The sequence below is a fragment of the Theropithecus gelada genome, chromosome 3, assembly GCF_003255815.1.
Source record: "Theropithecus gelada isolate Dixy chromosome 3, Tgel_1.0, whole genome shotgun sequence".
Classification (NCBI taxonomy): Eukaryota; Metazoa; Chordata; class Mammalia; order Primates; family Cercopithecidae; genus Theropithecus; species Theropithecus gelada.
This window is the reverse complement of record NC_037670.1, coordinates 167,815,290-167,881,466: the sequence shown is the minus strand read 5'-3', so window position 1 is coordinate 167,881,466 and position 66,177 is coordinate 167,815,290. Positions and strand designations below refer to the sequence as shown.

At 43.5% G+C, this 66,177-nt stretch overlaps 3 protein-coding genes and 1 pseudogene across 15 annotated transcripts in view; 1 reads left to right on the top strand and 3 right to left on the bottom strand.

The window, feature by feature from the left end:
- LOC112621119 overlaps nt 1-486 on the top strand; it is a 532-nt pseudogene extending 46 nt beyond the window's left edge. The window contains exon 1 of the transcript XR_003118666.1: nt 1-486. This exon is cut by the window's left edge and continues 46 nt beyond it. The product of XR_003118666.1 is annotated as a histidine triad nucleotide-binding protein 1 pseudogene (transcript).
- A 6,125-nt stretch (nt 487-6,611) lies between these two features.
- CASP2 (caspase 2) lies at nt 6,612-24,268 on the bottom strand. The gene is made up of 11 exons (XM_025378976.1): nt 24,014-24,268; nt 20,843-20,993; nt 20,061-20,228; nt 19,831-19,912; nt 18,230-18,324; nt 17,781-17,957; nt 12,450-12,578; nt 12,206-12,296; nt 8,566-8,715; nt 7,707-7,816; nt 6,612-7,549 (listed from the first exon to the last, which is right to left on the bottom strand). The coding sequence occupies exons 1-11, from the start codon at nt 24,085-24,087 to the stop codon at nt 7,418-7,420; spliced, it is 1,359 nt and encodes a 452-aa protein (XP_025234761.1). The 5' UTR covers nt 24,088-24,268; the 3' UTR covers nt 6,612-7,417.
- A 236-nt stretch (nt 24,269-24,504) lies between these two features.
- Nucleotides 24,505-34,197, bottom strand: TMEM139 (transmembrane protein 139). 7 transcript variants are annotated; one of them, XM_025378981.1, is made up of 5 exons: nt 27,522-27,620; nt 27,074-27,171; nt 26,883-26,969; nt 26,320-26,581; nt 24,505-26,091 (listed from the first exon to the last, which is right to left on the bottom strand). In XM_025378981.1, the coding sequence occupies exons 4-5, from the start codon at nt 26,562-26,564 to the stop codon at nt 25,689-25,691; spliced, it is 648 nt and encodes a 215-aa protein (XP_025234766.1). In that variant the 5' UTR covers nt 26,565-26,581; nt 26,883-26,969; nt 27,074-27,171; nt 27,522-27,620; the 3' UTR covers nt 24,505-25,688. The 7 variants fall into 7 exon arrangements, with proteins under 7 accessions (XP_025234766.1, XP_025234763.1, XP_025234764.1 ...); XM_025378978.1 differs by lacking the exon at nt 26,883-26,969; XM_025378979.1 differs by lacking the exon at nt 26,883-26,969 and having other exon boundaries at nt 27,074-27,174; nt 27,546-27,620.
- Nucleotides 34,198-40,965: 6,768 nt separating this feature from the next.
- On the bottom strand, nt 40,966-47,194 carry GSTK1 (glutathione S-transferase kappa 1). 6 transcript variants are annotated; one of them, XM_025379051.1, is made up of 8 exons: nt 47,016-47,194; nt 46,435-46,516; nt 45,913-46,041; nt 45,497-45,597; nt 45,278-45,313; nt 42,898-43,014; nt 42,443-42,540; nt 40,966-41,832 (listed from the first exon to the last, which is right to left on the bottom strand). In XM_025379051.1, the coding sequence occupies exons 1-8, from the start codon at nt 47,085-47,087 to the stop codon at nt 41,751-41,753; spliced, it is 717 nt and encodes a 238-aa protein (XP_025234836.1). In that variant the 5' UTR covers nt 47,088-47,194; the 3' UTR covers nt 40,966-41,750. The 6 variants fall into 6 exon arrangements, with proteins under 6 accessions (XP_025234836.1, XP_025234837.1, XP_025234839.1 ...); XM_025379052.1 differs by having other exon boundaries at nt 40,966-41,829; XM_025379054.1 differs by having other exon boundaries at nt 40,966-41,829; nt 42,447-42,540.
- Nucleotides 47,195-66,177: the final 18,983 nt, after the last annotated feature.

Sequence of the window (66,177 nt, the reverse complement as noted above, 5' to 3'; positions counted from 1 at the left end):
ACACGATCTTCGGGAAGATATCTGCAAGGAAATCCCAGCCAAAATCATTTTTGAGGATGACCGGTGCCTTGCTTTCCACGACATTCCCCCTCAAGCACCAACACATTTTCTGGTGATACCCAAGAATCATAGATCCCAGATTTCTGCAGCAGAAGATGATGACGAAAGTCTTCTTGGACACTTACTGATTGTTGGAAAGAAATTTGCTGCTGATTTGGGCCTGAATAAGGGTTATAGAATGGTGGTGAATGAAGGTTCAGATGGTGGACAGTCTGTCTATCAAGTTCATCTCCATGTTCTTGGAGGTCAGCAGATGCACCGGCCTCCTGGTTAACCACGTTTTGGGGATAATTTTCCCTTCTCTAGGCAATGATTAAGTTAGGCAAGTTCCAGTATGTTAAACAGCACACTTATTTTTGCCTGTGTATGGAGAGATTCAAGAAATAATTTTAAAACCGCAGACATAACAAAACACATCGTTGCATGAAGAAAAAAAAAAAATAGAGTGCCAAGGTAACATTGTATTCCTTGGAGGGCTTCAGAAACAAGATTCTCCCCTGTTTGTGGAGTATAGCTCTCCTGAAGGTAATCAGTTGCTGTCGGAACTTGATAAATATAAGCAGCAAATATGAGATGCAATTATGATTTTCTTACTATTTCTGAGAAAGGCAGGTCCCTAAAACAGAGCAGCCTAGTCATGGACTCTGAGATTTGAAGGCAGAGACCAGTGGAGTGAGGAAAGTACTCACATCCAGCCAAGCTGAGTGGAAGTGTGTGGTCTAGAAGGAAAGCACCAACTGCAATTCTTAAAACCAGATTCTGAAATTAGGAGGGTCAAAGACATCTACAGGCTGCCAGTGCTGGAGGACAAGGGTTTGAGAGTAAATATCCTGTGTTTGAAATTAGGAATAGTTTAAATCCCATGGGTTTAAATTCCTGCAAGAGAACAAGAAAAGAAAATGTAAACCATGCCCACTCCTCACTCCATCACTCCGCTGGGCCTAGAAGCTTAGGTTCTTATTTGGAGGCACAAAGATGGGCTTCCGGGAATTCCTATGAAGCTCCTGAATGTGGAAGCAAATTCATAAGCATGCATAAATGATAGATATTCTGTCAGGGTTTATTTTATTTACTTATTTTTTGAGATGGAGTCTCACTGTCACCCAGGCTGGAGTGCAGTGGCACAATCTCTGCTCAGTGCAACCTCCTCCTCCTGGGTTCAAGCAATTCTCTCACCTCAGCCTCCCGAGTAGCTGGGATTACAGGCACTCATCGTCATGCCCGGCTAATTTTTGTAGTTTTGTAGAGACGGGTTTCACCATGTTGGCCAGGCTGGTCCTGAACGCCTGACCTCAGGTGATCTGCCCACCTTGGCCTCCCAAAGTTGTTGGGATTACAGGCGTGAGCCACTGCACCCGGCCTCTTTTGGGGTTTTAAATAGATCATCCTAGGGTCCATTATACAAAAAGTTTAAAAGTCCATAGGCTTATGGAATTGCTATTTGAAAGAAAATTGTACAAAGTTGCCATACAGGATACATGGAGGAGAAGTTTTGTGTTGGGTATAGGTGAATGCATTTTCTTTCCAGGCTCCACCCTTGTTTTCAGAATCTCACGTCTTCCAGTCTGGCCTCCCCAACATACTGGGCAGTAAAACCCTTACGCTCTTTAAAGGTGTTTTCAGTCATCATTTTCCCTCTGCGTATCAGGCAGCCATGGAACCCATGGCCACCTACTTTCTGAAATTTCAGCTAAGCTACAGCTTCCTCTGAAGACACTTTCTCTGTAGTGCACTCCACTGGTGGTCATGTCTCCTCTCCTCTTTATTGTGCCTTGCCTCCTTATTCTTTTTTTTTGTTTGTTTGTTTTTTTTGTTTTGTTTTTGTTTTTTTTTGAGACGGAGTCTCGCTCTGTCACCCAGGCTGGAGTGCAGTGGCACGATCTCTGCTCACTGCAAGCTCCACTTCCCGGGTCATGCCATTCTCCTGCCTCAGCCTCCCGAGTAGCTGGGACTACAGGCGCCCCCCCACCACACCCGGCTAATTTTTTGTATTTTTAGTAGAGACAGGATTTCACCATGTTAGCCAGGGTGGTCTCAATCTCCTGACCTCGTGATCCACCCGCCTTAGCCTCCCAAAGTGCTGGGATTACAGGCGTGAGCCACCGCGCCCAGCCAGCCTCCTTATTCTTTGAGCATCCTTAGTCCTTTCCCATCCTCTGCACTCAGGCTTTCCCTGTAGTATTCGACAGGTCTCTTTCTCCCCCTTCTGGCTTTTCAAACATGATACATTTTTTTCCCCCAAACTCCTACCTAATTATGACTTAAGATGGAATAAGGTTTTGGGTCTCAGTTTCATTCCCCCAGCCTAATGGGAGGAATCTTACAGCCCAAAAAAAAGTGAGGAGGAAAAATCCTTCATGCCAGAATAAGTCACAGAAGCAAGGCTGTTAGCATATGCTCAAACTGACAGCTTCGGTTTCACATTCTGACCTGTTTCCTCAGAAAGGCAGTAACTAGAGGGTTAAGAAGATAAAATAACGCATGCAAAAAACATGCTATAGGCCGGGCGCGGTGGATCACGCCTGTAATCCCAGCACTTTGGGAGGCCGAGGCAGGTGGATAACGAGGTCAAGAGATCCAGACCATCCTGGCCAACATGGTGAAATCCCGTCTCTACTAAAAATACAAAAATTAGCTGGGCGTGGTGGCATGTGCTTGCAATCCCAGCTACTCAGGAGGCTGAGGTAGGAGAATCACTTGAACCCAGGAGGCGGAGATTGCAGTGAGCTGAGATCACGCCACTGCACTCCAGCCTCGCGACCGAGACTCCGCCTCAAACAAAACAAAACAAAAATGTGCTATAGTGTTTGACTAATAGTAAGAACCGTTCACTCATATTAAACTGAAGCTCATTCTGTGAGTTAACATTTATCAAGCATTTTTATGCATTAACATCATGTGATTTACATGCATCGTCACATTTAATCCTCATGGGGACATTGGAAGGTAGACGCAATATTCCTAATTTTTAAATAAGGGAAATAGGGGCTGTGTTAGCTACCTTGATCAAGGTCTCCAATATCTTCAAAGGCAGACCCAGCACTCAAAATCAGATCTACTGAATTCTAGAGTCCATACCATTAAAGCTACATTTGTGGACAGGCGCAGTGGTTCACGCCTGTAATCCCAGCACTTTGGGAGGCTGAGGCGGGTGAATCACCTGAGCTCAGGAGTTCGAGACCAGCACGGGCAACATGGTGAAGCCTCGTCTCTACTAAAAATACAAAAATTAGCTGGGTGTGGTGGAGAGTGCCTGTAATCCCAGCTACTTGGGAGGTTGAGGCAGGAGAATGGTTTGAACCCAGTAGGCAGAGGTTGCAGTGAGCTGAGATTGCGCCATTGCACTACAGCCTGGGTGACAAGAGCAAAACTGTTTCAAAAACAAAAGGGAAAATGACTCCTTCCCAGAAGCATGGGGAAGATGAAATGGAAAGCTCCTCTCAGAACAGTTGTAGCTATTATTGTCTTCCTCCTTCTCAGATTAGACACCTTTCCTCCTGCCCATTTTTTTTTTTTTTTTTTAAGATGGGGTTTCACTATGTTGCTCAGGCTGGTTTTCAACTCCTGGGCTCAAGCAATCCTCTCTCCTTAGCCTCTTGAGTAGCTGGGACTCTAGGTGTGTATTACTGTGCCTGGCCCATTCTTTATTTTTTAGAGACGGGGTTTTGCCATGTTGCCCAGGCTGGTCTCGGACTCTTGAGCCCAGGTGATCCACCTGCCTCAGCTTCCCAAAGTGCTGGGATTACAGGCACGAGCCACTGTGCCCGGCCAGCCCGGCACCATTCATAATATCACAGCTTTGATTGGGTGTGGTGGCTCATGTCTGTGATCCCAGTACTCTGGGAGGCCGAGGCAGGAGGATCACTTGAACCCAGGTGTTTGAGACCAGCATGGACAACATAGTGAGACCTCATCTCTATTTTATAGAACAAAATTTTAAAAATTAAAAAAAAAATCAGCTTTGGTCTGATATTACAGTTTTTCTTTCTTCCTGTTTTCCTTTCCCCATTAGAGGAAACAGGATGGAGAAGGGCAGCAGAGGGCAGCCCCCAGCTCTGGGAGGGGGATAATTTTAGAAGAGAATCCTCTGGCAGAGGTAAGCAGAAGGGAGCAGAGCTGTGAAATTCAACCTCACACCCTTATTCAAGGGCAAGGGGGTTGGGGGGCGGGGAGGACACGGAATCCAGTTCAGAGATACTGCTCTGTAATTCTCAAACATTATCACACCTCTGAAAAGCCTTCCTATCCTGAAAATGGGTATTTATCTTACTCCCACTATTTCCATAATTTCTTCGCCTGTCCTAGATTTTGTATCCCTCCCTTGAGGCTATCCCACGGTTGTTTTTCTTGCAGTACAATCAACCAGTTTCAGTCCATTTTTCACGCCCTTTTGTCTCCAGCGTTCTGTACCAAATTCTGCTCTATTTGCCGAGGTGCTTCAGCTCACCTCAGTCCCCTTCTGCTCTTCCTAGACAGCCATTCCCTTCTATCACTCAACAATGTTTCCAGCTCCCACGGCTGTTTCCTACCAAACAAAAAAGTTTTCTTTCTGGCTGGGTGTGGTGGCTCATACCTATAATCCTACCACTTTGGGAGGCCAAAGCGAGCTGATTGCTTGAGGACAGGAGTTAAAGACCAGCCTGGCCGACATGGTGAAACCCCGTATTTAAAAAAATAAAAAAAAAAGTTTTGTTTCCTACTAAAACTTCTGTAGAAAATACCTACAGAACATTCCATCTCTTGCAAACTTCCATGGCCCATCTGCACCTGCACTTACCTCTCAGGCATATCCTTTAGATACAACGCACCCCCAAAATATCCCAACTTACACAAATTCATTGCTTTGATCTCTTCTACGCTGCACTAGAATTCTCCTACAATCTATGCCCACTCTAGAAGACCTTAAATGCAACCAGGTAAGAAATGGAATTTTACTACCTTCACTCTCCCATCCTTCTATTCCAGCCCAATCTGTTATGGCAGCCTACATCTCATAGTCTAAGTAACCAAGAACCAGCACTGGTTGCTAATGACTTCCATTTCATCTATGAGAAATCCCAGGACTAGGCCAACTGAGATGGACCCACACTTGCATATATTTACAGGACCATGGCAGCAAAATAAGAAGGGGTTTTCAGGTCTGGGTATGCCTTGTGAGGTGGTGAGGAAGGCTGCACTGTAAGGGGCTAAGGAAACAAAATCTGTGGACTTCAGAGGACTGAGTATCTACAGAAACAGATATTGAGCACACAACAGTAATAAATATGAGCATTTATTTGGCACCTGATGGCAATACAAAATCCTGGCAGTGGGAGTGGAAAGGTTATCTCACTCAAATACTTCCATCCTATGTCGACCCAAAGGCAGGACTTGGCAGCAAGGCTTCCAACCACCCAGCTCACAAAACAAATATTTATTGAGCACCTTGACTACTACAGGCCTGGCATTTTGCTAGGGACCATGGGAGATGTGAAGGAAGTTATCTCACACATGAAATGTCTTCAAGGAGCTAAAAATGCCAGCAGATAAGAGCAAAACACATGGAAAAACAAAGTACACATAATAATCTGTGTATATTGTCAAAAGGAACATTTTATCAAAAGGCAGGATTGCAGCTAAGGTTGGCTTGCCTTCTTCCCTCTTTTATTCAACAAACATTTACTGAAGACCCACTATGTGCCAAGCACTTGGTACGTGATGATGAATAAAACAAACAAGGTTTCTGCCCTCATTTACAGCCTGGTAGGGGAGACAGAAATGAACAACTAGAAGTAGCATACATATAAACTGCAATAAGTGCAATGAGGGGAAAAGACAAGATGTGGTGACAGACACAGGGTAGACTGCTCAGGGACTGAAGGGCCCGGGAACGGTCAAGACTTGAGGAATAAGGACACCACCTGAGTCAAGAGTGGTGGGGGTGGACAGATGAGAAGGCCAAGGAAGAGGGCAGGAAAGAGCACAAAATTAGAAGCCGAGGAGACCACTCGGGCTGGAGCTTAGCAAGAAATCACCATTTAATGAGGTTCAAGGGGAAGGCAAGAACCAGTTCTCATAAACAAAGGTGAGAAGTTTAAATTTTAAGTGAGGTGTAACAGAAAGCAGAAGGGTTCTAAGCAGGGGGGTGACATAATCAGATTTATATTTAAACAACCAAAACCTGGCCAGGCGTGGTGGCTCACACCTGTAGTCCCAGCTATTTGAGAGGCTGAGGCGGGAGGATGGCTTGAGGCCAGGAGTTCGAGACCAGTCTGAGAAACATAGTGAGAACTTGCCTTAAAAACCAAAAAACACCAAATAACCAAAAAAATAAAAAAAATAAAAACCAAAACTACTGTTATGTGGAGAATAGACTGGAAGAAGAAAGAAGATTTTTTTTTTTTTTTAAAGGTCTTAAAGAACAGGGAAGTTTCAGATAAGCAGGGATAAAGGTTTCTAGATTGAAAAATGACACGTATAGCACTGAAATAAAGGCCACATAATATCAAAGTAGAGTTTAATACTGAAGCAGAGAGCAGGGAGAGAGAGAGAGAGAGAGAGAGAGTCATAGAGTCTAGGGAAACACACCTGGCCTTCTCTGATGCTCCCCACGAGGCTCATTTCAGTAACAAAGCTCAGAGAAACAACCAACGAAAGATCTTTGAGACTTCCGTGGGCAAAGATCAATAAGGTACAGATGCAAAGCAATGTCGGCTGACAGGCTGTGGAGCCTTGAGCCCAAACGAGGCAAGAGTGTCCTTCCACTGGGGGGCCCCGCAGTACTGAAGGGAACGCACAGGCCGCTTCTGCACACTGCAGCAAGGTGTGTCTCTAGTCACATTGCAGCAAAGTTTGTCTCCAGTCATGTTTGCCTCTTCAGAGCCAAAAGACAATGTCTACATTAAATCTGTACACCTTCCAAACTCTCACTCTAGGACAAAAAGGGTGGGGGATATGAATGAAATAAAAGATAGGAGATGATCTCTCAGACATCTTAACTAATGTAATAAAAGCAATTACTAAAGTGCCATCTACAAAAGCTGCAACTGAACACAAATATGGGGAAGTTATATGCCCTCTCCCCATAATGACACTGTGTTTACAACTTCACTTGTCAGGCTCTTCAACTGCAGCTGAAACATTCCTGGCAATAGGTCCGATCAACGCTGGCTCTACAGGCAGAGGGCTTCACAGAAGAGGAGCTGGCCTGGAGTCCCACACTCAAAGGCAGAGATGATGGGCACAGGAAACAAGTCTGGGAGATTCCCACATCCCTGAGGGGGCAGAACAGAAACTGTGCATCCTGAAGATCAAAGGCTCTATCACACCTCCTGTGGTCCAGTGGCTTCCACTTGGCGTGGATGATGGGGAGGTGGCATCATGTGGGAGGGTGTCCTGGAAACAGGTAGAGGTGGCGGCACAGAGTGCTGCAGTATTCAGACATCTCCTTGCACCGGTGGAACTCTGTGCCAGGGGCATAGCCTTCCCGATCCTTGATAAGTGCATTCACCTGGAGGGGCAGAACCAACAGGCCCAAGTCTGAGAATCTCGGGCTTCATGAGAGCAGCACGACGGGAAGGGGAGACGGACTATGAAAGAGCATTCAAGGGAGAAGGAAAGTAGAGCACTGTGGAGACGGACAGGGGTCACGGAGCCCGCCGGCTCACCTTAACCAGCATGTCGGCCACGTGCATATCACAAGCCCGCTCAGAGAACACTTGAGCGAGGGCCTCGATGTACCAGGAACCTCGTTTGGTGTTCCGCATGGCGGCAGTCCCTGCAACCAAAAGGGCATTAATCACAGTGTGAATGCCATCACACAGCTGGACTTCCCAAACTAGACTCGGCCATGGCACCTGCACCCTCCACAGAGAACCCAACGTGAAGAATCCAAGTCTAGGAGGGTACACTCTTTTGAATTATTGGCATACTTTGGAGATACTGTAGGTCTGTTTCCAGACCAGCTCAAGAAAGTGAATATGGCAATAAAACAAGTCATACAAGTTTTCAGGTCTCCCAGTGTGTATGGAAGTTACGGTCACTATCCTACAGTCTATTAAGTGTGCAACACTATTATGTCTAAAAAATGCATATGCTGTAATTAAAACATACTTTATTGCTGAAAAATGCTAACAGAGGCATGCCAATAGAAAAATGGTGCTGATTTTAGACGCTTGAAGGAGGACTGCCACAAACCTTCAATTTGTAAAAAGCAGCTGAGCATCCCAAATCCAAAAATCTGAAATGCTTCAAAATCTGAAACTTTCCAAGTGCCAACATGATGCTCAAAGAAGGTGCTCACTGGAGCATTTTAAATTTAGAATATTTGGATATGGGACACTCAACTAGTAAGTATAATGCAAATATTCCAAAATCCAAAAAAACAAAAAAATCCAAAATCTGGGGCCAAAAAAATTCTGGTCCCAACATTTCAGATAAGGCATACTCAACCTGTATCTGCAAAGCATAATAAAGTAAAGTGCAATAAAATGAGGTATGACTCAACTCTTTTGGAACTCAAAGTACCTTTGAGGCAGGCATAGCCGCATATCATGTCTGAGCGCGTGGGCAGTCTCATCTTTGGCAGCTTTTCTTTACCGGCATCACTCTCCTCGCACCCAGGGGATCCTGCGTGGTTCTTTCCATCTTGTTGGTCAACCCCACGATCAGTCTCATCTGTAACAAAGGCAGACAGAGCAGACAAAGATGTTACTTCTTCTGTCTCTCTTGGGCCTGTCACAGGCAAGCCCACATTCCCTACAACCTTGAAGGGGAAGTGCCATTTCCAGCTGTTGCCTCCAACCTATGGCTGATAAACTAAAAATAAACAAACAAATACATAAATAAATAATAAAAATTACTCTCCCAGCATGCATCTGTTACTCAGGGGATGCCTCATACACACCAGGCACCACGCTCAAGCACATGCATATCTGTGTGGTTGGAGCAGTTCCCGTTCTGTGTGAGACAGGGAAAATGCCAAATCAAATACTCCTTGTAAATGGAACTGAAAATCATCTAAGTCCACAACACCCTTGTTCGATTAACAGTATGCCTGGGAGTCACAGTGCTTTTTATTACAATACATAAGAAAATACTGATATATTTAATTACATAAACAAGAAAAAACAAGGTAATAAATAACAAATACGGTTACCATAAGTATGCTACATAAAAATCACACTCTCAAACTATCTACCAAAAAAATAATAAAACTAAGTATGATCAGTTGTTTCCAAGGTGGTTTTGATATCTTTGAAGCACTATTTGTTAATTTCATAAGATAAATTACAGCAAGCATCCAAGATTTAAGAAAAATAATTTTTAATTTATTTCTTAAAATAACTTTTTAAATCTTTTTTTTTTCTTTTTAATAGAGATGGGGTCTTGCGACGTTGACCAGACTTGTCTTGAACTCCTGGCCTCAAGTGATCCTTCTGCCTTGGCCTCCCAAAGTGTTGGGATTACAGGCATGAGCCACCACACCTGGCCTTATGAAAATTTTAAGAGGGAAAAACTTAAAATGGGGAGAATTTGACTATGTTCTCCCAGAAAATTTAAAAAGATCATCCATATTCAACTTCAGCAGTACTTTCTCAACATACCCTGAGCAGATCCTTGCTCTTAATACAGGCCTTATGTATCCCAAGACAGACTCTTATTTTTGATGATGTTGTTTTATTTTGGGTGTGGGCAGGGGTGCTGTCAGTAGGAAAGACAGATAGGGAGGACTCTCAGGTCAACACATAAAAAGTAAGAGTATGCTCTATTACAGTACTTCCTGATCCACGCAACATGAAGGAGCTTAAGAAAGATGGGAAGCTTTAAGAATTGGGGGGGAAAAGGACCAAAGCACAGACTTAATAAAAATCGTCAAGCAACTGCCATGTGTTGGGCACTGTCTTACTTTAAGGCCTAGGGATAAAGTGAAGAGAAAATTCCTGCCATCATAGAGCTTACACTCTAGTTGAGAAGCTGACTGGGGCAGGGGGGTGGAGCTTTTTATAGACATTAATTATATTAACCAAATACAGCAGGAAGACAGGTGAACTCAAATTTTCAAAGGAACAATTGGCTACTGGTCATTCCTTGAAGGATTTAATTTCAGAAAAGTTAGAGAGACAGAGTCAAAAATTCAGATTACTCCAGGAAAGAGCAATTACTCCTTATCCAGATCCAATAGGGTATTAAATCCCTGGATATAGGAGGAGAAAATGACCATTTAACTGTCATTTTGTTAGTAAAGACGCCTAAAGGAAACAGGCTAAGCTAAAGAGAAAGGAGAATTCCTCTCTCACCTTTATATCACAGATCCATCAATCAATAAATGCCATTGGTTCTTTTGTCACTATATTCTCATATTTGTTTTTTACGTAATACCTACAGTTTTTCAGGCAGATTAATTTTCATCCATTCATTCGACATTTATAAGTGCTACCATGCGTCAGGCAGGGCCCTGGGCCTGGGGATAGAGCAGGGAATGAAAAGTGAAGTCTGTGCCCCATAACCTCTTTCCTTAGTGCAGCCCCCTCCATGGCAACCTTCCTGGAAAAAAAATTCATCACATTATTTCTTACTTAAGCTCCCAACTGTTCCTTACTTTTACCGGCTGATGTCCAAAATCTCAGTTATGACTAAAGGTTTGAAATGAGGTGAACCTACTTTGTTATGACCAGCCACATCTCACATACTCACACAGATGCTGTTTTAAAATCAGATCCGAGCATTGGTTTGGGAGGAGGGGAGGCACAACATGCCCTTTGAATCTCAGTGTGCTCATCATGTTGTATTGTTTCCTTCCCACGACAGACTCTAGATACTACTCTACAACTATGTAAATCAAATTACTCCAGGTACAAATGAAGCCGTATCCTATCCACAAAATCTCTTTAAACTACCCTCACTTCAAATGATCTACTCTTACTGCATACTCCTTTCTAAGTATGGTTTGTACCTTGCTAATTTCACCCTTGCTTACATGAGGCCTGTGAACTAGTCTTAAGCTACTTCATGTATATTTACTTTATTTTCCTGAGTAACTGGTCTGCTCCTTAGAGAGGCCACATTTCCTTCTGCTTTTGGGGCAGTAACTGCTGTAGTCTGAGTCATGCTGCAGGATCTCAACAGACTATATTCTGCGGTAATATCAGATCAGGATGACAATAGTATTAGCTATTTACATTTGGCCACATGAGAGATTAAAACAGTAATTATTTGAATGTTTGGACAAAGCGACCTTTGAAGCAAACTATAAGCCCTTTATGGCACTGATCGTGTTTTAAGAGTTATAGCTGGCATATTTTGTGGATGTGCTGTGAGCCAGGTACCGAGCTATGTAAGCCCTTAAATGCATAATCTCATTTAACCATCACAAGCACCTTATGAAGTAGGTACAAGGACTATCTTCATTTTATATTGAGCAAACTGAGATGGAGGGATGCCATTTAACTTAACTTCACGTAACTAGTAAATGGTGAAGTCAGAATTTGACTCCAAAGTTAGGGCTCGTAATTACTATTATTTTCCTCCAGGATGAGAAGCATGCCTATGTGTCTTTTAATCCTCGTCCTGCAGTCCTGGCTCTTAAAGGAGTAAAACAAACTGCATGAGAAAAGAGGGGCAGCAGCCGCTCATGGAAAAGGAAGAGTCAAAGGCCAACACGGATTCTGTTCTGCTATGCTGCATGACCCATGAATGGTAAGAAGAAAGGAGGCAAGAGCGAAGTGTAGGTAAAAGTGAAGTATATGGAACAAGTGAAAAGGAGAAAGAGTGAAAGAAAGGAGATAAAATAAGAAGGACGGGGAAAAGACAGATCAGAAATCCGTAACTGGAATGAGTAACCAAAAAAAGGGCACCGGCGTTAATAAAGCAGAGAAGAGTAAGAGTTCTCAGAAAGAAAAGCAAAGACACTGATAAAAGAGTCCTGAGAACAGGATATGGTGGTGCACGGAGAGCTGACCAGCCTGAGAGCCATGGGCTGCCCAAGTCCCAGCACACCCCATGCATTGGGAGACACTTACAGAGCAAGAGAGGCGGTGGCAGCAGTGAACAGAAGGAGGTGCCCAAGGGATCCAATAGCACCTGAGAGGAGCAAACAGGAAAGTGAGAGCTGGTGGGAGGCTGCCCAGGAGCCACCACCCAGGTGCTGGTCTGCCAGGGCACTCACCTCCACGGCAGGCCTGGATGAAGAACATTTTCGGTTTGTTCTGTAGGCTTGGGCAGTTGGCATTGTCAAAGAGTCGAAAAACCTCTTGTAGCTGCCAGAAAGAAACAAGGAAGAAGGGAGGTTAAGCATTGGGTGGGGCCTCCTGAAGTCCTATACATGCAACAGTCGCCATCACGGGACAGACAGCAGGCAGGAGGTGAAGCAGCCTGGTTTCAACAGCTGGCTTCCACCATGGTATCCGCACCTGGAGCAGTTTCCCATCCACACCATAGATGGCGCCCTCCACACCATGCGAGAGGAGAGCTACGATGCAGGAGTCCGTAACTCGGTGTGCAGGTAACCGCGCAAAATTCTGGAGTTTCTCTTGCATTTCCTAAAAGAAAGGAGTGTTTAGTGTTGTGCACTAGAGTCAGCACCAATATAAGCATCACACTTTGGTTCCTTTTTGAAACCCTAAGCTATTAGAAGATAAAATGCTTTCTGTATATTCCTGTGGTCAATGATAAAAGAAGAGACCTTTGGAGAGACTGAAGAAAGCTATGGACTCACCAGAAAAACGCATGTGAGTTCAGACACAATATTCTGAATACAGATTCAGACGTACTGAGACAGGCAAAGAGCTCCTGGATTAAAACAAGTTACTAAAGAAGCTAATCATGAGTTGGTCAACTCTGATTAATGCCCTGTTCATAACCAGATCCTTCATTAGAGCAAGTGCCCTTGTATATAAACGGCATAAGCGTGACTCAAAGTGTAGCTATGAATATGTAAATATGCATATTCAGCTACAATAAACTGTTCTGTGACAGCATCATGATAGTAGAGAATAGCAATACTTGTAATGTTGTCTTCTAAGATTCTAAGTATTCGAGAGACAGTGATGATGTCTGTATAAAACGCTTTGTTTCAGCAAGAGTGCGCTATAGAGGAGGATTCTATACAGGGCGGTAATTACATACACAGGCCCTAGGGTCAGATTGATCTAGGTTTGAACCTTGGCTTCATGAGTCGGAACAACTTACTCAGACCCTTGAGACTCCAATTTTCACTTTATAAAAAAAAATTATGAGGACATTTTCTCTTAAGTTTGTGAAGATTAAAATGAGATATTATGACAAAGGACTTGGCCTGGGCAACCAAGCAAGACTCCATTAAAAAAAAAATTAGCCAGGCATGGTGGTGCATGCTTGTAGTCCCAGCTACCCTAAAGGCTATGGTGGAGGGATCACGTGAGCCTAGGAAGTCGAGGCTGCGGTGAGCCTAGGAAGTCGAGGCTGCGGTGAGCCGTGATTGCACCACTGCACTGTAGCTTGGGTGAAAGAGAGACACCCTGTCTCAAAAAAAAAACCACCAAAAAAACCCAAAAACCAATCGCTGTGTCTGGGACACATTGCAAAAAATCTGCTGTTATTACAATGTACACGTCTAATAAAGAGTATTTTTCAAAAAGAAATCTATTACTGGTCAATATTGTAGTTCAACTTAAGAACTCTCTGTTCCTGTTTATTTATTTATTTTTTTTAAAGACAGGATATCGCTGTGTTGCCCGGGCTTGAGCATACTGGCTATTCACAGGTGCAAGATCACTACTGATCAGCACAGGAGTTTCCACCTGCTCCATTTCTGACCTGGGCTGCTACACCCCTCCTTGGGCAAGCCGGTGGTCCCCCACTCCCAGGAGGTCACCATATTGATGATGAACTTAGTTTGGACACCTGATCAGCATAGCACACTACAGCCTAGAACTCCTGGGCTCAAGGAATCTTCCTGCCTAAGCCTCTAGAGTAGCTGGGACCATAGGAATGTGCCACCATGCCTGGAGAATCTTGTTTATCTTGCACTAAGTTGTGATACATGAAGACCACTACCTTAAGCATCTGGTCCATCCGTCAGAAAGTTATATTGTGTACCTAAAGAGCATAACAATTGGGCACACATTTTTAAACCTATGCCTAAACCTATGCCTCCCTCTGTAATTCACGATGTCTGGGTCTTCTATCTGAGATGGGCAGAGAGAAAAGAAGTTCATTTGATTATAAACTTGAATAAAATTGTAATGGAAATAAACTATCTGGGTGGAAGAATTAAAACACATATATTTAATCACACACACTGCCAAAATAAAAACACACTTCTATAACACACTGCAGTAGCTCTCAAAGTGTGGCCCCTAAAGCAGCAAGAGCAGCATCACCCAGGAACTTGTAAAAAACGTGAAATTGGGCTGGGTGCGGTGGCTCACGCCTGTAATCCCAACACTTTGAGGAGGCCGAGGCGGGCGGATCACAAGGTCAGGAGTTCGAGACCAGCCTGGCCAATATGGTGAAACCCTGTCTCTACTAAAAATACAAAAATTAGCCGGGGGTGGTGGCGGACGCCTGTAGTCCCAGCTACTCAGGAGGCTGAGGCAGGAGAATCGCTTGAACCCGGGAGGCGGAGGTTGTAGTGAGCCGCCGAGATCGGGCCATTGAACTCCAGCCTGGGAGACAGAGCGAGACTCTGTCTCAAAAAAAAAAAAAAAAAAAAAAAAGTGAAATCTTAGGCCCCAGCAAAATGTGTTTTAACAAGTCCTCTGGGAGGCTCTGATATGTTAAAGTTTGAGAGCTACTAATTTATCTGTTTGGAATACTTCTGTTTGTAGATAATCGAGATGCAATTATATAAAATATTTAAAAGTCTCCAATATAACTAGAAATAGATTGGTGTTGAAAAGTACGTGTATTTTCTAAGTAGAAGCCAACAATAATAATAGAAATCTTAAGGTAATGACAGATAATCAAAAAAATTCTTCCAGGAAAATATAATTTCAAGAGAATACATAACTGTGAATGTTCCTCTGGAGCTGACGCTAATAGAATTTTAACATTGAATAGTTAAAGAAGTTAATTTTGCTCAAAGAAGAAAACAAAAATTATACACCTGGGCACTGAATCACGACCATTTTGCATTTAGTGAGATTAGGTCAGTAAATAGAAAACAACGTCCAAAAACAGAATACACGCACTTTGTAACCAAACTTAGTAAGACTCAACCATTCAATAAATGGGGATTAGACATTTGGAGGAATTTTTCCACAAGTAGAATAGCTTAAAATAGGATCTGCAGATTTGTTTTTGATAAAATTACAGTACTTCTATAAATAGCAGGGTTCTTAACTCCTAAGTGTATTTTTAGCTAGGGGTTGGGGGACATGTGAAGAGAGTAACTTGTGAACCCTCTGAAATTATATGCTAAATTCTACGGGCAGCTGCATTTTCCAGGGATGACCTATAGCTTGTCCCTACATTTTCAAAGCGGTCTGTGACCCAAATGCAAGCTAAAAAAAAAAAAAAACAATACACGTGGTAAAAGAAAATTTCCACTTTGAAGAGTACCTCGTTTCCTAACATAGGGTCAATCATAATTCTAGAACTAGTAACTTCATGAAGTAGATGCAATCAAAAGTTGGTAACAGAGAAAAGTGAAAAAATTAGGGCAGGGAGAATGCCCATGCTCATTGCAGCACTGTCAGGGAAGAGGAGTCTCTAAGACTAATTCTACTATTTCCTGTTTTTAAATGGAATTCCTCTCTCAAGTAAAAAAGATTTGATAAGGAAAAGAAAAGAGGATCTTATTTTTTTTGGTTCTGTTTCTTTGCTTGCCAAACAGCTATATGATAAATGAGTTGAGTCTCTAGCGAGATCCCACCAGGAAGAGAGTATTCTGTGCAGATGCCCAGTGCACCAAATTATGACACCCATTGCAACTACCTGGTTTATAACACACACATTTCTTGTCCACATACTGTTCTCCCTGCCTAGGGTGGCTTCACCACTCCTCTCTGCTTTAGTAACTTCTATCCTTCAAGGCCAGCTTAAGTCCTGCCTCCTCCATTTATCCTTCTGATCATATCTACCTAGGCATTTCTTCTTAGCTATGACAGAAGATACTTTCTCTAATCTTGTTTAGTCCTTAGGAATATAAGAGGACACATTTCCTTTTCTGCTGATGTCAAAACTCCCTCATCTGATCTTTAAACAAATCTGTGGCAGCTCACATAGTCCCCATCATAAGGTGCTCGAAGTTCAACTCTACTCAATTCCAGTTATAGAGCAATTTGACCAAAGAATTAGAATCCAATACGTCACTGAATATGCATCAGGCTTAGCATAAATGGAAATGGTATTTAGAAAGTGGGCTCATCAACTCACCAAATCTACTGACGGTCTCTGAAAAAACAGCAGTATATAGCTGACTTAGTGGCTCAGTATTGCACCTTTAACTATTAGACATCTAGGATCCTTTATCAGCTGCATACAAGTTGAAAAACCAAGACATAATAGATTTCTAGTAAAATAAACGGCTAGACCAAAACCTCTAAGAAAACACACACAGCGCACATTTTGTTAAGTGACCTTCTGTAGGAATTACGGATGGTATCTGCCCTTTGTCTCTTTATGCCCAGCAGACTTCTCAGGAATGCACATAAACTACCTGAATACTTGAGGACTGAAGCAGCTGTTCCTGCCGTGGCTTTAAAGCAAGGGTGGATTTAACTACATTGCATGTGCCACAATGGGGAAACTGGTAAAAACAGCATGTAAAGGACAACACCCAGGTACCTGTGGATGAAACCAGCCTTGCCAAAAACATAGTAAATACATAATTATTCTCACAGGAGGGCAGCTGAGAAAGAGAAATGAAGACTACAGACAATGCTGAATGGAAAACAAAGATCCTCTATCCCAACAGATCAAAGTGAATCTCCTAGAAATTTTAATTTCACCACTGACAACCTCAAAGCAAGTTTAAGAAAGTTCTATTACTCTGGAATAAAAATAAAGAGTGAATATGAATCTACAAATAGGCCATTATTGATTGCAAAATAGAAACCCTAAAGGTCACAAAGTCAGTTGTGCAGTACAGTAACTGAGGTTAATGAGGAACAGCCCATAATGAAAATGCTCACAATTTCTAGCAATCTGGTCCAAAAACAATCCACCCTATGATATGACTTGTGGTTACATAACTATTAAGAATACTTCCCAGCCAGGCGCAGTGGCTCACACCTATAATCCCAGCACTTTGGGAGGCAGATGGGGGTGGATCACCTGAGGTCAGAAGTTGCAGACCAGCCTGGCCAACATGGCAAAACCCTGTCTCTACTAAAAATACAACAATTAGCCGGGCATGGTGGTGTGCGCCTGCAGTTCCAGCTACACAGGAAGCTGAGGCAGGAGAATCGCTTGAACCTGGGAGGTAGAGGTTGCAGTGAGCCGAGATCATGCCATTGCACTCCAGCCTGGGTGACAGAGCTAGACTCTGTCTTAAAAAAAAAAAAAGTGAGAACCCAACTGTGGACTATTATTACTTTATGAAACCACAACCTGAGATGTCAACACTAAAATGGCCGGCTGGCCCTAATTCTTTCTACTAGATTGCAAGATAAGAGGCAGAACAGAGTGAATAAAAATGTAAGTAGAGTAGACCAACTTTTAAGATATATCCCAGCAGGCACAAGAGCAAAAGATGTCTCTGGTCCCAAAGTGTTGTTCAGTCCTCTAATTTACACATCAATTTTTCCTGCCTCGGGTACCTGTGCAGTCTGGTCACGCAGAACATGGACGTCATAGCCCAAAAGCTTGAAGAGGGTGACTAGAGTACTGTGGTCCACATCCCCTCCAGAGCGAAATTCCAGTTCTTTCTCTCCAGTGAAGTGCACATTGCTCAATACCAGTGCTAGGCCACGAGGCCGAGACTGCAACCTATAAGCCTGGGGAGGAGAGGCCAGTTAGAGGATGAGCATCTCGATGACACAAGATTCCCTGGCTAGATTAGACATTTCAAGAAAACAAAAACATCGTAGTTTTCTTCTTAACCCCCAGCAGGTAAAAATAGACAAATGCTCACATAAGGCATTTAGCCAGTAACAACTTTCTGACTAATAAGGCAGAAAGGAAATGTACATGCAAACTAAGTTCAGGTTCCCAGGAAGGGTGTCTAATTTCCCAACTCTCTTCCTCTTGTCATTATGCAAAAACTCACCAGCTGGAAGTGTGTCTGATAAAATTCAGGAGTGCAAGGCTTCACCTGAAGGCAGACAGGACCATCTTTATTGTCTAGGGAGTGTTCCACAGTATCTGTGGTATAGACAGAAAACCAAAAAACTAGTATTTAACTTAACCATCAATCTTAATATGTCATTGTAACTTCAGACATCTCTTGGAACCAGGTTTTGATAAATACTGGTCTCACTCACTCCCCAAACCTGCAGGCTTCATGAGGGCAGAGACTCTTAGTTTTAGCTCACTAAAGGATTCTCTGCACATAGCTTGCATGTAGCAGATGCTCAACTGGCTGAATGACTAAATGGGCTAGCTGGTAAAAGTCTTGCTCCAATCACTAGGCTGCTCCATCAGCAGGCTGGTGGCCCCAAATGTAGTCTCTTCTCTTTCAGCTTTATAAAGGCCAATTGAGCATGAACTTCCTGCCTATATACATGCTACTCAAAGGGCCAGTTATCATAAAAACTGTTATCTGGCGGGGAAAGGATATGGGACCACCTATTTATAATACCCTGCCTAGGCGGTGACTCACGCCTGTAATCCCAACACTTTGGGAGGCCGAGGCAGGCAGATCACGAGGTCAGGAAATGGTGAAACCCCGTCTCTACTAAAAATACAAAAAATTAGCTGGGCATGGTGGCATGCACCTGTAATCCCAGCTACTCAGGAGGCTGAGGCAGGAGAATCGCTTGAACCCAGGAGGCAGAGTTTGCAGTGAGCCGAGATCGCGTCATTGCACTCCAGCCTGGGCGACAGAGCAAGACTCCATCACAAGAGGGGGGAAAAAAACAAAAAACAAAAAAACAAAAACAACCTCCTGCCTAAACTGTCCTACTAGCCCTTAACAAATTCACTGACAACTGTTCCCAGTATAAAGTATGTCTCAGCTGGGCGTGGTGGCTTATGCCTATAATCCCAGCACTTTGGGAGGCCAAGGCAGGAGGATCACTTGAGGCCAGGACTTTGACACCAGTCTGGGTAACAAAGTGAGACTCCTTCTCTACAAAAAATTTAAAAAGGAACTAGGTGTGGCGGCATGCACCTGTAATCCCAGGTACTTGGGAGGTTGAGGCAGGAGGAGCCCTTCAACCCAGGAGTTCGAGGCTGCAGTGAGCTATGATGGTGCCACTGCATTCCAGCCTGGGTGACAGAACAAGACCCTATTTCTTTAAAAAAAAAAAAAAAAGGCTCATGTTAGGGTAAAGCCAGATACCAGACAAGAAAGAAGTCAAACTGGGATCTGGGACACCCCCCTCCTTTTTTTTTTTTGAGACTGACTCTCACTCTGTCACCAACGCTGGAGTGTGGTGGCACTGTGTTGGCTCACTGCAACCTCCGTCTCCTGGGTTCAAGCAATTCTCCTGCCTCAGCCTCCCGAGTAGCCGGGATTACAGGCACCCACCACCATGCCCAGCTAGTTTTTATATTTTTAGTAGAGACGGGGTTTCACCATGTTGGCCAGGCTGGTCTTGAACTCCTGACCTCAGGTGATCCACCTGCCTCGGTCTCCCAAAGTGCTGGGATTACAGGCGTGAGCCACCACGCCTGGCCTGGGACCCCTTTTAGTCCATCAATTCTCACCTGTCGACAGGCGGACCTTCTTGTGAAGTGGACAGGACTCACACACCGGGAAAGGGAGACTCAAGTCGTAGTCACAGCTCAACTGTAAGAAATCAAAACTCATGATGACAGACCTTAGGGAGGTGGTCCGCTCCAAATACAACAAAATCTAGTCTCCCTCACTCTGACTTACAAATTGCTTTCCAGTCAAACTTTCCTTCCCAACACCCCATATGACTAAAGCTTCATACCGGTGGGAGTACATGCTGAAGCCCGGAAAGGGTGGTGAGCAACATATCCTCCAGGTGGCCTTGCTTGGTCTCCCTCAGTGCTTCACAGAAGGCATCAAAAGCTTGGGGACCTCTCTTAGGCAGCAAGTTGAGGAGTTCCACGTTCTGGCTGAAACTGCCCACTTTGGCCTAAGACACAAGAATAAAACATGAAATCATATTTACTACTCTACCTATAATTCTATTTCTCCACATGAGCTTCCTAGTAGTGTCCTCATTCCTCTCAATAATTCTTTTTACAGGAAAAGATATGTTTAGGTGAAGTCCTTCCTGTTATTCTTGAATTTATATCATTTCTGTCAAATGCTCTATGGTAGAAGAGCACTTCCATTTCTTTAGAAACGTACAACATCCAGCTGGGTGTGGTGGCTCACACCTGTAATCCCAGCACTTTGGGAAGCCGAAGCAGGTGGATCATGAGGTCAGGAGATTGACACCATCCTGGCTAACACAGTGAAACCCCATCTCTACTAAAAATACAAAAAATTAGCCAGGTGTGGTGGCACCCGCCTGTAGTCCCAGCTACTTGGGATGCTGAGGCAGGAGAATCACGTGAACCTGGGAGGCAGAGGCTGCAGTGAGCCAAGATCGTGCCATTGCACTCCAGCCTGGGTTACAGAGACTCTGTCTCAAAAAAAAAAAAAAAAAAAAAAGGATAAAGATACGATATCCTTTTAATATTTTGTCATGCTCTGTTCCTACCCCTATGATCAATTTATCTTCTCTCTTTTGCCTCCAGATACCTGGATGAGCTCTCTCATTTCCAAGGTGATGATGTCCTTCTCCAGAAGATGTTCTAACAGTTCACTCAACAACAGCTGTTTGGCTAGCACCACTCGGTTCTTTTTTAGAGTTTCCTGATGGTGAGGATGCATGCCACACACTCCCAATATCCTACAGATAAAAGGTAGAGGGAAAGGCTGTCAGGTACACAATTTGGCACAGAAGAGTGGAGTGGAAGAGGCATGAATAGAAAGAACGAAAAAGAATAAGACTTCTAATAACGAAGATTATGCATATTTATTGAATCTGGTTAAATCGAAGACGTATTAAGCAGTAACGCATTGATCATAAGAAAATAATGTCTAATTCCTTATGGTTTATGTTCAGCTGAGATCATCTGAGATGAATGGTCTGACTAGGGGAGGGAAATGTCTATCTTAAGCAAAATAATACCCCCAAGCATACATATTTATGAGAAGAAATACTTCTCTGATAGACCAATTTTAATTAAGAGAACTATTTCAGAAATCATCTCACATTATTTAAGCTGGTGAAAGTGATGGAAGTTTATAATGATCTTGGATGAGGGCTAAAACAACGCTATGACAAAAACTCAAGCCAATGGCTTTAACAGAAAATAAATGAGGCTGACACTAACTCTCTTTCACTAATGATATAAACATATAATTACATGTTTTTTTAAAACTTTAAGTTCCAGTGACAAAATGGCACTAGAAATTATCAGAATCCCGTTAAGATGTGGATAAGCAGGAAGTATGACAGAAAGTCACAGTGGGCAGGTACTTATCTATTTACTTTAAAACAGACAGAGTCTCACTATGCCACCCAGGCTGGAGTGCGGCGGCTCTTCACAGGTATGACTGCATTACAGAGCAGCATAGGAGTTTTGACTTGCCCAGCTTTTGACCTGGGCTGGTTCACCCTTCCTTAGGCAACCTGGTGGACCCTGGCTCCCAGGACATCACCACACTGATGCTGAACTTAGTGTGGACACGTGACTGGCACAGCACTCTACAGCCCAGAACTCCTGGACTCAAGTGATCCTCCTGCTTCAGCCTCCCAAGTAGTTGGGACTACAGGCTGTCACCTCCAGCTAATTTTGCCACGGGCTTGCAAAGAGATCAGCTTCTGCTTATAAACTAAAATAATCCTATTGCCAATATATGTCATCTACATGCCTACTTTACATAAATCCAGAGTTCTCTAGCCTGCCAAGTCACATTTTCCAAATATGTGACAACAGGAAGGGCGGCACCTGATAGCAGTGAAGATATAGTAACTTCAGTTTATAACTTCAAAACCTACTCTAAAATGCATCCTGATTTCTAAGGTGTTAAAACAGGAAGGGAGGCCGGGCACGGTGGCTCATGCCTGTAATCCCAGTACTTTGGGAGGCTGAGGTGGATAGATCACCAGAGGTCAGGAGTTTGAGACCAGCCTGGCCAACATGGTGAAACTCTGTCTCTACTAAAGATACAAAAAATTAGCTGAGTGTAGTGGTGCATGCCTGTAGTCCTAGCTACTGGGGAGGCTGAGGCAGGAGAATCGCTTGAACCTGGGAGATGGAGGTTGCAGTGAGCTGAGATTATTCCACTGCACTCCAGCCTGGATGACAGAGCAAAGACTCCATCTAAAAAAAAAAAAAGGGGGGAGGGGAAAAATGTGTATCTTACAATCAGTGAAATACCACACATCTATGGAATGGATGCACTTGGCTTGGAGATGTTATTGGGTGAGAGATTTACAGTCAGAAGAGGGAAGAGCAGGATCCTGGAGGAACTGAGAGACCTAAGATAGCAGGTGGGATCCTAAAGCAGACAAAGTGGGTTGGAAGCAGTCAATGAATCTGAGGTTTGGAAAAGTGAGTCTGAAACTCCATTTTTCCTTATTTTTACTGTCATATTTCCATTACCCCAGACTTTCAGTAAAAACCGGCTATAAGAAAAAAAGCTATACAAATAAAAAAATCCATTTAAGAATGAATCACTTTCGAATACATCAAAGCAGTAATAACGATCACATATAACACTGCAGCTGGGATACCAACCAATGGTGCAGCAGATTTCTTCCATTAGTTTACCAGTAGTATTCGCTCCTTAAATTGTCCTCTTCCTCTTTTTCCATGACAGCACCTGGGAGTCTTCTCTCTGCCTACCCAATTCCTGTTTTCTTTAGAGGGCCTTTGGCCTCCCCTTAATGTTGATGTTCCATTAGGGACGCCCCTTCAAAGACCCTTTCCCTAGACAATCTCACCCATACTTGGAACTTACTGACTTACAGTTCTTAACTCTCTCGAGTTCCAGACTTGATTTTTCAATCAACTCTTTAGTTTTAATCTGAAGCATCAACCACTCTGCACACCCGCTCCTTCCTCTACTCCATAGTATGAGAGTCTTAAACGTGAACATTACAAAAGTTTCCAATCATTTAGAATTTCAGGACACAACTGGAAGGGGAGGAGGGGTGAAGGGCACCACGGGAGTTCCTACGTCTTAATTCTGTGTCCTTCTGCAGGTTCCCTTTGCGAAGACCTTAATCTTCAGTCTCGAGTGGGAGGCATTACAATGTTCTGGGTGATGCCTGCCATGAAATGGAAAGACCGGGGCAGAGGCGTGGACACTTGGAGCCACAGGAACCCCCCTGTTCTGCCAAAAGTACTTAATTTCCAAATCCTGTACTGACTTCTTCGAAAATCTGGTGATTGTATGCAAAGCCATGCAGATCATGATACAGTCGGTACAAATCAAATGCACATCAGGCAGAGCACCGAGGTCTGCAGAAGGTCTCGGCGGTTTTTAAGGGGCCAGAGTACAGTCTTTTTATAGTCTCCCTCATAAGGGAGCCAGAGGAAAGGATGAAGAATCTTCAAGAGAAGCCAAGAGTGGGCAGGACTGCAAGGAGCTCCCCTTATTTAGAACCCTCGTGGGTTGAACAAAGGGAGGCTAGGGCAGTCTTCTCCCACGAGGGACAAGGCCAAGAGGTCCGCCCGCGGGCCCCTGCGCAGTCAGGCTCGGAACTGCTCGGCGGGGCCTCCCACCCTTGGCAGGAAGCGCGGACAAGGCTGCTTTCCGGGGCTCCGAGGGGAGGGGGCTGCAGGGCCGCACGCCTGGGGCCCATGTTCCCCTTCCCTGGACCCTCCCTTAGTAGCCCTAAGACTGTTCCTTACTTACCTGCGTCCCCTGTCAGCGGCCATCAGCTCCTTGTGCTTGAAGGTAGACCAAGACCCTCCGCTCGGCGCCGCCATTTCCCGCTTTTCCCGGGCTCTGCACGGTGCACCGCCCACAGCCCAAACAAACCGGGGGCCGTCGCCTCGCCCACATCCCTCCCCCACACGCGGACACACATTGCGCCTGCGCCTGCGCCCTGCCGCGCCCCCACGCCAGGCCCCCGCGTCCTCCCGCCCGGTGCGTGCGCAGGCGCAGAGCTCTAGCGGCGGCCGCGCGGGCCAATGGGGTGAAGAGGGGAGCTCGGCGGAAAGACAAAAGGAGGAGAAGGAGCGGGGCGGGGCAAAGGGCGGGGCAAAGGGCGGGGAAAGAGCGAGGGCGGGCGGGTGTGCTCCGTTCGGCCTGGGAATCCGATTGGTTATCGATTCCCGCGGAAATCACCCCGGTACCTCTCCCGCCCCCTGGCCGGCCTATGGCGATAACTTCACGGAGACTTGTGTGGCTGGAGTTTTGCTTTATTGAAGTTGAACGGTTGGGGCCAGGCTGCGGAGGAGACTGAGAGCGCGACAAGGTGCTGGACAGATACCCGCGCGGGGAAGGAAGGCTGGCTTAGGAGGGGGCGTCAGCTATGGTTTAGCAGCTTCCTGCGACCGAAACCTACATCACAGCCGCAGCACACAATTCCAGGAAACCTGCTGCTCAATATTGGGATCTCAGGAATCCGGACCGGCGGCTGGGGTGAAAGTCTAGCGGTCAGAGCGCAGGAGTGAGGAAGAAGCTATTAGAGACGCTTCGCAAGTGGCCCCGGGGCTTCATATGGATGATTCAAGAGGGAATCTCCTGGCCAGAAAGCTCACATGTTTCACTCTTTCTGGCCTTCATACCCACCCTCCACCTAGGGCCACTGACTCCACTGTTTTCAAATACACTGGGGACCCTGCACTGGGGACTGCTCTCTAGCACCTGGGCAGGAGAGGCACAGACACTGCTACCCATGCGGAGCAAGGATCACCAGAGCGTTGACTGAGTTTGCTCGTCCAGGAGGCTGGGGACATGCGTGCCCATGCTCAGCCCACCCCCTCTGTAGACACAATTGGTCCCCCATTCTGTTTATAGGAAGTCTTCCACCCTGCACCAGCAGCTGTCCCTAGACAGGGATTGGGAGACATGCACGTGGCTTGGCTTCCTATTACCTTGTGTTGAAAACACAATAGGCTTTGGGATGAGGAGTTAATGTTATTTACTAGCAGTGTACCCTCGTGCACGTTATCAAACTCCTCTGACTCTTGGAATCCTCATTTTTCAATAATAACTCACAAAGCTGGCAAGCCTAAGGGATCTAACAGCTCGAAAAGCACCTGGAACAGAAGCAATAGCCGTCACTCAGAGGTTACGTCTTCCTTCTCCACCTTCTCTGGATCACCTCCCTACCTCATCCTCAATTTAACGCTGGAAATATTGGATATGGGGTAGGTCACCAAATGTTGCCAGAAGACTCAAATTATGCCACCCACATCTCAGCTGGGAAGGGCTTACCGTGGCCTGACTTTCCTCAGGGTCCAAGTCCCCATTTATGATATTCAGCCAGAAACACTGTTTCTGACACATAGTAGGCATTGGAAAATGTTGGTCAAATGAACGAGGTCTGGTGTGGAGAGAAGAGAAATCTTGGGAGAGTCATTTAAGGGGGTGCCCAGTTGTCTTCACAAAAAACACTATCGTCATCAGGTTGACCAAAGCAGACGTCATAGGCAGGGGGTGGAGTCAGAGGCTCTAATCTGGGGAGTGCCCCCAAGCTCTGCAGATCAGGAGCAGTGGACACAGCCCGTGGTCCCCGAAGCCGAAGGCTGATTGGAGCTCTTTCAGGGCTTCCTTCCTGGGCCATAGTCTCTGAGGCCATTCGCCTCTGTTCCAGTCCGGCTCTCCTGGACCCCTCTGGATGGCCAGGTTGTTCATCCTCAGGTGCTGGGAGTATCACAGCAGTGCTGTAGGGGGGTGGTTGCTCCAACTCTTGGGGGCGGCTCTGGGATTCCAGTCCCACCACGGCCTCTTCATAGGCTGGCACTTCAAAGGCTTCATTGTCCCTGAGGGAAGAGAAATAAGGCCATTGGTGGCTTCCATGAAAGAAGCCCTTTTTCCCTTTTTTTTGTCTGCTACGGGCAAAAGATCCTGTGTTGGCCTCTGACCCCTCCTCCCGCTGATGCCAGTGACAGAGGAAACCAGAGACTCTATGCCTCAGAGACTACAGGGAGAGAGGGAGGGAGGATGGGCCCAAGGTGTATTCCTCTCCTGATGCCCACCCCTTAACTCACCGTGCATTGCCTGAGGGCCCTGGGCTCTCAGTCTGCATTGATTGGAGCTGGGACCGAAGCCCACATTCCAGAAACCGGACCAGGAGATAGGCAAACAAGAAGAAGCCACCCAATGTGAGAAAGAAATAAGCAACAGGGGTGATGTCCGTCTTTATGCCCAGCAAAGCCAGCCCCAGTAGGAAGGAGGCGCAGCACAGGAGGAGAAGCAGCTTCTCCAGTCTCCCCAATAAGTACATTGGCACCATGGCCCCTCCCCAGGCTCCTGCAAAAAGACACATAGCTATTGTGTCTACACTAGCAATTGGTGTCATGGCTGTGTCAGATACCAAAGTAACCATATGATATTTCCTTGTTTGGTTTCTAGGTTCTTCAATCTCAAATCAAATAATCTGTGGAGTCCCCTCCAGCTCTGAAATTCTCTCTAGGTCTTGGCGTGTGTGGAATAGCCAGGAAACCAGCCCAGGAGCCTTGACTCCCAGCCATTCTGTAAGTTGACTGTGTCATGGCTCTGTCTTCTTTCCTTTATCCTTCCCTGTAGTCTCCCTTCCAGCTCTGTCCCTCACCACCATCCAGGATCCGGTCCTGGGCACGCCTTGCCTGGGGCTTCAGTGCACACTGGCATCTCTGGAATTCAGGTGATGGGGCAGGCCCTGCCCTTCCTCTGTCATTGCTCCTGGATCTCCACCCCCAACCTCCCCAGCCAGAGGCCCTCAATCCAGCCCTGTTAGAGAAGAGGGGAGGGACCCCCACTTACCCTGTCTGACTCTGTCTTTTCCTTTCCTCCGGTGTCAGCCCATGCTCCAGGTAGAGGGAGAAAGTGCACACAGGCGCACCACAGCCACTGGGACACGACTGCTTGAGAAACAATTGTACAGGCAAAGGCCCAGCACGGTGGCCAGAGGCCCTGATGACTCCTGTCCTCTTCTAGATAGACCCCACATCTGCCAGGGCCTTCCTCTACCCTCTGCTGATCCTAACTCGTTAAACTCAGTTTGCAAGTTTCCTGCCAGGAATTAGCCCAGTGGCTGGGAGGCGGTGGGCAGGGGAACCCTTTTTCCTTGTAACAGCAACAACCCGAGGCAGCCCATACCCCCAAAACAGCCTGTCAGAAGTTGCCAGCGCTCTGTGTAGCAAGGAATTGCAGATTCCCTCCTCACACCTTGGTCCCAATCCCATGACCCTCCCGACCCTCACACTCACACCTGTCTCAGGAGTTCGTCGCTCACCTGTCTCCACAGACTGCAGAAAGTAGATGGGGTGGGGGTGGGGGGAAGGGCCAGAGCGAGTAGGTGGAGCCCACTGGCCCCACCCTCTTTTTCTTTTCCAATCCCTCTGTTCTGGCCCAGTCAGTCTCCGCCCCTTTTCTCCCTAAGGCTGACTTCCAACTGCTGCACCTTGATTTGTTCTGGTTTTTACTCTGTCCACCCACCCCTACTGTGCCCTAATGAGAGTGCACCCCTTACTCCCAATGATCTTTGTACTTAGGACCAGAGTTAGCATTAACCTTTCCCTCTCAGCGCATATTGTATGTTAATTACAGCCCTGGGCAGTTTGCCTTCTATTTGGTAATTTACCTTGTGCCTCTCTCCCAAGTGACTGGAAGCAGAGACCTCAGCTTATTTAATCTCTGTAGATCAGCACACAGTGCATTGCACACAGGAAGCAATGCTGTGGGCATGGAATGGTGTGTCCTGCTTCCATTGCCCAAGTGCTATTTTTGTGGACTCCCCATTTTCTGCAGACCTGTGAGAAGTGTTTGTGTGTATACTTCTTGACCCAGTTAACTCCTGAGTCTTCAAGATCCTCCTCCGAGGTGATGCTGCTTTGGAGCCTGCTCCAGTGTATCCACACTGTTCCTTCCTCAATCTGTTCCACCATTTACCTGGTTATGTAGCATTTTTCTGTTTACTGATTTTCCTTCCACTGTGAGTTTCTCAAGGTGCGTGATTAGTTTTAATCATCTCTGAATCCTGGAACTAACATGGTCCTGACACGTGGTAGGGCACTAACTAGAAGGCTCCCCTCTCACCAGGCCTCACCACATCTGTGAAGATCCAGGAGCCATTCTTTTCAGTTGTGGGTCAGGCAGTTAAGTCTGAGTAGGGGAGGTGCTTGGAGGTAGAGGGTGGGTAGAATCATACTTTGTTCTTGAGCCAGAGGGTGAACAAGACTGGGCCCCGTTCCTTCAGAGGGTGACCAGCAGACAGACCGAGGGGAGCTGCAGACCATGGGCACAAATCCAATCTAGGCTTCCCAGGGACAGCTGGGGTGGGGGAGCATAGCAGAGAGGGTGTGTGTGTGTATATATGTGTGTGTGTGAGAGAGAGAGACAGTATGAGAATAAGGATAACTGTGTCTGTAGTGGTTGGTATATATATGTGGGCACTGGTGGGATATTGAAGATTCTCTGTCCCATAGCCCCAGATCGATAGCAGAGAGAGGAAGGAGACATAACAGGAAGGCTGTGGGAGTCTAAATAAGGTGTGCCTCTATGTAAAGTAGGCACGGAAGTGAGAGGGGGCTGATTGTTGTTCTGTTTCAGCCAATTTCCTCACTGTTCTGCTTATAAGGGGAAAGTACGGCTGGAATCAGGACTTCAGTCTACAGTTAACATATGAATAGAAGGAAATTGGCCAAGGGTCATTGGTGTGTGTGATAGGAAAGGGGGGTTTGTTAAGGAGTGAGTTGTGGGGATGGGAAGGTGTAGACTAAGTCGCACGGGGCCAAAGGGTATGGGCCTGAGGTGTAAGGGGAGAGTCTGGGAGAGGCTGGACCTTTGTAGCTTAAGTCTCTTGGTTGCCTGAAGGAGAGTGCAATAGATAAGAACTGGATCCCAACTGGAGAGGCTAGACTGCTGACTGGCTGTGCCGTTCATACAGTCTCAATTCCAGTAATGTAAAGTCAAGTTTTTAAAAATTGAATTTGTTAAAAAATAAACATGACAATATTTAAAAGCTAAAGAAAAATAATCATCTACTGTTGCGGGAAGTCAGGGACCCCGAATGGAGGGATCGGCTGAAGCCACGGCAGAAGAACATAAATTGTGAAGATTTCATGGACATTTATTAGTTCCTCAAATTAATACTTTTATAATTCTTACACCTGTCTTTACTGCAATCTCTGAACATAAATTGTGAAGATTTCATGGACACTTACCACTTCCTCAATCAATACCCTTGTGATTTCCTATGCCTGTCTTTAATCTCTTAATCCCGTCATCTTCTTTGTAAGCTGAGGAGGATGAATGTTGCCTCAGGACCCTGTGATGATTGTGTCAACTGCACAAATTGTTTGTAGAGCATGTGTGTTTGAACAATATGATATCTGGGCATCTTGAAAAAAGAACAGGATAACAGCGATGTTCAGGGAACAAAGGAGGTAACTTTGAACTGGCTGCCAGTGAGCCGGACAGAACAGAGCCATATTTCTCCTCTTTCAAAAGCAAATAGGAGAAATATCGCTGAATTCTTTTTCTCAGCAAGGAACATCCCTGAGAAAGAGAATGGGCCCCTGAGGGCAGGCCTATGAACGGCCCCCTTGGAAGCGTGCTGTCTTTTATGGTCGAAGCCGAAGGGATGAGATAAGCCCTGGTCTCCTGTAGCACTCCCAGGCTTATTAGGACAAGGAAATTCCCGCCTAATAAATTTTGGTCAGACAGGTTGTCTGCTCTCAAACCCTGTTTTCTGATAAGATGTTATCAATGACAATGTGTGCCCGAAACTTCATTAGCAATTTTAATTTCACCCCATCTGATGGTCCTGTGATCTCGCCCTGCCTCCATTTGCTTTGTGATATTTTATTACCTTGTGAAGCATGTGATCTCTGACCCACACCCTATTCATGCACTCCCTCCCCTTTTGAAAATTGCTAATAAAAACTTGCTGGTTTTATGACTCGGAGAACATCACGAATCCTGCCGACATGTGATATCTACCCCAGACACCCAGCTTTAAATTTCTCTCTTGTGCTCTTTCCCTTTATTTCTCTCTCTCTTTTTTTTTTTTTTTTTGAGACGGAGTCTTGCTCTGTCACCCAGGCTGGAGTGCAGTGGCGCAATCTTGGCTCACTGCAAGCTCCGCCTCCCGGGTTCACCCCATTCTCCCGGCTCAGCCTCCCAAGTAGCTGGGACTACAGGCACCCGCCACCACGCCCGGCTAATTTTTTTTTTTTGTATTTTTAGTAGAGACAGGGTTTCACCCTGGTCTCGATCTCCTGACCTTGTGATCCGCCTGCCTCGGCCTCCCAAAGTGCTGGGATTACAGGCGTGAGCCACCACGCCCGGCCCTCCCTTTATTTCTCAAACCAGCTGAGACACTTAGGAAATAGAAAAGAACCCACATAACCATCGGGAGTGGGTTCTCCCAATAGTCTACCATCTCATTATCCTAACACGGCCATTTAAAATGTTTATATAGTTCTTCCAGACTGTCCACATGCAAACCAGAATATACTAACCACTTTGTATCTTTAAAAAGTTTTATACTTTATATTGTATATATTTCACCTTGATAAAGACTTTATTGTAGTAATTTCAAACAGCCATGTAATATTTTATTCAATTAATATGCCATAATTTGATTAATATGCCCTCATGATACATTGCTCAATAACACTGAGCCTATTTCACTCTATATTTTTGGCCATTAAAAATAATGCAGGTTTCTGGGCATGGTGGTTCATGCCCGTAATCCCAGTACTTTGGGAGACTGAGGCAGATGATCACGAGGTCAGGAGTTCAAGACCAGCCTGGCCAACATGGTGAAACCCCGTCTCTACTAAAAATACAAAAATTAGCTGGGCATGGAGGTGCATGCCTGTAATCCCAGCTACTCGGGAGGCTGAGGCAGGAGAATTGCTTGAGCCGGGACCCGGGAGGTGGAGGTTGTGATGAGCCGAGGTCAAGCCATTGCACTCCAGCCTGGGCAACAAGAGTGAAACTATGTCTCAAAATAATAATAATAATAATAATGCAGACTGGGCGCCATGGCTCATGCCTGTAATCCCAACACTTTGGGAGGCCAAGGTGGGTGGATTGCTTGAGCACTGGAGTTTGAGACCAGCCTGGGCAACATGACAAAACCATGCCCCTCCAAAAAAAAAAATACAAAAATTAGCTGGGTGTGGTGGCACACACCTATAGTTCCAGCTACTCAGGAGACTTAAGTGGGAGGACTGCTTGAGCCCTGGAGGTTGAGGCTGCAGTGAGCTGTGATCATGCCAAAAAAATACAAAAATCAGCTGGGGGTGATGGTGCACACCTATAGTTCCAGTTACACAGGAGGCTGAGGTGGGTGGCTTGCTTGAGTTATGGAGGTCGAGGCTTCAGTGAGCTGTGATCATGCCACTGCATTCCAGCCTGTCTGCATTCCAGACCCTGTCTCAAAAATTAGTATAATAATAATAATATAATGCAAGAAAGTAGATTAGAAGTTGCTAGGGGTGGGGAGGCAGAGGGAGAAATGGAGAGTAACTGCAAATGAGTTTCATATTGGGGTGGTGAAAATTTCTAAAATTACATAATGGTGATGCTTGCACAAGTCTGAATGATTCTTAAAAAAAAACCCACTGCATTGTACACTTTAAAAGGATGAATTGGCCGGGCGTGGTGGCTCACACCTGTAATCCCAGCACTTTGGGAGGCCGAGGCGGGCAGATCACAAGGTCAGGAGTTTGAGACTAGCCTGGTGAAACCCCATCTCTACTAAAAATACAAAAATTAGCTGAGTGTGGTGGCAGGCGCCTGTAGTCCCAGTTACTCGGGAGGCTGAGACAGGAGAATGGCATGAACCCAGGGAGGCAGAGCTTGCAGTGAGCTGAGTTCATGCCACTGCACTCCAGCCTGGGCAACAGACCGAGACTCCACCTCAAAAAAAAAAAAAAAAAAAAAGATGAATTATACCTTTGTCAATCAAGTAAAATGACTGAGGCAAGTCTCAATCATTTTAGGAGGGTTATTTGCCAAAGTTAAGGAAGTGCACCTGGGAGACAAGTCTATGCTTTTCTTTTAAGATTATTTTGGTGGTTTCAATATTTAATGCCTTTGTCTGGCTTAGTGAATCTGCATTTTTACATAAGATAATGTAGATAATAGGGCAGAGGAAACAATCAGATACGCATTTGTCTCAGTGGGCAGAGGGATGACTTTCATTTCTGTCCTGTGTCCCCCGACCTGTGAAGATAAGCTATGAATTTACATTGCCCTGGTGAACTTTAGCTGAAATGCTTTAGGGTAAAGATCTTGGGTACCACAGGGAATCTCCTTGTGGTCAAGATGTGAGGGAGGTGTGTAGCTTTTCATCTTTGTAGCCATCTTATTTAGAAACCAAAATGGGGCTGGGCACGGTGGCTCACGCCTGTAATCCCAGCACTTTGGGAGGCCGAGGTGGGCAGATCAGGATCACGAGGTCAGGAGTTTGAGACCAGCCTGGCCAACATGATGAAACCCCGTCTCTACTATGGTGTGAGCCTGTAATCCCAGCTATTCGGGAGGCTGAGGCAGGAGAATTGCTTGAACCCGGGAGATGGAGGTTGCAGTGAGCCGAGATCATACCACTGCACTCCAGCCTGGGCGACAGAGTGAGACTTGGTCTCAAAAAACAAAAACAAAAACAAAACAAAACAAAAAACCAAAGAAACCAAAATGGGAGGCAGGTTTGCATGACCCAGTTCCCAGCTTGACTTATCCCTCTGGCTTAGTAAGTTTGGGATCCCAAGATTTATTTTCCTTTCACACCTTAAGAAAACTGTTTAAAAAATAATACAATGAACATCTTATGTATAGTTTTCCTTTTGCTTTGGATTATTTCTTCAGGATGAATTTTAAGAAATGTCATTATCGAGAGAGAAGCAATAGGAAAGTTTTTATTGTCCTGAATGCATATGGCCAAATTGCTTCCGAAAAGTTTTGCTTTCCTTTATTTCTTCGTCAATGTAATATCCTTAGCAAAACAGGAATGCACCACTTAATTCAATTGTCATCCACTTTCTACTTGCCTGCCTTTGATAAACCCTACTGGAGATGGAATTACTTCTCCTTGACCACTGTTCCCTGCTCGTTTGGGTGGATGACAGTGAAGGGAAGTGGAAGGGCAAGGAGAACAAGGGAGAAGTCAAGCTTACTGCCTCCCACTGTGTGCTTGTCTCTGTGGCTTTGTATTTCTGTGATTTTTGTGTTTCAGAATCCAGGAGTGCTTTATAGTATCATCATGTGTAGAATGTTTTGTGCATACTCCTCACCATGTTACTTTACACTAATTAAGTAATTTAAAATACGTATGCCATACTAAGAGGTAGTTACTGTGATTATGTCCATTTTATAGATGAGGTCAGAAACTTGAGGAATGTGGGTAGCTAATTAAGGGTGGGGTCAGGATTTGAACCCATGATCTGAACCCAGAATCCTGGCTCTTAAGCACTACGCCATCCTGCTCTAAACACTCTCTTGGGCTGCTCTCAAATGATAATTTAACAAAATGCTAGAGGCATTCTGAATCATTATTCTCTTCTCTGGAGGAGTGGTTAGATGCTATTTTCCCCCATCATTTGGCATTTTAAGAAAAGGCTGATCTTTAGACAGCAAGGGCAGCCAAGGAGATGATCAGAAGGTAAATTAAAGTTACTGACATATAAGGCAGGATAAGGAAATGAAGATGGCAAGGTCTGTATTGGAAGGCTTACCTTTTATCATCTGATTAAGACAACTAAGAAATAGATCACTCTAAACTGAATAAGCATACAACCCACTGCTGGTGACTTCTAAAAAGATATTGGTGACAACAGATACATACCTTTGTGTAGAATCAATTGATTGGACCCACCTACACGATCCCATTTGATCCTTATTAACAATCATTTGGGCTGCCTGATTATCCTTTACATTTTACAGAGGAGGAAACAAGCTCAGAGAAAGTACATGATTTCTTTAGTTAGAAGGAAACTCAGAACCTTGACCTTTTAATTCAGCTGGGTGTGTTTTCCCCTTCAGAAATTGCCTTAGTCACAGCTTCTACAAAATGTGTAAGGAAGGTGGATAAATGGTTTATCATGACATAGGTGAGCAACATTGATATTTTCTAGACGGAAATGCTTTCAACAAATAATAAATCCTCCAGTATGTAAGAATAAATACATGCAGTCATCCCATCAACTAGTTTTAATATTGTACAAAGCTCACTAAACAAGGACTGAGTGAACAATGGGGTTGAGGCAGTCAGTCTAGCTCAGATATTCAGTATTAAGCCGCAAAAAGCTTCTGGAATTTGAGAAATTGAGTGTGGTTGTTGCTAAGTAACAACAACAAAAAGAGCATTGTGTTTGTTAGAAATGTCTACCGATAGTGACAGCAGAGTCCCACGTGGATATTCCTATAAATACTAGCAAACAGTAGGCCGTGCAGTTATGCACATGTGTTTTGGCCAACCCTGGTTTTCAAATCTCATTTCTACCACTTACTAGCAGTGTGACCTTCGACGAGTTACTTCACCTTTCTGAGCTTCAGTTTCTAATCTGTAAATTGGTGAAAGTAAACCCAAGTATATCACCCCTTTCCCACCCTGCTCCTCCAGCTTCGGGAACTACAGCCAAAGTGAGTCTGAGTCTGACTGTAGTGTGTACAACTGTGTGTGGGACCAGCGAGGGGCACCATCTTGTCACTGGGACCTGATTTCACCATGGAGCATTTGTTTGTAACTACATTGTACATAGCCCTGTGCTAACTTCTAAGGGCATCTACCCAGGAGAGGTAACATATTTGATTGTGGTCTCCAGGATTTTCTGATATGGACAGAGAGATAAGACATGCATATGAAATAATTAAATAACAATTAAAGACAGTATCTGACAGCCTGGGCAACATAGTGAGACCCTGTCTCTACACACAAAAAACATTAAAAATTAGTCAGGTGCAGTGTTGCCTGCCTGTAATCCTAGCTCTTTGGGAGGCTGATGGGGGAGGATTGTCTGAGCCCAAGAGTTCGAGGTTGCAGAAAACTATGACTGTGCCACTATACTCCCACCTGTGTGACAAGGCAAGACCCTGTCTTTGAAAAAAAAAGAAAGAAAAAAAGAAGGAAGAAGAAGAAGACAGTATCTGAAAAACTACTAATGTTGTGCCAGGCAAGGCTCACGCCTGTAATCACAGCACTTTGGGAGGCCAAGGCAGGTGGATCATGAGGTCAGAAGTTCGAGACCAGCCTGGCCAACATAGTGAAACCCTGTCTCTACTAAAAATACAAAAAGTAGCTGGGCATGGTGGCACGCACCTGTAGTCCCAGCTACTCGGGAGGCTGAGGCAGGAGAATTGCTTGAACCCGTCTTTCCGTGCCTGGCTTATTTTATTTCAGATTCCTCTATGTAGTTGCAAATGACATAATTTCTTCCTTTTTTAAGACTAAATAATATTCCATTGTGTGTGTGTGTGTATCTGTGCATACAGTCATGCACCACATAACAATGTTTCCACCAGACTACATATAGGACAGTGGTCCCATAAGATTATAATGGAGCTGAAAAATTCTTATTGCCTAGTGATTTGTGTTACAATTGCCTACAGTACTCAGTGCACTAACAGGCTGTACAGGTTTATAGCCCAGGAGCAATAGGCAATACCACATAGCCTATTTGTGTAGTAGGCTATACCATCTTGGTTTGTGTATGTTCTGTATACTCCATGATGTTCACACAATTACAAAATTACCTAATAATGCATTTCTCAGAACATATCCCCATCATTAAGCAATGCATGACTGTGTATTATACACATCACATTTTTTAAACCATTCATTTGGGTTATTTATTTAAAATTTAATTAAAATAAAATAGAGATGAGGTTTTGACATGTTGCCCAGGCTGGTCTCGAACTCCTGGGCTCAAGCAATCCACCCACCTAGGCTTCCCAAAGTGTTGGGATTACAGGCATGACCCGTTACGCCCAGCCTAACCATTCATTTATTGATGGACACTTAGGTTGATTTCATATTTTGGCTATTGTGAATAAGAGCAAGGTATCTCTTTGATATACTGATTTCATTTCTTTTGGAGATGTACTCAGAAATGGGATTGCTGGATCATATGGTAGATCCTTTTTTGGCTTTTAGAGGAACCTGCATACTATTGTCCACAATGGCTGTACTAATTTCTATTCCTGTCAACCCTTTTCTCTACATCATCACTAACAGTTATCGTTCAGCTTTTTAATAATAGTCATTATAACAAGATGTGAGGTGCTATCTCATTGTAATTTTGATTTGCATTTCCCTGGTGATTAGTTGTTGAACATTTTTCATAAACCTGTTGGCCACTTGTATGTCTTCACTTGAGAAATATCTGTTCTCGTCCTGCAATCGTTTTTCAGTTGGGTGATTTGTTTTCTTGCTATTGAGTTTCTTTTATATTTTGGATATTAATCTCTTATCAGATGTATGGTTTAAAAATATTTTCTTAATCTTAAAAAATATAATCTTACCAACCTGTGGGTTTACATTCTTTTTTAAAAACATTTTTATTACAGAAATATCTCAATACACATAATAGAGGATAGTATAAATAACTCCCCATGTATCCATCACTCAGCTTTAAAGATAATTAACATCTTGTCACTCGTTTCATCTATTCCTTCTGATCTCCCACATTTTAAAAAGCATCATGTCATTTCTATCCTAAACATATATATATATTGAGACAGAGTCTTGCTCTGTTGCCAGGCTGGAGTGTATTGCTGCAATCTCGGCTCACTGCAACCTCCGCCTCCCAGGTTCAAGCCATTCTCCTGCCTCAGCCTCCCAAGTAGTTGGGACTACAGGTACATGCCACCATGCTCAGCTAACTTTTGTATTTTTAGTAGAGATGAGGTTTCACCATGTTGGCCAGGATGGTCTCAATCTCTTGACCTCGTGATCTGTCTACGTCAGCCTCCCAAAGTGCTGGGATTACAGGTGTGAGCCAGCACACCCGGCCCTATCCTAAAGATTGCAAAATCAATTACAACCAATGAAAACCTTTTTTCATGCACAGTCACTCAGCTATTATCGCATAATGAAATTAACATTAATTCTTTAATATCACCTAATATTCACTCCATATCATTTTCCCCATTGTCTCAAAAATGTATTTTTACAGTTTGTAAATTCTTTTAAAATCTACTGTTAAAAACAACACGAGAAATTTTCAAAGGAGTCTAATTAGAAAGTAGGCAAAAGACACGAACAGACATTTTACTGATGACCATGTACAGATGGCAAGTAGCACATGAAAAGATGTTCATTAGTCATTGGGGAGATGCAAATTAAAAATCACAATGAGCTATCACTACCCACCTGTCAGAATGATTAAAGTAAGAAACATTAGTAACACTAAATGCTGGTGAGGCTGTGGACAAACTGGATCACTCATGCGTTGCTGGTGGAAAAGTGAAACCAGCTACTCTGGAAAACAGTATGGCGGTTTCTTTCTTTCTTTCTTTCTTTTTTGTTTGTTGTTGTTTTTGTTTTTTGAGACAGGGTCTGGCTCCATCGCCCAAGCTGGAGTGCAGTGGTGTGATCATAGCTCACTTCAACCTCCGCCTCACAGGTTCAAGTGATCCTCCCACCTTAGCCTCCCAGTTAGCTGGGACTGCAGGCACACATCACCGTGTCTGGCCATTTTTTTTTTTGGAGATGGGGTTTTGCCATGTTGCCCAGGCTGGTCTTGAACTCCTGGGCTCAAGTCATCCTTCTGCCTTGGCCTCCCAATGTGCTGGGATTACAGATGGGAGCCACCATGCACTCAGCCTTGACAGTTTCTTTTAAAACTAAACATGCACTTACCATGGGACCCAGTGGTTGTGCTCCTAAGCATTTATCCAGAGAAATGAAAATAAAAACCTGTACATGAACGCACAGAGTAGCTTATTTGTAAGAACCTGAAACTGAAAACAATCCAAGTGTCTTTCAACAGATGAATGTTTAAAAAAACTGTGTTACATCCATACTATAGAATATTAATACTATTCAGCAATAAAAAGGAATAAACTCTTGATACATGTCAAAACCTTGGATAGATCTCAAAGGGATTGTGCTGAAATCAAATCTGATTCCATTTATATAGTATTTTTGAAATGACAAGATATAAAGAACAGATTAGTGATTGCCAAGGGTTAGGGAAGTACGGGAGGGAGGGAGGTGGCTGTGGCTATCAAAGGGTAGCATGAGAAATCTTTATGCTGAAGATGTTTTGTATCTTGGCTGTGGTGGTGGTCATCAGCCTACATGTGATAAAATTATGTAGAACTAAATACAGACACACAATGAGCATGTGTTAAACTGGTGAAATCTGAATAAGGTGTATGGATTATATCAATGTCAATTTCTTGATTGTGTTATTGTTCTATAGTTATGCAAGATGTTACCACTGGGGAAAGTATGTGAAGAGTATATGGAATCTCTCTGTATTATAGCTTACAAAACAGATATCTAAAAAATAGAGAGTAGGAATGAGAATGAGAAAGGGAGGACTCTTCTTACTTGATACCTTGCTTTCACTGTTTTTACCACATGCATGCATTATTTTTTTAAATTACCATGTGTTTGGTTCTGTTAAAAAAAAAATCATGTCTGGAAACTTCACCTAAGAAAATACAGATACAATAAGATTGTTTTGGAAACACAAAGCTAGTTGTTAACCGTGGAATTTGAATTACAATGCAAAAAAGTAGTTCAGTATTGAATCTGAGTATTGGCACAATTACAAATTTCATATTACATTACAATTATTGATCAGAAGGGAAGAGGGCAAGAAACTAAGAAAAAGTATGAAACCCGCCTTGGATTAGAAGAAAAGAGTTCCATTATTCACAGACAGTTGCTTTGAGAGGCTTTCCCCTTTCCTGTTTTGATTCTATTTGGAAGAAGGATTTCAGAAATTAAAATCTGGATCATGAGTGTAAGCATTAGTCTAGAAACTGCCTAGTTCCTCCAGAGAAGATTAAAGTCAGCCACTGGATTCAGAAAATAGGATGATAAAGTCTTCAAAGAAAGACTGAGTAGAGGCAGGAAATATGCATCTACAATAAAACATTATCCCATTAAGACTGGGAAAAGATTCAGGATTAAGTTAAGTAGTTAATAATACATTTAGAAATCAGTGGGCAAGATGCACAGTTGTACTGCAATGTGAATCCACAATTTTTTTTTTTTTTTGAGACAGAGTCTTACTCTGTCACCCAGGCTAGAGTGCAATGACCCGATCTCAGCTCACTGCAACCTTTGCTTCCTGGGTTCAAGCAATTCTCCCACCTAAGCCTCCTGAGTACTTGGGATTGCAGGCATGAACCACCACAAACAGCTTAATTTTTGTATTTTTAGTAAAGACTGGGTTTCACCATGTTGGTCAGGCTGGTCTCAAACTGCTGACCTCAAGTGATCCACCTGCCTTGGCTTCCCAAAGTGCTGGGATTACAGGCATGAGCCACTGAGCCCAGCCAAATTTTTTATTTTTCATTTTTATTACTTTGTGTATCAGAATACATTTTAAAGAATGAAAAATTTTAAAAGCATACAAATAAAATGGAAAGATTTTCATATATTTTATCTCAGAATAATGTCCTCTGTATTGTTTTTATTCATCAAGACATTGAGATCATACTATATAGTTTCATCTTTTTCCAATCAATATTATATCCCAAGAATTTCCAATGTTCTTAACAATTCTTCACAAATACAATTATTATTATTTTTTTTGAGACAGAGTTTCGCTCTTGTTGCCCAAGCTGGAGTGCAATGGCACGATCTCAGCTCACCACAACTTCTGCCTCCCAGGTTCAAGCGATTCTCCTGCCTCAGCCTCCCGAGTAGCTGGGATTAACAGCACGTGCCACCACGCCCGGTTAATTTTTTGTATTTTTAGTAGAAACAGGGTTTTACCATGTTAGCCAGGCTGGTCTCGAACTCCTGACCTCAGGTGATCCACCCGCCTTGGCCTCCCAAAGTGTTGGCATTATAGGTGTGAGCCACCATGCCAGCCCTCAAAAAATACAATTTTTGATGGCTGTAAAACATTATCTCCTGAATCTGTCATGATTTATTATTCTCCTCCTAATAGGTGTTTAAGTTGTTCACAATTTTTGATATCAACAAATAGTGCTGAGACAAGCATCTTTATTCATAAAACTGGTTCCACTCACCCTGCTCTGGGAAGCTTAGTTTTGTCTCAATTTGTCCTTATGATTTTTAAGATTGGACATCTTCCTATATTTTTATTTTACAGTAGTTGTACATGAAACTCCTTTGAAATAAAAGGAGTACTTAATCTGGAGATGTTCTTTTGTCATTACTTCACAGATAAGCTGGCTAAAGTTGATTTTAAATCCTGGAGGATGCTAGAGACATGGGAAAGGTGAGAGAGGAAGACAGAAAGTAATGGGAGATAAAAGGGGAAAATGGAGTATGGGAAGAGCCAGACCCAGAGGGAGAGATAGAAGGGAAGGTGGCATGACTCCTGAAACTCCTCTGGTCTATGTAAGGCTCTGTACTTGGTTCCCAACAATGGGTCCAAGTGAGGTTTCAGCTTCCAAATACAGAGTATTCTCAAGGAAATCAAAATACTATTGAAACAAGGGATTCTGATAGTTGCACAATGGGCACAGCTAGAGGCAGGGACTTTGGATCAATTACTGGGGGAATGGAAAAGTTACATGTATGTAGTAGGGAACAGGGGTTATACTTGGAGTTTTCTCAGAATCTGCACTGAGGGTTAAGGGAGCTATCTATGAAAAGGTGTGCAACTTCTCCAATCCCCAGCAACTCCAGCCAGTTTCCCAGTACTGCCTTGCCCTGGTCCTGCAGGTGTGGCTGGATGCAGTTTAAATATCTGGGCACAAGCTCAGCCAGACTCTGGTTCCCTCTGCTGTTCACTCCCACTGGGCTTCTGGTCCCAGCCCCATCTCAGTCACTGTGGCTGGTCAGAAGACAGTAAATCCCAAACTGGTTAGTTGCAAAGTCCATCTGGCTTGGTTTTCTGTTGCTGATAGAGAGACCAGGGGAGTTTCTGTGTGAGAGAATGGGGGACTATTCTCACTTCTTCCACAGCCCCAAGGAGGGCTGGATGGCTGATCTGGCTGGAAGTACCAAAAGAGCTCTCCTTCACCTATCCCTAGAGTAGGCAGGATGTGACCCCAGGAATGAGAATACACCAGGGCAGATACAGACACAGAAACATTTTGCCTGAGGGCATTAGGTTTATTTTGTGGGAAAGCAGAGTGGGGACTCTCTGAAAGGCACTTGTGAGGCATAGAAGTAAAGGTTGCCACATGGCTAATGGTGGACCCCTTCCTGGTGTCCTTGGGGGTAGGGGAAAGATAGACAGCTCCCAGGGCCACAGAAAATACCTCTATCAGATAGAGAAATCCAAGTCCCACTGCCTTATGGTGGAGCTGGGGTTCAGCAGATGGCCTGCTGTTTTTATACGAAGAGTTTGCTTCCTCTGGGCAATCTTAAAGTCTGGCATTCACAGCTGGAGGCACAGGGCCCATCCACTTCTCTCCTGGATGAAGGAAATAACAGACTCTGCACACTGTTCTCAGGTGTGCTGGCAGCAGGAGTTGGTCCCACAAGGTCCCAGGGGTTTTCTAATAAGACCCTTGCTTGCCTTCAAGGTACAGAAGGCTTCCTTCTCTTTTATGGCGATGAAGACAGCCCCTGCCCATTCAACGTTGAACAGCACGGACTGCATAAGGCTTTGCTACTGGAAGTACCAAGAATATTTTTTGCTCTGAGCCCCTCCTTCCAGTCGACTGATAGAGTAGGGGTGGAGCTGGGGTTAAAGGCAGTTCAGTGTTGAATCTTTTTATTTTTTGAGACAGAGTCTTGCTTTGTCACCCAGGCCGGAGTGCAGTGGCATGATCTTGGCTCACTGCAACCTCCACCTCCCAGGTTCAAGTGATTTTCCTGCCTCAGCCTCCCGAGTAGCTGGGACTACAGGCGTGCACCACCACGTCCGGCTAATTTTTGTATTTTTAGTAGAGATAGGGTTTCACCATGTTGGCCAGGATGGTCTCAATCTCCTGACCTCATGCTCCGCCTGCCTCAGCCTCCCAAAGTGCTGGGATTACAGGCGTGAGCCACTGCACCCGGCTCAGTGTTGAATCTTTAACTTACCCAGCAGGAACGCCAGCAGCTCCATCCGGTCAGAGCCAAATATCATGTGGGTTTGGCCATCCACATGGGCCACGGTGATGGGCAGCCCAAAGGCCTGGAGAAAGCAGTTACAGTGCAAGGAGGAAGGCAAAGGAGCAGGTATTAGGCGGGGGTTGAAGGCTTCGAGTCAGTACTTTTCTGAGTTCACAGAAGGAAAGAGGTGTAAGAGGCTCCATGGCCCCAGGTGCCTTCCTGTTTCTAAGATGCTGTCTTTTCTCTCACTATCCATCTCCTTCCTTTCCTTTCCCTGAGCCCAAGGAAAAGAAGGGAAAAGATGAGGGTTGTCTAAGAGCATTGAGGAGAACACTTGGAAAGCGAGCTTTTGCACAGAAGCATGGGGACTCACACCTAGAGATTCTCAAGTCTCCATCTTCAGGATGGGGGCTGGGAACACACATAAAGAGCTGCTCACCCCGTATCTGCAGGCTGCCTCAGTGGTCTCCTTCAGCTGGTTCTTCACCTTTGGCGTTGAGATCTTTTCCAGAAGCCCCTGGGCTTGTTCTGCAGACATGCCAGCCTTCTCTGCAGCCTAAGGGAATATAGTAGGGAATACAACTGTGGCTGCATGATATTGGATGGGGATCTCAGAGGAAAACTCTGGTCTTTTTATTTTCTGCCCCCAGGTTTTCCTGGCAATGCCCTTACCCACCCACAAGTGGAGATCTGTCCTTGCCAAGAGGAACTATTTCCTTTCTCCCAAATCTTGAGATGGGTGGAAAAGGTAGATGGCACAGAGTCAATCACAGAAATTAACACCAGGGGACATCTTAGAGACCAGCTAGATAGACCTCTTTATTTCACAAATGAAGAGCCTGAATCCAGAAGTGATACATTACTTGCTCAGAGTTACAGAACATGTTGGTAGCAGAGCCAACACTAATATGGAGGTCTCTAGAATTCAAGTCCAGGGCTCTTTCCTTCTTACTTCTCAGAGTTCCTGAGTATCTCATGCTTTTTTCAAACCAAGAGCTAGGCTCTAATTCCAGTGGAACTTCCTGAGGACCTTGTAACAAGGCACATGGCTGCAGCCACCTACCTGGCTTCAAGACAAAGACAAAGGCTTCAGTTTGTGGTTTGGGTATAGTTTGGGATAGGTGGTTCTTAACCTTGGCTGCCCATTTGAAACTCCTGAGGAGCTTTAAAAAATCTCCACGTGAGGTCATCCCTTAGAACTAGAGCCAAGCACTGTGGCTTATGCCTGTAATTCCAGCACTTTGGGAGACTGAGGCAGGAGACTGCTTCAGCTCAGAAGTTCGAGACCAGCCTGGGCAACATAGTGAAACCCTCATCCCTACAAAAAAAAAATTAGGCATGGTGGCACATGCTTGAAGTCTCAGCTACTCATAAGGCTGAGATTGGAGATCACTTGAGCCCAAGAGGTTGAGTCTGCAGTGAGCCATGATCATGCCACTGCACTCCAGCCTGGATGACAAAGCAGGACATTGTCTCAAAAAAGAAAAAAAGAACAAGAACAATTACATCACAATTCCAGGGGGAAAGGGTTAGCTCCAAGGTACTCCAGGCGATTTTAATTCACAGCCAAGATTGAGAACCACTGCATCTTGACTTCCTAGATCAGAAGTGCGACCCAGGAATTCATGTAGCCTGTCCTAATGAGACACTATCTTTGACTTGGTTAAATTAGAGAATTATGTACCACACAAAATGTTTACAGAAAAATGGTTAAGTAAAACAAAAATAAGTCCACTCAATAGAACCTCTATAGAAACAAAGAACTATACTTTCAAAGAGTTAAAAACTGCATGGAGGCCAGGCACAGTGGCTCATTCCTGTAAACACAGCACTTTGGGAGGTGGAGGCAGACAGATCTCTTGAGCTCAGGAGTTCGAGACCAGCCTGGGCAACATGGTAAAACCCCTTCTCTCCAAAAAATAAAAAAGTTAGCCGGGCATGGTAGTGTGTGCCTGTAGTCCCAGCTACTCGGGAGGCTGAGGTGGGAAGATCGCTTGAGCCCAGGAGGCAAAGGTTGCAGTGAGCCGAGGTTGCGCCACTGCAGTCCAGCCTGGGTGACAGAACCAGACCCTATCTCAAAAAAAAAAAAAAAAAAAGGGCACGGAAAATGATTATTAAATATGAAGTAAAAAAGCAAGCTAAAAATTACACATGTACTTTGCAGGAATATAGACTGTAGAAGATATATTTGCCATTCCTTATACATTTAACTTTTGTGTGATTTGCCACTTGATATATTACATTTGAATAGGTTTCAACTATTTTTTTGTAAGCCAGAGGAATAATACTGTTTTGAATTTCCTAATTTAATCCTGAAGACAAACTTACTTATCTGTGGCTCACTGGTCAATGTTTTGAGCTATTTCCATTTGTTCTCACTCAGGCTTCTATATACCGTGGCATTAGTCAGTTATCTCTTTTTGTCTTTTTAAAGCCTCTTGGAAAAAGTCTCCTGTCTTCCACTCTGGATGTGTTGGTGAGATTTGTGTTGGAGTCTGTGGAGACTTGTGAATACTACATCCCTCCCCATCCAGGGGTTCCGACACTGAGCATTTTTCTCTCACTGATGTCTTTCAGCAAATAAATTCTACCCATATGTTGTCCCTTTTGCACTTCCCCTTTCAACTTTGAGATATCCTTTTGAGGATCCTTAGTTCTGACTTTTCAGTAATTTGTCCCCTGAATCACAGACATCCTTTCTTCCCCAGTAATTATAACCTTTTCCATGCAATAAGAGACCTATTGTATTCTTTACCCCCAACCGCCAACTGCTCTCCGATTCTCTCTGAGTACAGTTGAGGTGGAGCCAGGACACTCACCGCCAGGATGCTCTGGGGCTGGGTGATGTCTTCATCCTAGGAAGAAGAGAACACTCAGCAGGAAGGCAGTGCCTCTCAGAAGGAGAGGGGTGTGACTGGAGGACAGTAGATCCTCTGGGGTAGTGGGGAGGGCAGGATCATGACCCTGAAAACATTTCTGGGGAAGGTCAGACAGTCATCGAAGGTCCTCCCAGAGGATTCCCAGAGCCCCACACTCACCCTTGACCAGACGCGCATCCACAGCTCCCGGGACACTTTCTCCAGCATCTCTGGATGCTCTAAGCTCACCGCGGTGAGGAAACGCATGGCAGACAAACTTCCTGTGGGACAAAGGCACCCAGAGGCAGGGCTCCTCTTGCTGCTTTCCTGGTGGAGGACTAGCTCTTCCTTGCTTCTGACATCCCCCAGAGCTCCTGTGCCCTCAGCCTCTCACCCAAGGTTCCCATGGCCTATTTGCCTGCTCTTCTTCCCTTTCATGCCCGGCAACCTTCAGCTCCCTCAAGGCTGATCCTGAGGTTTCCCAAGGCAGGCTTCACTTGCTTTAGTCTCCTGCAGCCCCTCCATCCTATCAATCCCGCAATCTCCCACTTCTCTGTTCTTCACTGGATACCCTGTCTGCATCCCACTCTCTTCACCTTTTTCAATAATCACAGAAAAGAAATCCTTGGGGAACTGGATGGGAATCTGGAAATGGTGTCTCAGGAGCTTTAAGTCATTTGCCATGTATTGTCCTTTGCGGGGAAGCAGACCTGGAGGCTTGTTTCCTGCCAGGAGAAGGTTGGGCACGTTAAGTGAGAAAAGGCCTAAGGGTCCCAGGTTTGGGGACCTCGACCTGGGTTTTGGGCAGAGGGCAGCTTTCTTTTTTCTTCTCTTTTTTTTTTTCTCGTTGTTTTGCTCTTGTTGCCCAGGCTGGAGTGCAATGGCGCGATCTCAGCTCACCGCAACCTCCACCTCTTGGGTTCAAACGATTCTCCCACCTCAGCCTCCCAAATAGCTGTGGTTTACAGGCATGCGCCACCACGCCCGGCTAATTCTGTATTTTTAGTAGAGACGGGGCAGAGGGTAGCTTTCTAGCTGCCAGTGCCAATATAAGGACCCGCTGGGGTCGGCTCTCTTGGGCCACTGAAATCACCCTTGCCCCGACCCTCCCTTCCTACCACTGTCTTTCATGATCCCTCCTATGAGGCTGGGCCGCAACTGCAGGTTGATGTTCCAGATATTCTGATACCGGCAAAGGACCTGCGGGCAGAGGTCAAGAACGATTGCCAGTGTGCAAGATGGAAAAGTGAAAGAGCCGAGGGAAAGGGAAGGGAGCCGCTAAGTGCAGAGCAGAGGTTATGCGGACACCCTACATTGTTTGGTTTGAAATCGACAAAACTCTCCCCTCTACCAGAAATCTATTCCAGGATCTTCGCTCCTGTGGCCAGTTTTCCCCAAAACTGCCATCGTTGGGCTAAGAGGTGGGCATGTTCTGCATTTCTCCCCGAATGTTCGGAGCCGCCCCTCTTTCCACCACCGTGGGAAACTGCAGTCGGGATATAAAGGCTCGGGTTGGAGCCAGCGACTCTATTCCGTTTAAAAGCACTAAGTGACCTTCAGCCCTGGAGCTCTCCCTGCTTGCCCTAACCCCGTGGGCGGCGCCAGGAGTTTCACGAGACCTCTGTCCCTGTGCCCTGCGCTCATTTTTCCCTCCGCCGTCATACCCCAGGCCCCGCCGAGGCGGCCACCCCAGCGTCACCTCGAAGCCCAGCCAGGAGTAGGGGGACAGCACGTCATAGAAGAGCTCCACGGTGCGCAGCAGGGGCCCCATGCTGCAGGCTCCGGAACAGCGGCGGCAGCAGCAGCTAGCTCCCCGGAACTTGGCACAGGCAGCCCGGCTTCTGGACCTGCCCGGGACCGCCCACCGCCTTAGCGCGCAGCCTCAGAGAGAAACTGCCCTGGCAGAGGCCCCCCTCAGGCGCAGCGGGGCGGGGCCCGCCTACGGCCCCCAGCCAGGGGCGGGGTGGGTAGGGACCCGTTGGGGAGCGCGCAGGTATGGACAAGAGGCGCAGCAACCGCCTTTGCAAAAATTTTAACAGTGAGGAAATTACCAAGGTGAAACATCTGAATTCACCAACTCCATTGTGCCTTTAACCTCCAAACTGCCCTTGGTCATTCCTGAGCATGGGACGAGCTAATATAGGGAGAAATTTGGTATATAGTTTAAATGATAATAGCCCTTCCCCAAACTAAAGCAGTTTTATAAAACTAATAAAGGTCCAACAAGTTTAGGATTATGAGAGGGGCCTGAATTCTGCTAAGATGTAGGCATTACAATTACCAGACATTGTTCCAGAGGTCACAAGCTCTGCAACTTCCCCAGTTATCCCTGTAAATAACCACTTTTGTCGAACCTAAGACTAGCCTTTGAAGATACCTTCTCAGACTTTTCCATTTCTGATGACAGGATGACTCCATCTGGATCAGTGACTCCTCTGTGGCCCTCATCCAGATGCAACTCAGTGCACTGAGGGCGGTTTTCCACACCCCTGTGATTGCATCCCCAACCAATCAGCAGCACCCGTTCTCTAGCCCCTTGCCCACCAAACTATTGTTAAAAAACTAGCCGGTGGGCATGGTGGCTCACGCCTGTAATCCCAGCACTTTGGGAGGCTGAGGCGGGTGGATCACTTGAGGTCAGGAGTTCAAGACCATTCTGGCCCACATGGTGAAACCCTGTCTGTACTAAAAATGCAAAAATTAGCCGGGCATGGTGGCATGTGCCTGTAATCCCAGTTACTCGGGAGGCTGAGTCAGGAGAATTGCTTGAATCCGGGAGGCAGAGGTTGCAGTGAGCCAAGATCATGCCATTGCACTCCAGCCTGGGTGACAGAGCAAGACTCCATCTCAAAAGAAAAAACAAAAACAAAAAAACCCACAAAGCCCCTTAGCCTCTGCCTCCGAATTTTGAAAGGTTAATTTGAGTAATAGTAAAATTCTGGTCTCCTGTTTAGCAGGTTCTACGTGTATTAAACTCTTTCTCTATTGCAATTCCCTTGTCTTGATAAATCAGCTCTATCTGGGTAATGGGCAAGATGAACCCATTGGGCTGGTGTCAGGGTGACTGTCCTGCTCTGCAGTGAAGTCTTTGGGAAGGAGATAGTTTGAGATGCCTATAGTGCCTTTCACTTAGCTGTGCCCCTTGGGTGAGCCACTTGACCTCTCTGAACCTATTTCCTCATCCTGCATACACATGGGGAATATCTAATGATAACACTGGCCGTATGACGAGTTGTGAGGATTGAGGTACTCCAGTAACTGCTAGCTCTTATTTTTGTTACTTGGCAGTTGCATGAATCTCCTGAACTGGGGCAGAATAAGAAGTTCTCAGAGTACACATTTTCTTGTGTTACCTTTATCGATTTGCACAATGTCTGGGACACATTTGACCATTGATACATATATTTTGAGTGAGTGAAAAAAAGAGGGACTGGTAGAAGATGGAGAGGCCTCACCATAGATAATTGTAGTGATAATGGGAACGATTGGCCCTATTCGTTTTCACAAATATGTGAGTCATATTGTCTTATATTGGGATTACATTTACTGCAAAGAAACAGAATTTTAAAATAATTCCATTTAACTTTGTTAAAATTATCTTTAACATTACTAATTTAATAAGTTGGAAAACATATAAAGATTTCACTTTTCATTTGTATCAATAAGGAAAACAACTCCAGGCTATCAGAGTACAGAGATACAAGGTAAACCCCTACATGGAGAAGAGCATGCAAAATGGAATGAAAAATGATGTTATCATTACCTACTTGCAGAGTAAACTAATTGTTTGACAATCACTGAAACTAAACTTTTTTTTTTTTTTTTTTTTTTTTTGAGATGAAGTCTTGCTCTGTTGCCCAGGCTGGAGTGCAGTAGCACAATCTCAGCTCACTTTAACCTCTACCTCCCAGGTTCAAGTAATTCTCTCTGCCTCAGCCTCCCAAGTAGCTGGGATTACAGGTGGCCACCACCACGCCCAGCTAACTTTTTGTGTTTTTAGTAGAGATGGACTTTCACTATGTTGGCCAGGCTGGTCTTGAACTCCTGACCTCAGGTGATCCACCCATTTTGGCCTTCTAAAGTGCTGGGATTACAGATGTGAGCCACCACAGTCCACCTTTTTTTTTTTTTGAGACGTGATCTCACTCTGTCGCTCAGACTGAAATGCAGTGGTGTAATTTTGGCTCACTGCAACCTCTGCCCCCCAAGCTCAAGCAATTCTCCCACCTCGGCCTCCTGAGTAGCAGGGACTACAGGTGTATGCCACCACACCCAGCTAATTTTTGTGTTTTTTTGTAGAGACGGAGTTTCACCATGCTTTCCAGTCTGGTCTTGAATTCCTGGGCTCAAGTGATGCTCCCACCTCGGCCTCCCAAAGTGCTAGGATTACAGGCATCAGCCACCATGCCCAGCTGCATTTTTGTTTTTATCCAGTAATCATAATTTTAAAGTGTCCAAGAGCTAATTCAGCATGGTAATTTAAGGTTTCATTTCAAAGGTAGATCAATCGCTTATTTTAAAAAGCTTTTTATATTTGGAAATATTTTAGATTTCATGAAGACTTGTAAAGATAGTACAAGGTTTCTGAATACCCCTCATCCAGTTTTACCTAATGTGAAAATCTTACATAAGTATGGTATAATGATAAAAACCAATACATTAACATTGGTACATTAGGTACATTACTTTTTTTTTTTTTTTTTTTTTGAGACAGAGTCTCACTCTGTTACCCAGGCTGGAGTGCAGTGGCACAATCTTGGCTCCCTGCAACCTCCGGCTCCCAGGTTCAAGCGATTCTCCTGCCTCAGTCTCCCGAGTAGCTGGGACTACAGGTGTGTGCCACCATGCTCAGCTAATTTTTTGTATTTTTTAGTAGAGACAGGGTTTCACCATATTGGACAGGCTGGTCTCCAAGTCCTGACCTCATGATCCCCCTGCCTCAGCCTCCCAAAGTGCTGGGATTACAGGCATGAACCACTGCTCCCAGCCTGGTACGTTACTATTAACTGAACTACAGATTTTACTCAGATTTCACCAGTTTTTTCACTTATGTTCTTTTTCTGTTCCAGGATCTAGTCCAGCATACCACACAGAATTTTGTTGTCATGTCTCTTTATTCTTCTCGTATCTATGAAAGTTTCTTGGCCTTTTCTAGTGTTTCATGACTTTGACACTTGTGAAGAGTGTTGATCAGCCATTTTATAGCATGTCCCTTCATTTGGGTTTGTCTGATATTTCCTCAGAATAAGACTAAGGTTGTGGACTTTTGGGAAGATTGCCACAGAGGTAAGGTGCCCTTCCTGAATCATGTCATGAGGTACAGGATATCAACATTACTCATCACTGGTGATGTTTACCTTGGCCACATGATTAAGGTGGAGCAACTGGCAAATTTCTGCACTGTAAAGTCACTATTTTTCCCCATCCAAACCCTGGTTTTTGGAAGGGAGTCACTAAGTGCAGCCCACCCTGGGAGTGAGGGTTGAGTAGATTAAGTCCATCCACTGGAGGGAAGAATATTAAAGAAGGTATGGATATACGTTAACACCACCATGGTAACTAATAAATATTTGGGGGAGATACTTTGAGGCTATGCAAATATCCAGTTGCTCCCTAAACTTTCACCCATCAGTTTTATTGTTCTTCAGTGGATCTTGCCTGCAGCACGTATTCTAATGGTGATTCTCTATTTCCTTAATTTTTTACATTTATTAATTGGAATTCTTCTGACAGGAGAATTGTCCCTACTTTCTATTTATTTATTTATTCAGTCAGTTATTTATGTGAGTATGGACTCATAGATATTTACTTTAAGAATCACAGAATAGTAAAACATTGATCTGCATTCTTACAGTCTATCTCCACACACTATTACTGTTGTTATTATTATTATTTTTTTTAGTTTGGGCCCTGTTGAGAATACTACGGAGTAGAGACAACAAAAAGAAAAAAATATTCACTTCTATGGGCTATTATCTTCCTATTGCTGAGAGGGGTACTTAGTGTTAAAAGAAAAACCTCAGACTATTTTTATTTTTATTTTTTTATATGAAAAAATCTAACTTTATTATAAACATATGACAATCTCATGGAAGGTTTTTATTATTATTATTATTATACTTTAAGTTCTAGGGTACATGTGCATAACATGCAGGTTTGTTACATATGTATACTTGTGCCATGTTGGTGTGCTGCACCCATCAACTCGTCAGCACCCATCAACTCGTCATTTACATCAGGTATAACTCCCAATGCAATCCCTCCCCCCTCCCCCCTCCCCATGATAGGCCCCGGTGTGTGATGTTCCCCTTCCCGAGTCCAAGTGATCTCATTGTTCAGTTCCCACCTATGAGTGAGAACATGCGGTGTTTGGTTTTCTGTTCTTGTGATAGTTTGCTAAGAATGATGGTTTCCAGCTGCATCCATGTCCCTACAAAGGACACAAACTCATCCTTTTTTTATGGCTGCATAGTATTCCATGGTGTATATGTGCCACATTTTCTTAATCCAGTCTGTCACTGATGGACACTTGGGTTGATTCCAAGTCTTTGCTATTGTGAATAGTGCCGCAATAAACATACGTGTGCATGTGTCTTTATGGCAGCATGATTTATAATCCTTTGGGTATATACCCAGTAATGGGATGGCTGGGTCATATGGTACATCTAGTTCTAGATCTTTGAGGAATCGCCATACTGTTTTCCATAATGGTTGAACTAGTTTACAATCCCACCAACAGTGTAAAAGTGTTCCTATTTCTCCACATCCTCTTCAGCACCTGTTGTTTCCTGACTTTTGAATGATCGCCATTCTAACTGGTGTGAGATGGTATCTCATTGTGGTTTTGATTTGCATTTCTCTGATGGCCAGTGATGATGAGCATTTTTTCATGTGTCTGTTGGCTGTATGAATGTCTTCTTTTGAGAAATGTCTGTTCATATCCTTTGCCCACTTTTTGATGGGATTGTTTGTTTTTTTCTTGTAAATTTGTTTGAGTTCTTTGTAGGTTCTGGATATTAGCCCTTTGTCAGATGAGTAGATTGCAAAAATTTTCTCCCATTCTGTAGGTTGCCTGTTGACTCTGATGGTAGTTTCTTTTGCTGTGCAGAAGCTCTTTAGTTTAATGAGATCCCATTTGTCAATTTTGGCTTTTGCTGCCGTTGCTTTTGGTGTTTTAGACATGAAGTCTTTGCCCATGCCTATGTCCTGAATGGTACTACCTAGGTTTTCTTATAGTTCGTTTGAGTAAAGAATGATTCATGAATCAGGCAGTACTCAGAACCAGAAGCGGTTCTGAGAGCTCTGCAACTGTAGGCAATGGGTGTTTATAAGCAGAACAGGAAAGTACAGTACAGAAATAGTCTGATTTGTTGTAGCTAACTTTGATTTGTTGTAGCTAAGTGTTTTGCTTGATTTAAACATGAGCCAGTCAGTTGGCTGCTTCCACTTAGCTGAAGCTTGGCTGCTTGTGATTGGCAAAGACCTGATTGTCTGTTATAAAAATGAAATTCCTAAGTTAAGTTTCAGTTTGTTTACATACTAAGTTAGGTTGCATTTTGTTTCATAGGAATTCAAAGCATGGAGACTGTCTCAGGTCAATAGCCTCCTGCTCACTTAATTTTACTCTAGATACTGATTAGAGCTATTGAAACAAGAAATAGTGGAATAAGTAAGTAAATTATTTGAAGTGGGAAAAGCACTAAGCAGAGGAACAAAACATGATATAATTATCAAACATTGTAGGAGGCAGAGGAGGGGTGGTGTATGCGATCCAAATTCTCATCTTTCGTAGATGAGCCAGTGGTATTATCTACATTTGAAAGCTCAGTAAATAGCGCTTTAATCATGTCATTTGGAATTAAATAATTGATACTGGAAAGCTTTAAAGAAGTTGCCTTTTCAAATAAACAAAAAATTGACTATTCAATAAAATTGGGGCAACTGAGGGCTTTTTGTTGTTGTTGTTGTTTGTTTGTTTGTGTTTTTTGTGACGGAGTCTTGATCTGTCGCCCAGTCTGGAGTGCAGTGGCATGATCTCGGCTCACTGCAACCTCCGCCTCCCAGGTTCAAGCGGTTCTCCTGCCTCAGTCTCCTGAGTAGCTGGGATTACAGGCACATGCCACCATGCCCAGTTAATTTTTGTATTTTTTAGTAAAGACAGGGTTTCACCATGGTAGTCAGGCTGGTCTCGAACTCCTAACTTCATGCTCCGCCTGACTTGGCCTCCCAAAGTGCTGGGATTACAGGCATGAGCCACCGTGCCTGGCCCAAAAATGTATTTGGATCCATACCTCACATCTTACACATGGAACACCTCTAAATGGATCAAATATCTAAATGTTATAAAGAGGAAGCCAATAAAATGCCTCAAGAACTTATGGAAAAACTTTTAAAACATCTAAGAGCAGAGATAGTCTTGTTAACTGTAATACCAATACAGAAACCTTAAAAGATTGATAAATTCAATTACATACAATTTTTAAAAATCTACTTGGCAAAATCCAATGAGTCAAAAACATAACTTCCAATATCTGTGCTTATTTCATAATCAAAAAAGCTAATTTTAATTATTCTACTGTAGAAAGAGCTAAAAATTGATACATTAAAAGAACAGAAGCCCAATGGAAAAAAATGGGAAGATGAAGAAAACATACATGAAAATGGACGTATAGATGGTTTACAAATACTAAAAATTTTAAGACACTTTATATACTTACGGTAATTGTCAGTTAAAACTACACTGTGATATGCTTTTGTCTATCAAGTTGACAAAACTCAAAAAGTTTGATGACTCAGTGTTGGCACGGAGTCATGGAAAATCATTCTTTTGTTTAACCAGTGGGAGTGTAAATTGGTACAGCTTCTGCAGAGGGCAGTTTAGTGATGTCTTCTGTTTTACAAATGCACCCTTTGATCCAGCAGTTTTAAGAATTTAGATATAAACATGGTTTCCACCTGTGACATGGTATACTATGAAGTCATTATTATTTTTAATTGACAAATTATAATTATATAAATTTATGGGGTACAAGGTGATGTTTTGATGTAGGTATAAATGTATAAGTCAAGCTAATTAGCATATCCACCACCTCACTTATTATTTTTTGTGATGAGATATTTGAAATTTACTCTGAGCAATTTTGAAATATACATTAACTGTAGTCACCATGCTGAGCAATAGATCTCAAAAACATATTCCTTTTTTTTCTAATAGAAACCTTGTACTCTTTTCTACAGTATCTTCTCATTTCCCCTCTTGTAGTGAGTTCTATTTTATGTTGCCTTGGCATCAATTGTGAATACAAGTTTAAGTTTCTCACACCAGAAGGAGAACTCAGTCTGCTTGAGCCAAATGGCTCAAGCACTTTGGGAGGCCAAGGTGGGCGGAGCATGAGGTCAGGAGTTTGAGACCAGCCTGACTACCATGGTGAAACCCTGTCTTTACTAAAAAATACAAAAATTAGCTGGGCGTGGTGGCATACGCCTGTAATCCCACACAGAATTTCTAGTTCTACCTCATATCCAAATGGCTCAAGCTGGTGGCCAGAGATAAGAATTCAGAGACATCTATCCAGCCTAGAAGACTGGGCTCTCTCCTTTCTTACTGCTTCCTTTAAATGGGCCATTCAGATATTTTCCAGTGAATTTAAAGTGCCCCCAATCCTAGTCCTCATATGTACAGCTAGTTGCCATGGGCTTCTCTCTCTCTGCCTAACTCTTCCTTCCTGCCTCTCGACCTAGGGATGGAGGATTGCCCTTTTCATTCATTGCATCTCCTTGCCCAATATCTGTAAGCAAAAATTGCTGAACTTGTTTCCTATTTTGGTGGTGCATTGAATTTGTGTCTCCCCTGTGAAGGACTAGGATATGCCCCAAGTTGGATTTTCCCTGAGATGCTGAGGAGAACACAAGGTCAGGCTCCCAGCACCAGACTGATCGCCAGGCAGGCATAAACTGGGCATGGGTCAGACAAGGGTCACAAGAGTGTCTGCCAGTATAAAAGAGTGTTCTGTGTGAGGGATCCCCTGAACCCAGGCTGAAAACTAGACATTAGTCCACCCCCTGGTTAAAAGAAATATCCCGTGAAAGGACATGGTAAACATCCCTCTCCAGTTCCCCTTCATTTCCTGTTAGGGGCAGTGTTGCTAGCCACTCTGGTACTGGAACAGCAGTTTGGCTGGAGCTCTCAAAATACCTCCATGCTGTTTTCTATAATGGCTGTACTAATTTACATTCCCACCAATAGTGTGCAAGGGTCCCCTCTTCTCCACATCCGCACCAACACTTGTTTTTCATCTTTTTGATAATAGCTATTCTAATAGTGTGAGGTACTGTCTCATTGTGGTTTTAATTTGCATTTCTCTAATATTTAGTGATGTTGAGAATGTATTTATTTATTTTTATTTTTTTGAGACGGAGTCTTGCTCTTTTGCTAGGCTGGAGTGCAGTGGCGCCATGTCAGCTCACTGCAACCTCCGCCTCCTGGGTTCAGGGAATTCTCCTGCCTCAGCCTCCTGAGTAGCTGGGACTACAGGCGTGTGCCACCATGCCCAGTTAATTTTCATAGTTTTAGTAGAGATGGGGTTTCACCGTGTTGGCCAGGATGGCCTCGATCTCTTGACCTCGTGATCCTCCCACCTCAGCCTCCCAAAGTGCTGGGATTACAGGTGTGAGCCACTGCACCCGGCCACATTTATTTTATACATATCTGTTGGCCATTTGTACGTCTTCTTTTGAGAAATATCTACTCAGGTTCTTTGCCCATTTTTAACTCACGTTATTTGTTTTCCTGCTTTTGAGTTGTGTGAGTTCCTTTTTTTTTTTTTTTTTTTTTTTGTGTGAGACAGAGTCTTGCTCTGCCGCCCAGGCTGGAGTGCAGTGGCCGGATCTCAGCTCACTGCAAGCTCCGCCTCCTGGGTTTACGCCATTCTCCTGCCTCAGCCTCCCGAGTAGCTGGGACTACAGGCGCCCGCCACCTCGCCCAGCTAGTTTTTTGTATTTTTTAGTAGAGACGGGGTTTCACCGTGTTAGCCAGGATGGTCTCGATCTCCTGACCTCGTGATCCGCCCGTCTCGGCCTCCCAAAGTGCTGGGATTACAGGCTTGAGCCACCGCGCCCGGCGTGAGTTCCTTATATAGCCTGAATATTAACCCCTTATCAGATGTGTGGTTTGCAAGTATTTCCTCCCACACTGTGAGTTGTCTTTTCACTCTAATTGTTTTCTTTGCTGTTCAAAAGCTATTTAGTTTGCTGCAATCCCATTTGTCTATTTTTGCTTGCATTGCCTGTGCTTTTGGGGTCATATCCAAAAAACTGTTGCCCAGGCTGATGTTGTGGAGGTTTTTCTCTATGTTTTCTTCTAGTAGTTTTATAGTTTCAGGCCCTATATTTAAGTCTTTAATATATTTTGTATTAATTTTTGTATATGGTGTAAGATAATAATCCAATTTTATTCTTCTGTTTGTGAATATCCAGTGTTCCAACACCATCTTTTGAAGAACTTATCTTTTCTCCTTTGTTTGTTCTAGGCACCTTAAGCAAAAAGGAAGTTAGCCACAAATGGTGGCTCGTGACTATAGTCTTCGGCTACATGGGAGGCTGAGGTGAGAGGATCTCTTGAGCCCAAGAGTTCGAGGCCAGCCTGGGCAATGTAGTAAGACCCTGTTCTTAAATTTTTTAAAAAAGCAATTGTCTATAAATGTGTGAGTTTATTTCTGAGTTCTGAATCATGCTGTGTTGGTCAGTGTGTCTGTTTTTATGCCAACATTATGCTCTTTTGATTACCATAGCTTTCTAGCATGTTTTGATGTCAAGAAGTGTGATACCTCCAGCTTTGTTCTTTTTGCTCATGATTGTTTTGCTATCTGGGTTTGTTTTAATGGTTCCATACAAGTTTAGGAATTTTTTTTCTATTTCTGTGAAAAATGACACTGGAATTTTGATAGAGATTGCATTGAATTTGTAAATTGCTTTGGATAGTATGGACATTTTAATGATATTAATTCTTTCATGGGACAACTTTCCATTTATTTGAGTCATTTTCAATTTCCTTTTTTTTTTTCTTTTGTTTTTGAGACAGAGTCTCGTTCTGTTGCCCAGGCTGGAGTGCAGTGGCCAGATCTCAGCTCAGTGCAAGCTCTGCCTCCCGGGTTCACGCCATTCTCCTGCTTCAGCCTCCTGAGTAGCTGGGACTACAGGCGCCCGCCACCTCGCCCGGCTAGTTTTTTATATTTTTTAGTAGAGATGGGCTTTCACCGTGTTAGCCAGGATGGTATCAGCCTCCTGACCTCGTGATCCATCCATCTCGGCCTCCCAAAGTGCTGGGATTACAGGCTTGAGCCACCGCGCCCGGCCTCAATTTCTTTTATTAGTGTTTTACAGTTTTCAGTATACAGATCTTTTACCTCATTTAACCAATGTTTTAAAATTTACACCTAAGTATTTTTTTGTTGTTGCTACTATAAATGGGATTGTTTTCTTAATTTCTTTTTCAGATAGTTCACTGTTAGTGTACAAGAATGCTACTGATTTTTGTATATTAATTTTGTATCTTGCAACTTTACTGATATTGCTTATCAGTTCTAACAATTTTTTGGTGGAATCTCTATAGAGTTTTCTATATGTAAGATTATATAAACAAACAGAGACAATTTTATTTCTCCCTTTCATATTAGGATCCCCTTTATTTCTGTCTCTTGGCTAATTGCTCTGGCTAGGACTTCCAGTACTATGTTGAAAAAAAGTGGTGAGAGTGGGCATTATTGTCTTATTCCTGATATTAGAGGAAAAGCTTTCAACTTTTCACCTTGAGTATGATGTTAGCTGTGGGCTTGTCATATATGGCCTTTATTGTGTTGTGGTATATTCCTTCCATACCTGTTGAGAATCATGACGAATATTGAATTTTCTCAAATTTTCTACATCTATTGAGATGATCATACGGTTTTTGTCCTTCATTTTGTTAATATGGTGAATTATGTTCACTGATTTGCATATGTTGGACCATCCTTGCATCCCGGGGATAAATCACACTTGCTTATGGTAAATGATATTTTTAGTGTGCTGTTGAATTAAGTTTATAGTATTTTGTTGAGGATTTTTACACCTATGTTTATCAGGGATATTGGCCTACAATTTTCTTTTCTTGTACTGTCCTTGTCTGGCTTCAGTATGAGGGTAATGCTGGCTTGTAAAATGGGTCTGGAAGTGTTCCTTCCACTTCAATTTTTTTTGAAGAGTTTAAAAAGAATTGTTTTTTGATATGGTTTGGATGTTTGTCTCCTCCAAATCTCACCTTAAAATGTGATCCCCAGTGTTGGAGGTGGTGCCCAGTGGGAGATGTTGGTTCATGAGGGCAGATCTCTCATGAATAGTGTGGCTTAGTGCCATCCCCTTGGTGATGAGAGAGTTCTTGCTGTGTGAGTCCACACAAGAGCGGATTGTTTAAGAGTCTGGCATCTCGCTTGCTCCCTCTCTCGCCGTGTGACATGCTGGCTTGCTCTCCTTTGCCTTCTACCATGATTGTAAGCTTCCTGAGGCCCCACCAGAAGCAGATGCTGGCTCAACTGTGAGCCAAATAAACCACTTTTCTTCATAAATTACCCAGTCTTAGCTATTCCTTAATAGCAACACAAATGGACTAATACAGTATTAGTTTTTTTATATGTTTGCAAGAATTCAGCTGTGAAGCCATTTGGTCCTGGGCTCTTTTTGATGAGAGACTTTCTATTACCGACTCAAACTTCTTACTCATTCTTGATATACTGAGATTTTCTATTTATTCATGATTCAGTCTTAGTAGGTTGTATATGTCTAGAATTTATCCATTTTTTTCTGTTATCCTGTTTGCTAGAATATAATTGTTCTTAGTAGTTTCTTATGATCTTTTGTATTCTGTACTATTTGTTATGTTTCCTCTTTCATTTCTGATTTTATTTGAGTAGTCTCTTTTTTCCCTAGTCTGGCTAAGGTTTTTTTCACTTTTGTTTATATTTTCAAAAAGGTCCAACTGTTTTCTTTTTTTTTTTTTTTTTGAGACAGAGTCTCACTCTGTCGCCCAGGCTGGAGTGCAGTGGCCGGATCTCGGCTCACTGCAAGCTCCGCCTCCCGGGTTCCCGCCATTCTCCTGCCTCAGCCTCCCGAGTAGCTGGGACTACAGGCGGCCACCACCTCGCCCGGCTAGTTTTTTGTATTTTTTAGTAGAGACGGGGTTTCACCATGTTAACCAGGATGGTCTCGATCTCCTAACCTCGTGATCCGCCCGTCTCGGCCTCCCAAAGTGCTGGGATTACAGGCTTGAGCCACCGCACCCGGCTGGCCCAACTGTTTTGTTTATTTTATTTTATCTTAACTTATTTTACTTTTTAGAGACAGGGTTTTGCTCTGTCACTCAAGCTGGAGCGCAATGGTACAATCTCAGCTCACTGCAGTCTCGACTTCCTGGGCCCAAGTGATCCTCCCGCCTCAGCCTCCCAAGTAGCTGGGGCTGTGGGCACACATGGCCATGCCTGGCTAATTTTCGTTTTTTTTTTTTTTTTTTTTTTTTTTTGTAGAGATGGAGTTTCGCCATGTTGCCCAGGTTGGTCTCAGACTCCTACACTCAGGCAATCTGCCTGCCTCAGCCTCCCAAAGTGCTGGGGTTACAGGTGTCAGCCACCATGCCTGGCCAATTTTGTTGATTTTATCTATTGTTTTTCTAATTCCTATTTTATTTATTTCCACGCTACTGTTTGTTATTTCCTCTTTTCTGCTTACTTTGGGCTTTGTTTGTTCCTTTTCTAGTTTGTTAGATATAACATTAGATCGCTTATTTGAGCTCTTTCTTCCTTTTTGATATAGGTGTTTATAAAGTTTCCACTTAAAACTGCTTTTGCCACATCCCATGAGTTTTGATATGTTGTGCTTCAATTTTGTCTGTCTCAGAATATTTTTCAATTTCCTTTTGACTTCTTCTTTGATCTAGTGATTGTTCAGAGCATGCTTTTTAATTTTCATATATGTGTGAATTTTTGAAGATTTCTCATGTTACTGATTTCTAGTATCATACTATTATAATAATAAAATATACTTGCTATGATTTTAATCCTGTTGAATTTGTTAAGCCTCATTTTGTGGCTATTTAAGTCGGTTCTCACACTGCTACAAAGAAATACCCAAGACTGGGTAATTTATAATTAAAAGAGGTTTAATTGGTTCACAGTTCCACAGGCTGTATGGGAAGCATGGCAGGAGAAGCAGGCACATCTTACATGGCTAGAGCAGGAGGAAGAGAGAAGGGGGAGGTACTAAACACTTTTAAACAATCAGATCTCATAATAACCCACTATCACAAGAACAGCTCCAGGGGTAAATCCACCCCTGTGATCCAGTCACCTCCCACCAGGCCCCACCTCCAACACTGGCGATTATTACAATTTGACATGAGATTTGAGCAGGGACACAGACCCAAACCTTATCAGTGGCCTAACATTTAGAGCCATCTTAAATAATGTTCTGTGTGCACTTGAGAAGAATGTGTATTTTTTTAAATGTATTATACTTTAAGTTCTAGGGTACATGTGCATAACGTGCAGGTTTGTTACATATGTATACTTGTGCCATGTTGGTGTGCTGCACCCATCAACTCGTCAGCACCCATCAACTCATCATTTACATCAGGCGTAACTCCCAATGCAATCCTTACCCCCTCCCCCCTCCCCATGACAGGCCCCGGTGTGTGATGTTCCCCTAAGAATGTGTATTTTGTTAATGTTGGATGAAATGATCTGTATGTGTGTATTAGTTCCATTTAGCCTAACTTGTAATTCAAAGCCAATGTTATCTTACTCATTTTCTGTCTAGATGATCTGTCCATTGTTCAAAGTGGATTGTTAAGTTTCCTACTATTATTATATTGCGGTCTATCTTTCCCTTCAGACTATTTGCTTATTTATTTGAGATAGAGTCTTGTTTTGTTGCCCAGGCTGGAGTGCAGTGGTGTAATCTTGGCTCACTGCAGCCTCAACCTTCTGGGCTCAAATGATCTTCCCACCTCCTGAGTAGCTGGGCCTACAGGTGTACACTGCCATGCCTGGCTAATTTTGTTTATGTTTTGTAGAGATGAGGTCTCACTATGTTGTCCAGGCTAGTTTCAAACTTCTGGGCTCAAGGAATCCTCCTGCCTCAGCCTCCCAAAGTGTTGGGATTATAGATGTGAGCCACCACACCCAGCCTGCCCTCAGGTCATTTAATAGTTGATTTTTATATTTAAATGTTCTAATGTTGGGAGCATATGTATTCACTTGTTTTGTCCTTTTCATGAATTGAACCCCTTATTATTATATAATGACCTTCTTTGTCTTTTTTTTTTTTTTTTTACAGTTTTTGACTTAGTCTATTAGGTCTGATATCAGTATAGCTACCACTGCTGTCTTTTGGCTTCCATTTGCATGCAATATCTTTTTCCATCCCTTTGCTTTCAGTCTCTGTGTGCTTTTACTAATAATGTGAGCCTCTTGCTACATTTTTTTTTAAACCCACTCAGTTACTTCTTTTGATTGGATAATTTAATTCATTTATATTTAAGGTAATTATTTAATAGGTGTGGACTTTCTACTGCTATGTTGTAACTTGTTTTCTTGTTGTCGTTTTTCTTTTCTCATCCCTTGCTATTGTTTTTTGTGGTTTGGTGGTTTCCTGCAGTGGTATGCTTTGAATTATTTCTTTTTATGTTTTGTGCAACTACTGTAGTGTTTTGTTTTTGCTTTGTAGTTACCATGAGGCTTACATGAAACATCTTATACTTATACTAGGCTATTTTAAACAGATAACAACTTAACTCTATTCACATACAAAAATTCTACACTTTTACCCCCCTACCTCTTATATTATTGATATAAAATTTTACATCTTTCTGTAATTTGTATCCCTTAACAATTTATTGCAGCTATAGTTGTTTTTAATAATTTTATCTTTTAACCCTCATAGTAGAGATAAAATTGCTTTCTACACCACCATTAGAGTAGTAGAGTATTCTGAATTTGCCCATTGAGTTTTATACTTTCATAGGCTTTGTTATTAATTAAATGCCTTTTATTCCAGCTCAAAGAATTCTTTTTTAGCAATTCCTGCATGATTAGTAGGCAGGACTAGTAATGATGAACACTCTTAAATTTTGTTTGATTGGTAAAGTTTTTAGTCTCCCTTATTTCAGATGAACTTCTTCTGGATATATTTTTGCTTGGCACTGTTTTCCTTCAGCACTTTGAGTGTATTATCTCACTCTGTCCTTATCTGCGGGGTTTTTGCTGAGACATCCACGCTAGTCACATTGAGATTCCTTAAGATGTGATATTTCCTTATTTCTTTCTGCTTTCAGAGTTCTTTCTGTCTTTAATTTTTGACAGTTTGATTATGATATGTCTTGTTGAACACCTCTTTGAGCTGAATTTTGTTGGAGACCTCTGAGCTTCTTGTACCTGAATGTTGACATCTTTCCCTAGATTTGGGAAGTTTTCAAGCACTTTTTAAAAAATGCTTTCTGGCACTTTCTCTCTTTCTCCACTTTCTGCCACTTCTATTTTTACTTATTTATTTATTTGAGGCAGGATCTCTCTCTGTTATCCAGGCTGGTGCAGTGACATTATCATAGCTTACCATAACCTCAAACACCTGGGCTCAAGCTCAGCTTCTGGAATAGCTGGGACTACAGATGTGTGCCACCATGCCTGGCTAATTTTATTTTTTCAGAGATGGAGGTCTTGCTGTATTGCCCAGGCTGGTCTTGAACTCCTGGCCTCAAGCAATCCTCCCAGTGCCACTTTTATTATGTAAATTTAATTATCTTGATGGTATCCTATAATTCCCATAGGCTTTCTTTCTTCATTTTATTCTCTTTTCTTTCTTCCCTGAGTAATTTCAAATGTACCGTCTTCAACCTCACTGATTCCTTCTTCTGCTTGATTGAGTCTGCCACTGAAGAGTTTTATTGAATTTTTCAGCTCATTTATTGTATTCTTTGTCTCTCAAATTTCTATTTTTATTGTTTTTATTTCTTTGCCAAACTTTTTGTTTTGTTTCTGTATTGTATTTTAAATTTTATTTAATTTTCTATTCATGTTTTCTTTCTTTTTTTTTTTTTCTGAGACGGAGTCTTGCTCTGGAGTTGCCCAGGCTGGAGTGCAGTGGCCGGATGTCAGCTCACTGCAAGCTCTGCCTCCCGGGTTTACGCCATTCTCCTGCCTCAGCCTCCCGAGTAGCTGGGACTACAGGCGCCTGCCACCTCGCCCGGCTAGTTTTTTAAATATTTTTTAGTAGACACGGGGTTTTACCGTGTTAGCCAGGATGGTCTCGATCTCCTGACCTCGTGATCCGCCCGTCTCGGCCTCCCAAAGTGCTGGGATTACAGGCTTGAGCCACCGCGCCCGGCCCATGTTTTCTTGTAGCTCCCCGAGCTTCTTGAAGAGGATTTTTTCCTGAAATTTTTATCAGTCATCTAGGGTCTGTTTCCTAGATGAGTGGTACTGCTGTTTGAAATTTTATAGATCTTCATTTTTTAGGGTCCATTATTGGAGCATTATTAATTTTTTTGTGTCACTGTCTGCACATTTGAGGAATCACCCACCTTGTCTGGTTTTTGCTGGTGTTCTGCGTTGGGAACGGAGCTTCGCTGTTTAGCCTGGCCTGTGTTTCTGAACGGGTCAGCTGGTAGTGACCTTATGCAGGCACACCTCGCTCTTGGGTTCTTTAGTTGGTTGAGCTGCTACCTGAGCTCAAAGGTCAGCTGGAGCTGCTGGCTGTACTCTGCACTCTAGTGAGAGCGCTGGCTGGGCTTTGTGTTCAGGTGGAACTTGTGGCTGGGCTCTGCAATCATGTCTGATTGAGCAGATTTGCAGGCTCTCTTTCATAGGGCTGTTTGGAATCTGGCTGGACAGGGCTACAGACTGGGCCTTAGCCTTAGGGCTGGATGAGGTCTCTGAGGTCACTGCTTGCCCACTTGGGATGGGCAAGGCCAGAGGCTGTGCTCTACAGATATGCACAGTTTCAAGCTTGCCTCCCTCCCCAGGCCTGGAAAGAACCTCAGGTTGGGCTCTGAAGCAGGGAAGGGTCACTGCTTGACCACAAGTGTTGGGTGCAGCCAAACGCTCTGCTCTGCAGATATGTGGGGACATGAAGTTGCCTTCCTATGAGGTTATAAATTACAACACTTCTTGTAATAGAAACAGATTGGAAAGCACCTAATGTTCATTGTTATGGGGCTAATTCAATACATCAATATTTAGAATATCTTGCATCTTTAAAAAGAATTTGGAAGCTCTTTCATGTTAATATTTAATGATATTCCATATATTAATAAGTGAAAAAAGTAAGATGTAAAATGATGAATATTATTGTCTTAAAAGTTGGAAATATTCTGTAAATGTGTGAAATACACATACATGTATATGCTTCCTGATATTGCTTAATGGAGTGACGAAGAACTGACAAAATGGTTGCTTTTGAGGAGGAAACATAGGTGACTGAGTACCAGGGTATGAGGGAGAGTTTTTGTTGTGTGTAACAGTCACAACTCATTAAATTTTTGACCCATGTAAGTAAATTATCTACCCAGAAAGAAACACAGATATGAAGGAAAGAAGGAGGGAGGAATGGGAGTAGGGAAAGATGAAGGGAGGAAGGAAGGAAAAAAAGCAAAGAAGAAAGGAAGAAAATTGCCCTTAGGAACTTATACTGGCAGAAGGGGGAGGGGATTAGAAGGAGGCTGTTATTATTTATGTGATTTTTTTTTTTTTTTTACCATTTTTATATTTTACTTGGATTAAAGGAAAATGTCAATTATAAGACCATATAGCAACATCTGTGACAGAGTGTTAAGATACAATATTTGCCAAGATACCACTGAGTACTGAGTATTTACATTACTGGTTCTCAACACTTGACATTTTCCTAAGGATTGATCAATGGTTATATGAAACTCTGTGTGCTAGCTTTCTCACTTAGGAAAACATACCAAATGTAAGAGAGTAAAATCGACATTATTGTAATTCTAATCTTGGGTGTGCTATGCTATATTAAAAGGATAAACCTTAGCAAACTGGGGTACTTTAAATATGATTAATAACAAGTTTAGGTAGGATGTCTCATAGTTCATCGGGACATATCAGTGTGACAGTATTGAAGCTGAGAACAGCTAATATATACTGTAATAATATCCTTATAAAATATGTATTCACATGGACAAAACCAAAAGAAAATGAAAATATCTATATTACATATCATGTAATTTCTCCTAATTTCTCAGACTCTAAGGTCTCTTCCTTCCTTCCTTCCTCCCTTCCTCCCCCTCCTCTTCTTCTTCTTTCTTTCTTTCTTTCTTTCTTTTTTTCTTTCTTTCTATTTCTTTCTTTCTCTCTCTCTCTCTTTCTCTTTCTTTCTTTCTTTCTTTCTTTCTTTCTTTCTTTCTTTCTTTCTTTCTTTCTTTCTTTCTTTCTTTCTCTTCCTTTCTTCAGGTTTATTGAGGTTTAACTGACACATAATACACTGCACATATTTAAAGTATATGCCTTGATAAGTTTTGACATCCCTGTTAACTTGCCACCACAATCAACATTATGAACATTTATGTCACCTTCCCTCCAAATTTCCTTATGACCCTTTGCAGTTCCTTCCTGCCCTCCATCCCCAAACAACCACTGATCTGGTATCTGTCATGATAGGTTATCTTATAGATATATATTTTTGTACATTAAAAGTTTTTATGCTCCAGTATAAATTTGAGAAGCCAGAGTCATTGTTTCATATTGTCACATTTGGGAGGCAGACTCCTGAAGATTACAGTGGAGGAGCTTTATCAGGGATTGATTTTATGATCAACACCTGTGGAG

Excerpts from the sequence above, each read along its gene's own strand:
- CASP2 (XM_025378976.1), bottom strand. The coding sequence starts at position 24,087 with ATGGCGGCGCCGAGCGGAGGGTCTTGGTCTACCTTCAAGCACAAGGAG. Across the intron at positions 12,297-12,449 it reads TGGATGGGAAACTGCTCCAG|CTACAAGAGGTTTTTCGACT; the intron begins GTGCGGATACCA and ends TCTTTCTGGCAG. Across the intron at positions 8,716-12,205 it reads CATCCAGGCCTGCCGTGGAG|ATGAGACTGATCGTGGGGTT; the intron begins GTGAGTGCCCTG and ends CCTTTGTTACAG.
- GSTK1 (XM_025379051.1), bottom strand. The coding sequence starts at position 47,087 with ATGGGGCCCCTGCTGCGCACCGTGGAGCTCTTCTATGACGTGCTGTCC. Across the intron at positions 46,042-46,434 it reads AGGGATCATGAAAGACAGTG|GAAACAAGCCTCCAGGTCTG; the intron begins GTAGGAAGGGAG and ends TTCTCCTGGCAG. Across the intron at positions 41,833-42,442 it reads CTGGCGTTCCTGCTGGGTAA|GAGAGAAGTGGATGGGCCCT; the intron begins GTTAAAGATTCA and ends TCCTTCATCCAG.
- TMEM139 (XM_025378983.1), bottom strand. The coding sequence starts at position 26,564 with ATGGTGCCAATGTACTTATTGGGGAGACTGGAGAAGCTGCTTCTCCTC. Across the intron at positions 26,092-26,319 it reads GGGCCCTCAGGCAATGCACG|GGACAATGAAGCCTTTGAAG; the intron begins GTGAGTTAAGGG and ends CTCTTCCCTCAG.